Raw genomic sequence first — 72,089 nt, forward strand, 5'->3', positions numbered from 1 at the left:
ACCACTTAAAAGTTTTTATTTTAATCATCTATGAATGTTAATATCAATTCTGAATTTTACCTTTTAGACAAAAGCCACCCATAAATGATTTCCAAATTACCTATGTTCCCAAATTCTAATTATTTTCATCAATGGCATGTCCAAAAAATGATAGAAAAAGAAAAGTCAGAAATTTTTACCTGCCTTATAATTTTAATGACAATTGTGAACAGTAGACATAGTTTGTGTCAAATGAATAAACATGTTTAAATATCTATTTTGTGACAAGAATTATGACATGTAATGTGTAGTAAAAACAACAGCAATCTGCCCTTATAAAGCAGACTGTGTAGTAGGAAAAGAGCAAGATAAAAACCCAAACCTGTCAAATAAAGTGATGAGAAGATACAGACGACTGTGGGTATTTAGTTCCATGGCATCCAGATGAAGAAATCAGCGAAAGCTTTGGGAAAGAAAGGCATTTCAGATAGGTGTTCAAAACTGGATAGTATTTTTGTAGTAGTATTGAGAGCAAGGTTACATTTTCAGTGAAGAAAATGACAGGAATAAATTAAGGAAAGGTTGAAAATCAAGCAGTGAATATAAGAAACATTGTAAGTTTGGGGACCATAGTGGAACGTGGTGCAAAAGTTGGAGAATACAAATAAGAAGTTAGGATCAATGATTTACTTCTGTTCAACAAATATCTATTAAATACCTACTCATTGGTAAACATTGTACTAGGTGCTGCTTAAAATTGAGAGTCATTTTCTCTCTTCTCAGTATTCATATAACATATTTGTTGAGATGGAAACATAAATGGATATTTTAATAAAACGAAGTAAATAAAGTGTTAGAATCATGCCTCAAGTTCTACACGATCCTAGAGATGGAGCTCTTAGCTTGACAAGGGTAAGAAGTTAGAACTCTAAGAAAGGTTTTCTAGAGACTGTGGTCATGAGCTGAGTTTTAAAAGGTGAAGAGGAGGCTTATCCAGCTAAATATTGGAAGGATGACAGTCAGGGATAATGCCACACACAGGAAACTGTGGACAAGAGCAGGTGAATGTGAAGAAGGACCATATGATTAAGGAAACTGATGACAGGAAATAGGGGTAGATAAGACTACAAAGGAGACATGGAGTGATTGGTAGAGAACATTGTGTGCTATGTCAAGGAACAGACATTAACTTATAGATAATATCACTTTAAAGTATTTTAAGCAAGTGGAGTTTTAATTCCATCTGGAGGCTGCATGAAAGATGGGTTTGAGGAAGCTGCAAACTTGGAAGCCCATGTAGAGATAATGAACGCTTGAGCAAAGCCAATTGAGTACACAAGTGAGAATTAAAAACTTTCACAGCAGGTAAAAAATTAAAACAAAAACTACTGTTGAACCAAAGTATATATCATGTATCCCTAAATGGATAAAACAAAGTCCCTGAGTTCTAGAAATTTACAGCTTGGTGGCAATCATGATGTGGAAGGAAGGTAGAAAATTTACTGTGGAGTTTAAAGTTAGTGTGAGTAATTTAGAAAAACATGTGAAGGATCTAGGTTCTTAACAGGCCTTGAGACCTCACTGAGAATTTGTGAACAGAGAACCAACATTGGCATATCTGTTTTAGAAGGACAATCCTGGGACCCTTAAAGAAGGACTTTAGTAGAACAGAAGTGAAGGACCAGTTAAGGAGACATCAGTATAGGCAAGAGACAATCCTGTCTTGAATTATAATGGCAGAGTTTAAAAAAGGTAAATGGTAAGTACAGATATTTAAAAAGTAAAATAAGCTGAACTTGGTGAGTAATTGAATGTGGGATGTGAACAGGAAGGAATCAAGAATCTATGAGATTTTTATTTGTGAAGGGGGTGTATGGTGATACCTTTGGCTAAGAAAGAAAATATGGGAGAAGTGTCAGCTGTGAGGGGAAAGATTAAAAGTTGCTTTGGGCATTTGGAGCTTGAATCTTCTTTCAGAAATAGAAAGATGATTCACATCTCCAAGTTGAAATTCCTAATTTATAATTCCTTAATAAATAAATCATAAATCCTTTCTTTTACCTCTAGTTTCACAAAAAGTATTGTCATCATTACAATTTCTCCTATAGGCATTGTCATTACTGCTACATTTAATATGCTCTTGTAATGCTCTGTGGATATTCTACTTTAACCAATTTTTCTTTAAACAAAGGTGAATTGAAATAGGTGTGAAATTTAAGAATAGGGAAAAAAAAAGCAAGCTACCTTAATAGGTGCTTAACTTTTATATATAATATTGACTACTTTTCTATTTTGTTGTGCATTATTAAGAATATACAAAAATAGTAAGTACTATTGGAAGCATTCAGCTAGTAATAACTGCTACTTCTGATTAATCTCAGGGAGAGTGAGAAATTAGGTCGTTATGTAATGATAAAGTGTTCAATTTTGTAAGAGGATATAATGACTGTAAATACGTATGCACCTAATGTTAGAACAACTAAATATATAAAGCAAATATTAACAGATCCAAAGGGGAAAATAGATAGCAATACAGGAGTAGCAGGGGATTTCAATACCCCATTTTCAACAATGGATAGTTCATCTAGATAGAAAATCAATAAGTAGACATTTGATGTAAACTACATGTTAATCAGATGGACCTAACAGATGTATACAGAACAATCTATTCAACAACAGCAGAATATATATTCTCAAGTACACATGGAAAGTTGATTGTCCAGGATAGATCATGTTAGGCCACACAAAATTAGTCTTAATCAATTTAAGAACATTGAAAACATATCAAGTATCCTTTCTGACCACTCTGGTATGAAACCAGAAATCAATTACAACACTAAAACCAGAAGATTCATAAACATATGGAAATTAAACAACATGCTCCTAAACAACCAATGGGTCAAAGAAGAAATCAAAAGGGAAATCATAAAATTTCTTGAGACAAATAAAAATGGAAACACAGCATACTTAAACTTATGAGATGCAACAAAAGCAATTCTAAGAGGGAAGTTTGTAGTGATAACTGTCTACATTAGGAAAAAAGAAAGATCTCAAATAAATAACCTAACTTTAAACTTTAAGGAACTAGAAAAAGAAGAATAAGCTAAGGCCAAAGTTAACAAAGGAAGGGAAAAAAATATCAGCAGAAATCATTGAAATAGAGGCTAAAAAGAAAATAGAAGAGAGGAATGAAATTAGGAAATGTTTTTTGAAAGATAAACAAAATTGACAGACCATTAGCTAGACTCACCAGGAAAAAAAGTGAGAGCACACAAATAAATAAAATCAGAAACAAAAGAGGATGTGTTATAGCTGATACCACAGAAATACAAAAGATCATAAGAAACTACTGCGAAAATTATACACCAACAAATTTGACAACCTAGAAGAAATAGATAAATTCCTAGAAACACATAACCTACTAAGACTGAGTCATGACAAAAGAGAAAATCTAAAAAGATCAATTACTAGTAAGGAAATTGAATCAGCAATCAAAAACCTCCCAAAAAGAAAAATCCGGACTTAGATGGCTTTACTGGTAAATTCTACCAAAAATTCCAAGAAAAAAAACAATACCAGTTCTTTTCAAACTCTTCCAAGCAAAAGAATATTGAGGAACACTTCCAAACTCATTTTATAAGGCCAGTATTACCCTGATACCAAAACCAGAGAAGGACACTACAAGAAAAGAAAATTACAAGCCAATATCCCTGGTGAACATGGTTGCCAAAATCCTCAACAAAATATTAGCAAACCAAATTTATCAATACAGTAAATGCTCATACACCATGATCAAGTCAGATTTTATTCCAGCGATGCAAGGAATAGTTCAGCAACTTCAAATCAATAAATGTGATAGAGCACATTAATATAATGAAGGATATAAACTATATGATCATCTCAATAAATGCAGAGAAAGAAAATTCACTAACCTTTCATGACAAAAACTCCTAAAAATTTTTGTATACATGGTATGTATTTCAATATAATAAAAGCCATATATGACAATCCTATATAGCATGTAAATCTGAAACCTTTTCTTCTAAGATCAGGAACAAACACTCTCACTGCTTTAATCAACATACTATTGGAAGTTCAAGTAAGAGAAATTAGGTAAGAAAAAATATATAAGATATCCAATCAGAAATAAAGAAGTTAAATTGTCCTTGTTTGCAGCTGACATGATATTATACATATAAAATGCTAAGGACTCTACCAAAAATTATTAGAACTAATAAGTGAATTTGATAAACAATGCAAAAATCACTATAAAAAATCATTTGTGCTTTGATACACTAACAGTAAACTATTGGAAAGAGAAACTCAGAAAACAATTCCATTTACAATAGCACCAAAAGCAAAGAAATACCTAGGAATAAATTTAACCAAGGATATGAAAGACCCATGCACTGAAAACTATAAAACATTGAAAGAAATTGAAGGTACAAATAAATGGTAATATATTCCATGTTTATGGATTGGAAAAACTAATATTGTGAAATTGTTCATTCTACACAAAGTAATCAGAAATTTAAAGCAATTCATATAAATATTCCAATAGTATTTTTCACAGAAATAGAATAAATAATCTTAAAATTTGTGTGAAACCTCAAAAGACCCTGAAGACACAAAGCAATCCAAAGAAAGAACAAAGTTACTCTTCTCAATGTCAAGCTATTTTGCAAAGCTATGAGAATCAAAACAGTATGGTATTGACATAAAAGCAGACACATAGGGATCCCTGGATGGCGCAGCGGTTTGGCGCCTGCCTTTGGCCCAGGGCGCGATCCTGGAGACCCGGGATCGAATCCCACGTCCGGCTCCCGGTGCATGGAGCCTGCTTCTCCCTCTGCCTGTGTCTCTGCCTCTCTCTCTCTCTGTGACTATCACAAATAAATAAATAAATACCTTAAAAAAATTAAAAAAAAAAAGCAGACACATATTTCAATGGAACAGAGTAGAAAACCCAGAAATATACTCATGCATATATGGTCAAATAATTTTTGACAAAGGAACCCAGAAGATACAATGGAAAAAGGACAGTCTCCTCCATAAATGGTGTTGGGAATCTGGATAATCACATGCAAAAGAATGAAACTGGACCTCTATCTTATCTCATACACTAAAATCAACTCAAAGCGGATTAAACACTTGAATATAAGACCTGCAAACATAGTGCCTGGATGGTTCAGTCAGTTGAGCATCTGCCTTTGGCGTGAGTCATGATCCTGAGGTCTTGAGGTTAAGCACCACTTCTCCCTCTCTCTCTGCACCTCCCCCAACTCATGCTCTCTCTCACTTTCTCTCAAATAAATAAATAAAATCTCAAAAAAAAAGACCTGCAAACATAAAAGTTCTAGAAGACATGGAGGATAATTTTCTTGATATGGGTCTAGGCAATGATTTTTTGGATTTGACACCAAAAGCAAGAAAACTTTTAAATAAATGAGACTTCATCGAACTAAAAAACTTCTCTGCAGCATAGAAAGCATGAACAAAATGGAAAGGCAGCATATGGAATGAGAGAAAATATTTGCACACCACATATCCAATAAAGGGTAAGGTCTAAAATATATAAGGAGCTTATACAACTCAGTAGCAAAAGCCACATAATTCAATTGAAAAATGAGCAAAGGATCTGAATAGGCATTTTTTTGAGAGTACATAACAGTGGCTACATAACAGTGGCTAACTGATACATCAGAAGGTCCTCAACATCACTAATCATCAAGGAAATGCAAATCAATGTCACAATGAGATATCATCTCACACATGTTAGGATTTCTACTATCAAAATGGCAAGAAGTAACAAATGGTGGCAAAAATGTGGAGAAAAGGGACAACCTGTACTCTGTTGGTAAGAATGTAAACTGGTAAGAAAGTCACTATGGAAAGCAATATACAGATTTCCTAAGAAATTAATAATAGAAATAACACATGAAAAGAAAAAAAAAGAAATAATACATGATCCAGCAATTCCACTTCTACATATATATCCAAAAGAAATGAAATTATTTTTTCAAAGAGATACATATACTTCCATGTTCACTGGAACAGTATTCTCAATAGCCAAGATATGGAAACAACCTAAATATCCATTGATGGATGGATAGACAAAGAAATGTGATATATATAAGTATATATTTATATACTCTCTATATAAATACTCTCTTTATACATAATATATATATTTTTAAATTCTTTTTGCATTCTGTGCACTAGCACAGAGTAATAGAAACTCACTTAAATATGAAGGAACTCTTTACAATTAGATCCACAATTCTATACATTTATCTTACCTACATGTCAGTGAAACATCACCAACTATTATGAAATAGGACAAATTATATCAAAGGGCCAAAAATCTTTACAAAAATATATCTAGGTATGAAAACTATTCTACTTCTGGTGTCTTCACATCCTTTTCTTCTGTATACTTACGTATAATTTATTCTTCTGTTGTCTTTGCATATGTAATAGAATATTTAGCCTTAAAAAATGTGTTCCTGTCATTTGTGACACATGGATGAATCTGGAGAGCAATAAATCAGACAAATAATGTATGATCTCTGTTATATGCGAAATTAAAAAAAAAGATTGCACTTACAGAAACAGAAAGTAGAAAAGTGGTTGCCAGGGCCTAGGGGTTTGGAGAAATGGGGAGATCCTGGGTAAAGTGTACAAACTTTCAGTTATAATATGGGTACAAACTTTCGGTTAAAAAATGAGTAAGGTCTGAGGATCTGGTGTATAACATAATGACTACAGTTGATAATACCATATAATTATATAAAACTGTACAGCTGAAATTTGCTAAGAGATAGAACTTAAGAGCTTTCACCAAAAAAAAAAAAAGAAAAGAAAAGAAAAGGTAAATATGTAAAGTAATGGGTGTGTTAATTATGGGAATCTTTTAACAGTACATACCTTATGAAATTATCACACTGTATATACTTTAAATATATTACAATTTTGTCAATTATACCTCAATAAAGTTGAAAAATAATGACATTTTGGGGCATTAACAAAGGCATAAAATGCTACTTTGAGTGTAGCATCAGCTTTGGTAAGAAACGTAGTCCAATGCTAGGACAGCCATTTTGTATTGCGGTAAAGCTCTAATAGAGGTAGCCTACTACTCACTCAGCTTGGTATTTCTTCATTAGGGGAAAAAGATAAGGAGTTGCCATGTTATTCACTCAGCTTAACAATTCTTCACTAGGGAGACAATTGAAAGGTTTAAGTCACATTTACAAAAACTGTAGGGAAATTATATATTTTTTTTCTTTTTCTTCCTTATTTGGAAGAACAAAAGCTCAAGAAATGAGTCTGAGAGGGTGCCTGGGCGCGTCAGTGGTTGAGCATCTGCCTTTGGCTCAGGTCATAATCCTGGGGTCCTGGGATCGAGTCCCACATCAGGCTTCCGGCAAGAAGCCTGCTTCTCCCTCTGCCTATGTCTCTGGCTCTGTTTCTCTCTCTCTCTCTCTCTCTCTCTATCTGTGTGTGTCTCTCAGGAATAAATAAATAAAATCTTTTAAAAAATGAGTCTGATAAAGATACTTTAGGTAAGGTAATCCTTCCAGGACCTGTTAGGATAAGCAGCAGCATTTAGAGATAAGGTTGGATGCCAGTGATTTAAGGTTATAGCTGAATAAATGCCTGATGCTGACGCTGTTCAGGAGCTTTACAACAGACATGAAAAATTTCTCGAGGAAAATTACAACTATCTGGAAGACTTGGGCAGCAAAGTAAGACAAATATAAGATGTAAGGAATTTCACAATGAACAAAATTGTGAATATGAGAGGAAAAGAGAACCCACGTGCACTGTTAGTGGGATTGCAAATTGGCATAGCCACTATGGAAAACAATATGGAAGTTCCTCAAAAAATTAAAAATAGAACTAAACTACCATGTGTTCCATCAATCCCATTTCTTAAAATTTATCTGAAGGAAATGAAAACACTAATTCAAAAAGATATATGCACCCTCATGTTTATTGCAGCCTTATTTACAATAGCTGAGACATAGAAGCAACTTAAGTGTCATTGATGGATGAATGGATAAGGAAAATATAATTTAGCTGTAAAAAAGAAGGAAACTTGCCATTTGTGACAATACGACTGGACATAGAGGGTATTATGCTAAGTGAAATACGTCAGGCAGAGAAAGACAAATACCATATGATCTCACTTATATGTGGAATCTGAAAAACAAACAAACCAAACAAACTCACAGATAAAGACAAACAGATTGGTAGTTTCCAGAGGCAGGGAGTCTGGATAGGGGAGGTGAAGGCAAGTCACAGGGTGCAGACTTCCAGTTCTAAAATAAATACGGTGATAAAATGCATAACATGTTGACTATAATCAATGACACTGTGTTGCCTATATAAAAGCTGCTTAGAGAGTAGATCTTAAAAGTTCTCACAAGAAAATAAATTTGTTAACTATGTATGCTGACAGATGTTAACTAGACTTACTGTGGTGATTATTTTGCAGTATATACAAGTATCAACTCACTATGCTGGACACCTGAAACTAATACAATGTTATAGAACAATTATACTTAAATGAAAAATGGAAGAAATTTGATTTTTATCATATAAGACATACAAATATAAACTTATCATGAAGGTGAGGGGAGGTAGAGGATAAGGAGGGAGCAAGTAGATATCCTTCACTTTCATGAATAGATTCTTTCTTAGCATGTGGGTTTTAACCCCTTGACCTAAACTATTATAGTGAAAGTATATAGCCTCTTAGAAAGCAAACAAATGATTAAATAGACTGCTTTTGAGGAATAAAAGAGAAATATAATGCCAAAGTTATTGCATTTTCTATGTTCTTCTACTGACAACAGATTTTTCAGCCCTTCAAATGGCTTTGTGTAATTACAATTTTTTTTTTACAGAAAAAGTACCATCTGAGCTAGTGGAATATATACATGGATGTATGATATCACTCCAAATGGAGAATTCCTGATGTTCAAGATAACACAAATTTGTTTTTATATACTAGTTTTATATATACTAATACTTGTATATATAAATATATACTAATATAATATAAATATATAAGTATTATATATATTATATATAAATATAATATTATTAGTATATTTTGTTATATATACTAATTACAATAATGTGTTTATTAAAATGAGTATATGCCTTTTAAAAATGGTGACCACATGATTAGTGAAATTTATTCTTTATTTAATGACAAAAATTTAGTATTAAATATTAAGCTAGCAATGACACCAACCTTCAACTATTTTGTAATTGACCATTTCTTTGTGGAATTTATTGCATTGACTAATTTATAAAATAAACTTTTTAAACTTATTAAATAAAATGTATTTCTGTATCAGTTAAGAGTTTTGAGGTCAAGTGTTTAAAAGCTCCATTATGTTTGTTGCTTAAGCAAATCCAGAATCTTGTAGTCTCCCATTATCGAATTGTCCAAGCAGAGATAGCTTCAGCTCAGCTTTCTTGGTACCTACACTCTCTGACAGCCCAATTGCTCATGTATTTATCAATACATTAATAGATTAGCTAATAGTTATTGAGTACTTACTATATTCCTGACACTGTTGTAAGGTCTTTACGTATAATAACTAATGCTTACAACAGTTCTCTAAGGTAGGTTTCTTGTTAGTAAAATGAGCTAGCATTTCAAGTAATGCAGGCTGGTTCATGTTCATAATTGTATCACTGCTTTGGCTTACTAAAAATATAAACAAACAAAGAATCAATAAAAATTCTTGGAAAGTATTTTTACATATGTGAATCCCCTATAAAACACATAGCAAAGGAATAGAAATATGTATCTTCTTTTTTGCCTATAGATTATCTTATGCAAGGAAGTTACCATCTTTGCCCCTGCTGACAGAAAACTGAAAACTTGTCCAATCATCTAGATATGTATCTTCCTCCATGGGGCTATCATCCAGGTTTTTAGAGGTTGAATGAATATACCACATTTCCATAAATATTCATATTTAGCCTTTAGCTTAGGTAGGAGAGAAATGGAGGGAGTGTCTAGGATTCTCATGGCAGCAGCATCATTCACCCCATGTTAGACTATGTTCTGGGTAGTGTTGCTCAGTTAAATTTGAATTTCAAATAAGCAACAATTATTACTCTTTTTGTCTAAACATGTCCAACAGACTATTTAGAACATAATTATACAAAGAAATATTCAATGCTTATATGAGATTCAGTTTTAACTGAGCGTCCTGTATTTTAACTGCCATTGTCAGTACAAGCAACATCTTAATTACGCATCCTATTAAGGCTTGTTCACCAGTCTCTTAAAGAGAAAGCATAGGGGGATCCCTGGGTGGCGCAGCGGTTTGGCGCCTGCCTTTGGCCCAGGGCGTGATCCCGGAGATCCGGGATCGAATCCCACATCGGGCTCCCAGTGCATGGAGCCTGCTTCTCCCTCTGCCTGTGTGTCTGCCTCTCTCTCTCTCTCTGTGACTATCATAAATAAATAAAAATTAAAAAAAAAAGAGAAAGCGTAGGGATGGGTTGATGGTTAGCTCTTGATCTTTCATTATTATTCTCCAGCTAATGTGGTGACTAAATAATTATCCTAAAAAGACTCAGAGCACTATCAAATCATTTTTCAAGTTTCATGTATTAAGTTCTTTAGATACTTTTCAAGCATAAGCCCTACTTTGCGTAAATCATATAAAGACTACCCATTACCTAGAGAAATAACCTTTTTTTCAAGTATAATTAATATACAGTGTTATATTAGTTTCAGGTGTACAATGTAATTATTCAACAAATATATATATTTCTCAGTGCTCATCAAGACAAATATACTCTAATCTCCCTCACCTATTTCACTCACCTCCCCTCTGACAACCATCAGTTTGTTCTCTGTATTCAAGAGCCAGTTTTTTTTTTTTTTTGCTTGTCCTCTTCTCCCTTTTGTTCATTTGCTTTGCTTCTTAAATTCCACCTATGAGTGAACTCATATGGTATTCGTCTTTCTCTGACTGATTTATTTCACTTAGCATTATACCCTCAAAGTCTATCCATGTTGTACCAAATGGGGAGATCTCATTCTTCTTTATGGCTGAGTACTATTCCATTATATACGTATACCACTTCTTTATCTATTCATCTGTTCAGTGGGCACTTGGGTTGCTTCTATATCTTTTCTATTGTAAATAATGCTGCAATAAACACAGAGGTGCATATATCTCTGAATTATTATTTTTGTTTTCTTTGGGTAAATATTCAATAGTGTAATTACTGGATCATATGGTAATTCTATTTTTAATTTTTTTTGAGGAACATTTGTACTGTTTTCCATAGTGGCTTTACCAATTTACATTCCCACCAACAGTACAGGGGGGTTTCCCTTTCTCCACATCCATGTCAACACTTTTTTTTTCTTTTTTATTGTAGCCATTCTGACAGATTTAAGACACTGTGGTTTTGATTTGCATTTCCCTAATGACTAGTGATGTTGAACATCTTCTTATGTGTCTGTTGTCCATCTGAATATCATCTTTGGAATACTGTTTATTCACATCCTCTGCCCATTTCTTAATTGGATTGTTTGGGATTTTTTGGTTTTGAGTTGTATAAGTTCTTTATTTTGGTTATTAACCCCTTATTGGGTATATGATTTTCAAATGTTTTCTCCTAGTCAGTAGGTTGCCTTTTTGTTTTGTTGATGGTTTATTTCACTGTGCAAAAGAATGGTTCTTACTCTGGCACGTAAATGTCTTTACAATCTGTATCTTGCTTACATAGCTAACATTATTTCTGAGATTTCCTTTTCATGCCACACTAGTTCCAGCTCTGTGAATTTATTTTATACTTCCTAAACAAAAATTTGACTGATGTTTTGCCATGTTCTCTTTGCCTTAAATATCTGCCTCACCTTTATCAGAGTTCTCTGGTCTTCCATGAATTTTCATGTATGTGCAAACCTTGTAGTCTGCATTCATCTGTGTTGGATATTTTATTATACAACTTTTACATTACTGTTTCTACAACTAGATTGTGAATCCCTTGAGATCAGGTGCCATATCTTCATATTCTCTATATTCTGCAGAATGTAGACCATAAGTTACCAAATACTAGACATTCTGTGAACAAATAAATGGAAGAATAAAGAATAATTGAATTGTCTCTAATCCTGCCAAGAAACATTTGGCTACATCAGGAAATAGAACACATTTCTTCCCTCTGTTTCTTAAATTTTACTATTGTTTCCAGACCACATTTTATTCATCATTCAAAATGAAAGGAAAAGATATGATATATACAGCTGCTTAATTATCATATACATTCTTTCAATGATACAGTTGTCCTTTTTTGAGAAATGAGCAGATTAGAATATGTTTTCAGCATGACAGAAAGCAAATATGAGACACATCAATGTCATATCATCCCGACTGCCTGTTCTGTATTGTGCAAACAGGACTTTATCCTCTGAAAAGCTTTCTAGTTCTGCAGAGTATTTATCTTTAATGGATACTTTTTTTGAACATACTAAATAAAGACCTTAGCATATGGCATATAATTCAGAATGATTCATTCTTTCTAATTTGCAAGTATTTAAACAGATCCACCACCACTTCCCCCCTCCAAGTGATGAGGTTAGTAGACAGGATTTTAATGGACAACAGTTCTGCAGATTTTGTTTTAATCTTATTGAACTAGCAATAGCAATAATCTCATTAAATGGGTCAGGGAATGCGTTATAGCTACAATCTGCGGATTAAAATGTCGTGGGAGAATTGTACACCAGAAGATGGTAGAAGGAATTGACTTCTGGATGACTTTTGTAATGCTTTAAAAGAAAACAGAGAACCATTAGTTTAAAATATCAGGGGGAAAGGGGCATCTGGGTGGCTCAGCGGTTGAGCATCTGCCTTTAGCTCAGGTTGTGATCCCAGGGTCCTGGGATCAAGTGCCACATTGGGCTCCTTGCGCGAAGCCTGCTTCTCCCTCTGCCTATGTCTCTGCCTCTCTTTCTCTCTGTCTCTCATGAAAACATAATAAAGCCTTAAAAAAAATCAGGGGAGAAAAGAAGCTATATTGTGTATATTGTTTTAGTGATTTTAGTGTTAAGTTAAAATGAAAACTGTTAAAGTAAAGCTCTCATAACTCATTTTCCTGTTTAAGAAAAAGGTTAAAAGATAAAACAGCAGAAAGGGTAAAACTTTGTTTAAAACAGATTTTTTTTTCTAATTTGAAACGTCAAAGACTAATTGGCACTAAATATTACCAGAAACTCAATAATTAATTTGAGATAGAGTCTAAAGTTATTTTTGCAGCTTAGAGGTGAAGATAAGTGGAAATATGAATTTTAAAAGTGAAACAATGCATCATGTTATCCATGTTTTTATCATGTTTTAAAGAAAATAAACTAAGAATGCTATATCAAAATCATTATTTTATTTTCTTAAAGATAGCCTTCTTGTTAGAGCACTTCTAGGTTCACAGCAAAATTGAGTGGGAAGCATAGAGAACTCCCATATACTCCTTGCTCCAACATATGCACAGCCTCCCCTACCAACACCATCCTATATCAGAGTAGTACACTTATTACAATGGATGAAACTACATTGAATATCATTATCCCCCAAAGTCCATAGTTTATATTAGGGTTCAATCTTGGTGTTCTATGGATGGGTTTTAATAATTACATATGAGATAGCCACTGTTACTGTACCACACAGAATAATTGCAATGCTTTAAAAATCCTTTATGCTTCCTTTATTCATCCCTGTCTTCCCCTAATCCTTGGCAACCACTGATCTTTTAGTTGTTTCCATATTTTTGCTATTTACAGAATGTCATATAATTGGAATCATATAGTATGTTGTCTTTCATTTTGGCTTAGTAATTTCACTCATTAATATGCACTTAAGCTTCCTCCATGTCCTTTTATGTCTAGATAGCTCATTTCTTTTTTGTACTAATTAATATCCCAGTGTCTGGATGTACCACAGTTCATTTATCCTTTCATATACTGAATTACATCTCAGTTGCTTCCAAACTGAGAGAGGCAGAGACATAGGCAGAAGCAGGCTCCCTGCCAGGAGCCTGATGTGGGACTTGATCCCAATACCCAGGGATCATGACCTGAGCCAAAGGCAGACGCTTAACCACTGAGCCACCCAGGTGTTCGAAGAGTTCTTTGTATATTTTTTATAACAGTCATTTATCAAGTATATATTTTGTAAATCTTTTTCTCACTCTCTATTGGCTGTCTTCTCATTCTCTTGACAGTGCCCTTCATAGAGAAGAGGGTTTTAACTCTAATGAAGACCAATTTATCAAGTATTTCTTTCATGGACTTTGCCATTGGTTTTGTATATAAAATGTAATTATTACACCCAAAACCATCTAGAATTTTTCCTTATAATATTCTAGAAGTTTTATATCTTTTTCATTTTACATTTATTTATTTTTTTATGTTTTATTTTTTTTAAGATTTTATTTATTTATTTATTCATGAGAGACAGAGAGAGGAGAGAGAGAGAGGCAGAGACACAGGCAGAGGGAGAAGCAGACTCCATGCAGGGAGCCTGATGTGGGACTCGATTCCAGGTCTCCAGGATCACGCCCTGGGCTGAAGGCGGTGCTAAAGCACTGAGCCACCGGGGCTGCCCTCATTTTACATTTAAATGTCTGGTCTACTTTGATTAATTTTTGTGGGAGTGTAAAGTCTGTGTTTAGACTCAGTTTTTTGCATGTGGATGTCCAGCACCATTTGTTGAAAAGACTATCTTTGCTCCATCATATTGCCTTCGCTCCTTTGTCAAAGATTAGTTGACTATATTTATGTACATTTAACCCTCAGTTCTTTACTCTGTTCCATTGATCTGTTCGTCTGTTCTTTCATTAATTCTACATTGTCTTGTTTACTGCAACTTTACAGTAAGTTTTGAAGTCAGGCGATGTCAGTCTTTCAACTCTGTTCTTTTCTTTCAGTATTGTGCTGGATATTCTGGTTCTTTTGCCTCTCTATATAAATTTTAGTACTTAGTAAATATAGAATATATTTTATTCAATAATTGAATATATAATTTCATGAATTTCTTTTTCACTTTATAATTACTTCTCCTAATGATAAACTTCTTCATTAGAGCAAGTTTCACTGATGCATAAAAGGTATACCAGCAAAGTTTAACCTATGCTCATATTGTCAAAGACATTTCTTAGCTTTTTAGTATTTGAAATATCCCTGATATCAAAATTATGGTTCATAATCATTTTTCCTATTTTGTTAGTTTTTCAGATATTTCCCCAAGTATAATTATCATCAAAATACTTGAAGTAATTTTTAAAGTTCTTCACATGTCTTGTAAAACTGAACTCTAGATATAATTATAGCTCCCACTAACAGTGTGTGTGACAGATATAAGAGTGTCTATCTAATCGTTTTCTCATCAGCATTTTAGACTTTGCTGTATAAATCTTATGTATAGTAATAGAAGTTTCCTTTACTTATGAAGTTGGGGGTCTGGAAATGCTAATGAGGAAAATATTTTCTAAATTTTGAAAACAGAGAAAACACAAATAGGCCTATAATTCACATGTTTAACAAACATTTTATTCCATTTACCAATTTAGGCATTGTTGAAGTGTTTTATTTTAAAAAGAAAAGCAGAATAAAGGATATTATCATATACAAAACTCTATGACTAAAAAAAAAAAAAACTCTATGACTTAATACAAAATAAAATGCAACTTTATATTTATTGAAAATTTACTATGTTAAGCACTTTGTATTGATTTTCTAATTTAAAACTCCTCTCCTTGGGGCACCTGGATGGCTCAGTCAGTTAAGCGTCTAACTTTAGCTCAGGTCATGATATTAGGGTCTTGAGATCAAGCTGGCATCAGGCTCCCTGCTCCTTGGGAAGTCTGCTTCTCCCTCGGTCCCTCCCCTGCTTGTGCTCTCTCTCTCTCTCTCTCTCACAGAAAAGTAAATAAAATCTTTAAAAAATAAATAAAAATAAAACTACACTCCTTTAAAACGTGGCTGTAAGGGGCACTTGTTTCCCACCCCTAACATTCCTTTCTTTGCAGAGGGACATCTATTTCTGTGATTCTCTTGTTCTCTCTTGCTCTTTTACTGTCTCCTCACCAGGGAGGATGGAGTGACTTCTTTGGTAAAGTTGAGCATGCTTTGCAGGACAGTTCTTATTTCTCAGGAGTGAAGTCCAACGAGCATGCAGTATATGATCTACTGTGTTCATTGCTGTACAATTTATAGGTCAGGCATGTATGATAATTTGTAACCTTGTGGTTTCATCACCAGAGGTCCATTTACTTGCTCATAAGCATAAATCACAATCATGAAAATAAGTTTTATTGATAATAAGGGAGGTATTTTGATCTCCATATTCTAACTTCTTGAATTTCTCTATTGATTGAGAGTTCAGGTAGGAAAATGTGTTATTTATTGGGCCCTCTTCACTCTGGCAAGTTCTAACTTAGCCTTGTTTTATGGTTTTTAAAAATTAATTTATTATAGTTCAACACTTGAGAGACCAGTTCATTGATGAAACCAAAGTTCTGTAGCCATGTTCTTCCTAATTGGAAAGACTATGCTTGTAAGCAGTGCACTGTACTCTTATAAAAAAATAAAATTTAAAGATCAGTTAGACTCATGGACCAGACAAGTAAATGGAATGAACAATGACTGTCTTAGTGCCCTGGAGTCATGAATGTTTCCAGGATTTGGGGAATAAAAATCTATTCACCTTAGAACATTGGAATATATTTTAACAAATTACAAAATCTTTACATTCATTAAAGTCCCCATTGCATATTTAAAAAGAAATACAGATTTTTAATTATTGGTTTTGGAGTAGCTTCTATGACACAGGTCAGATAAGCTATATCTACAGCAGTGGGAAAGTACTCAGTAAATTCTTAGATGTTTACTTGATTTGTTTTGATCAGAGAGGCCGTTTTCTTCTAGAGTAGAAAGAAAGTTTGACTTGGGAATATTGAATTGTTCAGGGCATTGGGAAACGATTTCCTCTTAATGCTCAGAGTAAACGTGCTTAATTTTCATAGGAATATTTACTGCAATGTATTATGCCAAATAGATCTATCATACCTACTCATCTATTTAATTATGGAGATAAATATAGAAGAGAGGATCTCCCCATAATTTCAGCTTAAAAATTCTGTAAGGCCTTGATGATCCTGAGTTCAGGTTGAACATAATTTTATTTCCTCTCTTATTTCTTTATTTCTACTTTTTTTTTTTTACCTATGCACACTATCTAGCCACACTTACCTAGGCACACAGCAGATATGCTTTGGAAGATGTATTTCTATTGCATAAGGCCCAATATGTTTATTTCTTCTCCCTGTTCAATGAAACATTGATATTAGTACATATAATCTATTTCATCATTTCAGGTTTTCATTTTAATTACTACCTTAGTTACTTTTCTTCCTACTCTTAATTCCTTAATTCTCATAACTCCCAAATTACTGGGTTAGATAGTTTATGAGCAGCCCTGAGTTTCCAAACCAACGTTTTGTCTTATTTTAATTTTAATGTGAACATTACCTTTGACATGTTTCTGACAAGCTCTGTTATACAGATATGACATGTGGCTGGACAACCTATGTGTTATTAGATCCAATTTTATACCTTCTACTGAAGAATTTTCTTTAGAAAGCATTTATATCCCAAGGCCATCCCATAATGTGAAAAAAAAAAGTAAAATCATTTTCACAGCTTAGGACAACTTCATGAAGCAGCCTGGTGTTGTGAAAAACATGGATTTTATAGTCGGGGACATCTAGGTTCAAATTCCACACTTACTAGATGTGTGATCTTGGAAAAATTGCTTAACTTTGTTAATCTACAGTTTTACCACTCTTGGAGTAGAGATGATTATACCAACTTTGCAAAACTGTTGAAAGGGCTTTTCGACATTCTATGCCAAATGTTTGGCATTTGGTTATTGCTCAACAAGTTAAAACTACATATTCTCTAAAGGTCTTGAGATGTCTATACTCAGTACCTGTAGACAGGCATATGTCTGAGGTAAAATGAGGTAGCAGAGGAGATTCTTAACACCTCAGCCCTCTTTCTTCATTAATCTAAAGTCTTTTGCTGGTGTATGATTATACTTATCTCTGGGGTGCTGAAGTTTTTCTCCAAAAGGAATGGTGTTTTACATCAGTTAGGTAAATGCCTTGGGGTTCCTTAAGCTAATCCGTTCCTTCTATTTTGTGCTTTCTCTTTACTAACAACATTAGACAGTTTTCCACTTGACAATGATTTATGGATCACAGTTTTTCAGATTTCCTGCTGCTGGTGATGGTACCTCCCAAGGAACTTGTACATAATTTATGCCCTTTGTAGCGAATACATATGGACAAAGGGAATATTCTTGCCAATGGAGATAGGTTAAAGCCAAAGAAAGAAATATTTTTTTCTTCTTCTGGAAACACTGAAGTGCCACAATTGTATGTTCTCCACCAGAAAATTATGGAGAAAATAAGTGATCCTCCTATGAGGTATTTAAAATTTCCTTACTGGTGTAAGAAGTTTTACTTCATTTGCAATAACTTGGACACAGTGCTTTCTTCTGAATATTTTTAATATTTAGACTTGTTAGCATCAAAGATGTGATATGACATGTTTAGTTTAACACTTCCTTTTAATTTCTGCTTGGGTAAACAATTCACTTTAATGAAGCTTGTAAATAATGCAGTTGACATTCAATTATCCATCATTATTTCCATTTGTTTCTCTTATTTCTCACCTATTATTTAAATTGTCTGTCATCATTGACTTTCATTCTTCATTTCCACGTGCAATGTAGTCAAAATGTTATGATTTCCTTGATTCCTAAAGATATTTCATCACAAAATACAAAATATGAAGTATCTAATTTTATATGAATGCAAAAAGGACTTTATATGGTTATTTTTAATTCTATGGATGAATTTTCAATTTTAGTGAATTTGATTTATTATCACTTTCTTAGAATTGTTTTTATTAAATATTGTATTGATACATTTAAAAGCTTATGAAACATGTAGAAGGCATAGTGAAGAGATACAGAGTAAGAAATAGCAATAAGGGGCATCTGGGTGACTCAGTTAGTCAAGTGTCCAACTCTTGATTTTGGCCCAGGTCATGATCTCAGGACTGTGAGATTGAGTTCCACATCAGGATCTGTGCTGAGTGTGGAGCCTGTTTGAAATTCTCTCTCTCCCTCTTTCTCTCCCCCTACCACTGTCTCTCTAAAGAGAGAGAGAGAGAGAGAGAGCGAGAAAGACTATAACTGTTAGTCTTGTAGTCTCCTGCAAATACCATCCATTTTTCTTACTTCTCTTCAACAAACAAAACTATAGAGAACTTTGTATTTATTAACTTTCTCTACTTTGTAGTTTTACCATGAATCTTTAATTTCTCTAATATATTTATTTAGATTGATTTTTAAATTTACATTAAAGAAGCCATATTATATATATTCCTTTATAATTGTTTTTTCTTTCCTCAGTAATATTTTCCTAAGAGTTATCCATTTTGTGGCATGTAGTTCATTGCATTCCCCCACGCAGAGGCAACTTCTAGCAGAAAATAGCCACTGATTTTAATTATGACAGTAAGTTTCACTATATGAATATGTTACAACTTATTTATTCTGCTGTAATGGTCATTTAAATTGTTTTCCATTTTTGTTTTGATTTGGTTTTTATTTGCTGTTACAACCAATGCCGTCGTGAACATTCCTCTACATGATATGACTTATATAGGCTGTACCCTCCATCTCTCTTATTTACTATGCTAACCTCTTTATTCCTTATTTCTCCAACTGGATAGTCAGGGGAAGTATTTAATTCATAGAGTTGTTATGAGGAAAAAAATGAGATAATATGTAAAGTGTTTAATAGTTTATTAAATGCTGTGTAAGTGTTAATGATCATGATGTTTTCTGAATCAGATATACAAAAGGATATATATCGTGGAGTAGAATTTTTGAGTTATAATATATATAAAGCACCTTAAATTATACCATGGCCAACTGTGAGTAGTCTTATAATATTTATTCTCCCACCTTCCATAGTGATGTCATTTTAGCTGGGAACATGATTGTCTACCTAAAGGCTGAATTTCATAGACTCTTTGCAATTGTGATTAAGTTTTTGACTATGTCAAGAAGAATGTCACAAGAAATAATGGATACCCTCCTTCTTCTTGTCCTTAGAAAGATTCATAAATGCCCTTTTTGTACCTTCCCCTTTTTCATTTGTGAGAGAATATTAAAATTAGAGCAAATGCCTTGGAGCTGGAGATGAAAGCCACACGTTGACGGTGTCAGAACTACTTTACTAGCTCTGCTCTAATATCTGAGAGAAATACACTTTTATCACAGGCACTATTTGGGACATCATTTTTTTCAGCAGCTCTGCCTGTAGCCTAACAAATCAATATGAAATTGATGAAAGGAGAAAAAGATCATGCCTTGTTTCAGGTGTCTAGACAGGGTTTGTTGGCACAGTCAGAAGCAGCATTGCAGCCCCACTTAGAATGACTGAATGGGACAGTGGGGAAGGAAATCCTTCTATGTAAACTTTGCTTAGAAGGAGAGATAATCAGAGGTAAAACTCTGAACCAGTTAATGACCATTAGTCAACAACTTGGTCAGATTTTCTCAAATATAAAAGGAAAGTATTGGAGAATTGGAAGTGGTTTAAGGTAAAAAAAAAAAAAAAAAGTATATGCACGGAATTCTTGGAATGCTCTCAAATTGTGACAATAGTTATGGGCCACAAAATGCTCACCAAAGAGCTTTCCCTGGAGATGGTGTGAGTGATTAGGTGGACAAAGTCACTCACTATGCAATTATCAGGCAACTTGTGCCAGTCACCTTAGTGCTTGTTCAGTAATCTCTTAGGCAAGGTGACTATGACATCAGGATGTAGGTGATGCATGAATTCAGAAACCTGGGTTTTCCCTCTTTAATGCTGATCTGGCTACTGTTATTGCCAAGACTCCCAAATCAACAAACACAAGACAGCCCCCATTATAGCATCAAATCCAGAGAGGATCACCCAACTGCTAGGTGGTGAAAGATTACTTTCATTGTTCCCATTCTATAATGGAGGACACAGTGATTTAACCTCCTTGGTATAGACACTAACTGTGGTTAAGAACTTGTTTTCTCTGCCTGTCCTACTTCTGCCAGAATCAGTATGGTTCAACTTTTTGAATTTCATATTTACTGAAACAGATTCCCTCACAATGTTTGTCTCACCACAGAGAAAGCAGTAAAGCAATGGTATTCAGTGTTCTTACTATGTGCCCCGCCACCCACAACAGCTGACCTGATAAAAAAATTGGGAGTCCTTCTGAAACTTGTTATAGTGCCAGCTGGGAATGATCACATTTTCTTATATCATAAGCGCATGGTGAGTTTCATCAAATAATTTGAATTTTATCTAATTTTATCTAATTCTTTTTAAACATCTATTGAGAAATTCATATTAATTTTTTCTTTCATCTTTTAAAGAAGTGCATTACCACCATTGATTTTTCTAAAGTGAAACCAACTCTTTTCCTGTATGAACCCAACTTCATTACACATTACTCCATGATTTTATTTATTCATTATATTATCTTTATTATACATTACTAGTTTCAATTTGCTGGTTATTTCTTTTTGAATTAGGAGGATTTGAGGGGAATAGAATCAGAAGGTACATTCTCCAAATGCTTCAGGCAAAAAACATCAAAATGAAAGATGAACTATAGATACATAAAAGAGGTGGGAACTTAAATATTGGTGAGCATTTAGAGGTGGGAGATAAGCATAAGTGAAGACTTAGTGTGGGATGATTTAGGTAATTGGGTATGTTGTCAGCCACAATAAGCTCAAGAGAAATAAATTTTGGTGGAAACATAATGAATTCTATTATGTACATACTGATTTGGTGTACCTTTAGGATATCCAGACAGAAAATTCCAAAAATGGAATGGATAAACTGGTATGGTCAAGAAAGATGCTTTGGCTGATATGTAGATTTGGGAACCAATAGATTATAATTGGAAATAAAAACTCTGATAATGGATAAGGTAATAAGAAAGAATATAACATTGGGAAAACAAAATGATAAAACACAAGTTCAAGAAAAAAAGGAAATAAATACTTTGAGATAACCAGTGTTGGTTTTGTTTTGTTTTGTTTTGTTTTGTTTTTGCCACATAGTAAAAAGAGTGGGTGTATTCTTATTCGGGTTTTGTCTTGTTTTAAAGTGATAGAGAATTTACATCATTTGTATACTGAAGAAAAATACTTGGGAGAGAAAGAAGAAATGAAAGCATGAGAGCAAGGATATAGTTTCAAAAACAAGTTTGAGGAGAAGAGTGAAATGGATCTAGAGAAGTACTAAAGGAAACAGCCTTAAGCAAGAGAGAAAAACCTTTGTTTATATTGCTGAGAAGGAGGACATGATGCTATAAATATAAATAACTTGATTGAGAGAGAAGTGAGAATTTGATATTTTCAGTTTTTTCTCTGAGGTAAAATGTGAAGTGATTTAGTGAGATAAAACAAAATGTGATATGACAAGGATACCAGAAATCTTTGGATTTTAACATTCTGCTTAATTGTGTGAATATTTTTGAGCCAGTCATCAACTGAAGTGTAGAGGACTATCATATATCTTCTATTTTCTTAACATAATATGCTTTTTAGAGAAGTAGCATATGGAATAAACAATTTATCAACATGTTAAATTGGCCAGAGTTGCTGTGTGAGGGCAAGGGGAACAAATCTTACAAGTATCCAAGGAAAGCACAACTTATAATTTTGAATAAGCTCCTTTTATGATTTGAGTTCCTTCTAATTTGAAAACTACAGATATGAGAAATGAAAGGGTTTGAATAAACAAGATTTTCTGACATAAGCATTTGGTTTATTTTCAATTAGATTCTGAGGAGGAGTTAGGGCACCTGGGTGGATCAGTTGGTTAAGCATCTGGTTAAGTGTCTTGATTTCAGCTCAGGTCATGATCTCAGGGTCTTGGGATAAAGCCCCAAGTTAGGCTCCATACTCAGCATGGATCTGCTTGAGATTCTCTCTCCATCTCTCCCTGCCCTTACCATCCCCTCTAATAAATAAATAAACTTTTTTTTTTTTTTAAGAATCATGTGAAGGGTGGATTGGGATGGGAAAAGTTGTGTTGGGCAGCCTCTGCTACTCTTGGTCAGAGGACATCTGTATATAGGAAGTTCATTGCAGTTGTCAAATGATTGAATTAATTGGTGAATGCTAATACTCAGCCATTGCACCAAGTTCGTAATAGTTTTGAAGAATAGAAGCTTCCAAAGAATTTTCACCAGAGAAACTATTTCCTAATTGGAAGAAATTCAAAGAATTTTTTTTCAGACACAAATGATAGTATGATAATGGGGGCTAAAGAAGACTGAGCACCTTTAATTTTTAAAAGATATCTGCAAATTAAAAAAAAAACACACCTATGTATTTCAAAAGTGAATTGTGTTACACGATTAGAGCTCAAGAAATATAGAGATAAATCAAGACAATTGACCACAATTCATTTGTATAGGGCCAGTGATAATAATTTCAAATTCAAAAACTCTTGCCTGAAGGGATATTATGTAATATTATCCTACAATGCCTAAATAACTAAATTTCTGATTGGTCTAGAGGATAAGGTAAAATGTCAAAGATTCATTTTTGTAAAAGAGAGAAACAGCAAGAAAGAATTGGACATTAAAAGGAGTATTGGAACAACATGAAGGCATAGAAATGAAGGAGAGAGAAATGGAAAAAGGAATGAGAAAAACACTTTAGGTTACAAGTCATTCTGGCCTAAAGGAAGGAATATTTGACTTGGAATTTAAAAGGTTTAATTCACATCCTGTTTCTAACCAATGGTGACCTAAACATCTTGCCATTTTGGACTTGCATTTTTATCGTTTGTGTATTAGAGGAAATAATTTTTGTCTTGTTTCCTCAAAGGACAGGTGCTAGGATTATATGGATTAGTAATCCATGTTTGATAAACTTATCACTCTGTGTGGTCTCTAGGGCTTTCCAAGAATTTCTGGTCAAACCAAGCAACTTATTTTATCTGCACATCTTTAGAATCTAAAGGACCTTTGACCTGCCTGAGAATGGCAATCTAATCAATTTAAGTAAGCTTTCTTCAGATATTTCTGATTGATAGAAACAGTCTGAAATTCTCAATCAGAAAAAACAACTTATTCTATAGTTAGATGCTTCCTGAGGCTAAATTTTTATTTATAAGCTGAGTTTCAGTCACCGTAAATCAGTCCTTTAAGTACCTATCTCATGCTCTGGAAGTTCTCCCTTCTTTGAACACATGGCAACTGTTTGGGTTTTCATTTTCTCAACACGTTGAGTTGTGGACACTGCTTCATATTTGTTTGGCTTTGTTACATATGTTGTTAAGGCAACTGGGTTCAAGACCCTGCTATCCTAAAATCTATCTCTTGACCTTGTTGCCCTTTCAAGATGCTTTACCAATTTTTTTTTTAATTTCATAGAACATCCCGTAAATTCAAACCCTGATCTAGACATGTTTTCCTAAAAGAAAGATGACTCTAGTATCAAGAAGTCTAATAGAAATATCAATCCTTGCGTAAATAGCTCACTACGTATACACCTAACAGTGTACTATAAAATTTGGGGAAATAATTGAAGTCTCCTGACAATCTATTACTAAATCTTGTTATTTATTTCTAAGTCAAAGATCGGGGTGGGGGGAGTTCACAGGTTTTCACAGTTGACATTTTCATTTCAATCCTCTCTTCTCTCTCTCTCTATGTGTATATATATATATATATATATATATATATATATATATATATACACACACACACACATGCCTTTATGGGTATATTTTATATATGTGTGTGTATTTATATATGCGTGCATGTATATACTACATGTATGTGCTATTACTGACCATATTATTTCTTGAGTTTTTCTGAATAGTATACACAATGTTTGAGTGTTCTTTAAACTTATTGCTACAGTTGGTAATAATTTCAAGAATCAGCTCATGGAACATTTATAACTCAAAGAATACTTACCTGATTATACTTGAAGAATCTCTTTTCAGTGGACATTTATATTTTGCAATCAGCGTTCACCAGTATCAGTGGTCCTGTCAGCTTTTGTGCTTGTTCCGAGCTTCTCTGCATGGCCAAGCAGCTAGGTAGGTCATTTGTCACAGAACATAAAGGAAACAATTCACCACTTTTGAAGTGGGAAATCCAAATGTACCAGCCTGTCAGTAATTCTTGCGATAATCCCATCTTTGCATAATCAGGGAGATGAGATGCCAGCAGTCTGCTCATATGCAAAAGTACAGCAACACCTTGGAGCTAGTTTTCCATGTATGCCCATAATTTTTATGAGGGGTGCATGTTCTGATCAGCAAAACACATTTAAAGAAAAAACTAGGTATTCTTTTTAAAAAATGAACAAATTTGACTTTTTAATGAAAACAGTGATAGCAACAGATTATTTTGAAGGACATCTTTTTAGTGAAGGATTTTGTTCCAATTCGAGGCCATCTTCTGGATTTCAAGAGACCTGGCGCTGGCAGATCCAGCAGATGTATGACCAAGTCCATTTCACCTCCTAGTCAACCCAACTCAGAAAGTACATAAAAAATGGAGTTTACTGCCTTTAATACTTGGTGCTACAGTTGAATTTATTTGATATAAACAAGTTTCCCTTTCAGAATGATTTTAGTATGTGTAAAGTCAAATTAAACATGCCTAGGAATCTTTTTCTGTCATGCTTTTTAATTGGATGATATATAATAAAACTAAGGAAAGCCCCTGAAGAAATCTGAATTAAATAAGGGTATGATACCATCAATTTCTTAGAAATAATGTACAACCTGTGATTACTTTTTTAGTCTCAGTGCCAAATGCCATAAATACCCTCTTAGCCATGTGTGTAGTTCATAAAAATCAATCATATCAATCAAATGGGAAGTAGATTCAACACATAATACTGACTGGAATTGCCTAAAATAAAAGCATCAAGGTTTAAAAAATGCATTTTCAAATAATCCACAATCCTACTTTTACTGAAGCTACTTATAAGGATATGATTTTAACAAAGAAATTCTCCATGAACTCCAGTTCTCCCATTATATTTTTATTTATTTATTTTTAAAGATTTTATTCATTAATTTAGGAGAGAGAGAGAGACAGAGCACAAGCAGGGAGAGGGGTAAGAGGAAAGGGAGAAAGACAAGCAGACTCCCCACTGAGCGTGGAGCATGACTTAGGGCTTGACACCAAGGTTCAATTCCAGGACCCTGAGATCATGACCTGAGCCAAGGTCAGACTCTCAACCAACTGAGTCACCCAGGCGCCCCCCACCATATATTTTTAAATCAAAAATTAAAATGCTTCTGGAATACAGCAAAAGAAAAAATCATTTAAAAATAAATACGAAGAGAATTAAAATCCTCACTTATTTTTTTTTTCCTCCTCAAATAAACTTATCACTACTTTGAAAGGTTCTTTTTTGGTTTTGGTTTTGTTTATGATTCCTGGCCTTAAAGTCTTTGCAGATAGATAGTTGAAGTCAAATTTGTTTTTTTGTTGTTGTGGTGGGGTTTTTTTGAGTATTATTGGCACAAAATGTTACATTAGTTTCAGGTATATTGCATAGTGATTTAACATTTCCATAGGTTATGCTGTGCTCACCACAAGTGTAACTACCGCCATGCCATGCAGCACTATTACAATATTACTGTTACAATATCGACTATATTCTCTGTGTTGTACCTTTTATTCTCATGACTTACTCAGCTTTGCTTTTGTGTTTACATTTTAATGGCTCCATCTATAATCTGCTCATACAGATTATACATATAGGTGGGATCATTGCGAAACCCAGCAAAAAAAAAAAAAAAAAAAAAAAAAAAAAAAAAAAAACAGCATTTCAGAGACATTTCCAAGAGAACATTTGACAAGAACCTATAATAAAATGTCTGCCATTTGCTATACCTTTGTAGTAACCCAATTTCCCCCCACTTCTGCTCTGACCAACCTTGTCAATGTCCTATTCCTACAGACTAATTCCTGGAAGCTTGCCTTTGCCACTGTCAACAACGGTCTGCAACAAGAACAAGTCAATATTTTTGTCAAGGGTGTCATCTTCCACTGTTCCCAAAGCCACAGATCCTCCATAAGTCAGAGCTGTGCTGGATGCACAGCTGGAAGAATAGCCCTCATATGGGTCCCTGTTTGTCTCTAGAGTTTCACAGCCTTTTTACAAAAAAGAGTTCAATTAGCTTCTGAGTATATTCTGGAATCTGACAATGCCTTATGAAAAAGAAATATTGTCATAATTTGGTACCGACTCCCTAACCATATGACAATTAAATCCAGAAAAAGGAGCTCTAACCCAATTCCAGGACATGCTGAGTAGAATATAGATGTCCAGCCACCTCCTCTACCACTTTCTCATCTTCTTCAGAAGCCTGTATAAAAACAAGTGTTCATATATGTGGGTGACCAGCTGCAGAGCCTATCTGAGAACTGAATCTCAAAGTCCTCAGCACACTGGGGACATGAGAGGTCCTGAGTCGAAGTAAACATGTTTTTCTCTGTTTCCCAAAGTTAATCATTCTTATAGCTAATCTACTAGATCTCTTAATAAAACCTGGATGAGACAAAGCCTTGGAATCTGACTCTGAGTGTTCTTGGTCCCCTTTTCCCCCAGATTAGAATTCAGTGAGGCAGCCTTTCTTCATATCGTCACCTCTGACTATCTGGCTCCATGGCACATGAATAGTGACATGTGTAAATAGGTTATATGAAGGAGGGGCATCCTCATGTACAGTATATATCACCAACATAGCCAGAGAAAATAGCATATTCAGCACATGAAAAGAAACTTCTTTGTATATTTAACTGAAAAAATTAATAGCCTAAAAAATCAGGTGACTATTTTCCAGAAATAGTCCTTGATGATGCATGTGATCAGTATATATCATATAAAGAACTATATTACCATACTATAGTGCTACGTACTAATAAATAATTGCCTATAATAATTTCTCCTTACCTTGTTTATTAGACTGAAGAATCAAGGATTTCTCAAGACTATCTCGTTAGAATGATTTCTGTAGAAAACCCAGATAATTTTCTTATACCATTCTATCTTACCGTAGGTCTAGTTGCTACCCTTTATAATTGTAGATTTGTGAAGTTAATTAATCAGAGTTTATTATATCTGAAACTGCTTATTATGGCAGAGGGTTTCTCCTTAACTGAGTTGAAAAAAGAAGTCAGCTGAGAAAGCACACCAAAGCAAAACATAGCTGTGGGAAACCAGAGCGTGGAGCTCAGGATAAGAAGAAGAGAAAAGATAAGAGCTGGAAGCAGTGGAAAGCATCTATAGACCAAGACAGAAAATTAGGCTTGTTTCTATTGGCTGACTATATTTAAAGCACCAGATAAAGGCAGACTTCCTCATTTCATCCTCAGGGTGGAATCAGATTGCCCTTTCTTATCTCTACTGGTCAATAGTATTGATATATTATATCATTTTCCTGTGATCATTCTTTTATCTTGTACACTTAACTAAGTTATTGAAAAATGAATCTAGTATTTCCTCAAAGACCTTTTAAAGCTCCATACATTCAATTGAATTGATGTAGCAGGCCATTGGGATGTGGGGCAGAAGTTGTAAGTGTGTGCATACTAAAACAAATTTAAACTGTTGTGATATATTTGAAGTCCTGTGTGGGTATTAGAGAACCACAAGGCTGTTTATCCATTCAAAAATTATAATATGGCCTAGTAAATCCTAACCGTTTGTCTTTAAAACATACCCACAACTGCAGACATCATCTGATTATTAGCTCAGTTTGTTCCCTTTAGCTTTTACTTTTACCCTTTATCTTTGCTGCTTGCTATTAATCCTATGACTGTTTTTTCAATAAGACTATAAAGCCTAGACCCAAAGGTGTGTCACACTGAATGAAGTTTAAATTCTCTAATCTGGTTGGTATACTATACAAGGTGTCCACATTTTTAGGGGAGATTAGGATTGATATAGCAAATTTATCATGTAAAGCCTGGTCAGCCAATTCCAAACTCTATTCACAGGATGATGGGAAGGACACTCTTCTCACTAAAAGGAGAAATATGTTTGTGAGGAGAGTTCTAGCTTTTGTGAAGAGCTCTGGGATGGATATTTTTTGTAAGCCATCTGTGAAGATGGACTTGCTGCCATTGATTTAGGCTCCAAAATCATAATAAACTGTGGGATGTATCTGACTTACAAAAACGAAGACGCTCAATGCACAGCAGCATTCCATTAGAAAATGACCTGGTTTATAAAAGATCAGGCCCAACCATGTCCTGAAGGCATAAAAATGTTGCATGAATATTTGGCTTAGATGCCTATGTCTTCTGTTGCTGCCGCTTGACTTCCTCCCTCTCAATCTGCCTCTTTGTGCTCATGGGGAGTTCCCTATGAACATTTGACTAAGGAAAAAAAAAATGAATCTGGTTGGCAGGTAGTTCTATATGATAATGCTGAAAACACCTGAAAATAGATGTGTACAAAAATATCCCATCCCAGGGTGTCCTTGAAGGATGATGATGAAGGGAAATTCTTTAAGTGGCCAGAATATCAAGCATTGCATATGGCTGTTCATTTTATCTGGAATGAAAGATGATCAGAGTTATGGGTCTACACTGATTTATAGGCAGGGTGTAATGGTTTTTCTGAATGATCAGAGTCTTTCATATAACTGGACTGGAAAATTGGTGCACTGAGTTCTGGAGAGAGGCATGTGAGAAGATCTTTACAAAGGGGAGGAGAATATAAAGATACTGGTGACCCATAGAAATACTCACCAAAAGATAACCTTAGATTAAAGGGATATTTTCAGTTTTATGGATAATATAATCATTTTTTGTCAATATTAGTCAGATTGTACCCTTACAATGCAGGTGGCTGTGTTGGCAGGGGTATTATTCATGGGACCAGCAATATGATCTTACATTCCTGTCTGGCAACAGCCACCAATCAGTGACTACTCTTTGAGCATCAATCTACCACCTTGTGGCAGGTTGATTATATTGAAATATACCCTTCATGGAAGGGAGAGTGCATTATTATCACCGGATAAACACTCTAGATACAGATTTTTATTCTCTGTTCACAATGCTTTTGGCAGAACCACATTCATGTATTTATAGAATGGCTTAATTATCATGGTATCCACCCAGCACTGCTTTTGACCAAACAACTAATTTTATGGTAAGTGAAGTGTGACAATTGGATCATGCTCATAGACTTCACTGATGTTACCATGTTTCCTTTCATTCTGAAAGTTATTCTGAGAGAATGATGGAATGGCATTTTGAAGACTCAGGTATAACCACACTTGTTTGGAAATATCTTGAGGGGTTGGGTAATTTCCTTACGGCATAGTATCACTCAGTCAGTGATTAACATGTGGTGCTGTTTCTTCCTAGCCTGTATTCACAGATCTGGGAATCAGTGATCAAAATGGAAGTTATTTCTCTCCTTTATGCCTCAGTAATTTGCTAACAAAAATTTTATTTCCAATAATTGTGAATTTGGGCTTTTCTGATCTAGGCGTCTTAGTTCACAAGGGAAGAATGACTCTGCCAGGCAGGGGTCTCATCAAGGGTTCCATTAAATTTGAAGTTGAAGTTGCCATTTAGCCAATTTGGGTTCCTCGTGCTAGTGAATCAATGGAGAAAGAAGGGAGGCACTGTACCAGCTGTGGGGAATAATTCTAATATCCTAGAGAAATTGAGCTACTACCAAATAATGGGGCTAGAAGGAACATGTGTGCAACTGAGATGATTGCCTGGAGGGTTGCTCAGTACTTTTAGGACAGATGATAAAAGGCAGTGAAAAACCACAACTCTGGTCAGGCAGGACTGCTAATGGACCCAACCTCTCAGGATAGAAATTTTGTATCACTCTACCAGGCAAAAAATTAGGATTGACAAAGTGATTGCTGAGAGGAAAAGCCATGTGGAATGGGTGGGTAGTCAAGGAAGATAGTTACAAATAGCAATTAGGAACACAGGAGTAGTTGCAGAACTGAGGATTATAATAGTTTTAAATATTTCTTCCTATTCTGATATGAATCCATTTGTAAAACCATTAATTAATGAATTAATTTACCTTCTCCCATTCCCCTGTAATCTAACATAAGATGTGTCAACCTCATATCTTGGTATTTAACTTCTAAACTATCAAAGAGTCAATGTAATTCAGGTAGAAAAGAACATCACTCAAGGTAGATAAACTTTGTATCCTTTTTAAGAAAGAATTAGTATGGTTTGTAGTTGTATAATGGATATTTGTATGATTTTAAGCAGAAGCCTGGCTTTACTGTTATTTTTCCTGAGAGTTTAAGTATGGTTAAAAGAGGCATGTATGGATGCCAGCATGACAAGCGGTGGACTTTTGTGGTGTTTATTATGCCAACATAGCCACATTGGAACTTAGCTTCCCTTTGCAGTTTAGGTTAGAGGCAGCCATGATAGAAATTTGTGCAAGATTTGGAAAGAAGTGAATGAGAAGTCTTTTGTATGCACTGAGTTTGGTATAAGGTGCCCAACACTGGCAGATCACACGTGTAGTCTCTGTCCTGTTAACTCTGAAAATGGCATGACACAGTATGCAGGCCAGCAGTTCTTGGAGGTTCCAAAATATTCCCTCTTTCAACTTCTCTCTGCCATGGACCAGATGTGCATTTAGTTCTGTGGTGAATGATGAACAGTGCTAGCTTCTTCTGTAGGTCATTCACATTATCAAGTTTCTGACATAGGGGAACTGAAGGACTCCATCAAAATCTGCTTTTTGCTCCTTTTCCTGTTTCTATGCTTGCTAGGACACGTACCCCACTTTATATATGACTCATAGAACAAATAGTGTATGTTCTTCTTGTAAGAGACAGGAGTTAATGATACCTGTAAAGTGTTTCACCACAGTAGACAACATTCAAGGAAGGACTAGGTGAGACTGACAGGACAAAGCCATCACATGCACATTCCAGACTACTGGCATCTAGATACCAAGGCCCTCTGGCTCCAAGGAATAATGAAGGATACCTGGGCCCATGTTTTTCTTCTAACTGGTTTCTGGATGCCAGAGAAGATACATATACCAGACCACAATCCTCAGTAAAAAACCCCAGGCACTGAGCAAAGACAAGTTTCTCCTTTCCTTTCTGAGTCTCTCAGACACTCTGTACCTGCACTCTCTCTATATCTTCAATAAACTCTGCTCTCACTTCCTCCTAGCTTTCATTTAATTTCTATCCCATGTGTAGCCAAGGACCCTCTTGACTGGTCCTGTGGGACCTCTTCTGGGTCCTTGTATGTGGTCTGCCTGCATCATCTCAATGTGGTAAAACACAGAGGTAAGTTTTACTTTACCCTTGTACATTCCAGTTTCTCCTTATTCTCTGAATTATATGCAAGGCTGACCTATCATGACTTCAGGTTCAATGCTAGACAAAAGGCAGCATCCTTGTATAGACTCATTAGCTCTCTATTGTGTTAGGTCTAATCCCTATAATAATTCCCTTTTGCTATATCACCCATTTGGTTCTGCTTCTCTGATCAAACCCTGATTCAAATTAGGACCTTATAATTTTTATGTTTATGTACCTAATGCCTTACAGTATACTTAACATTAAAAAGTCTTTAATAAATCCTGGCTGACTGGTGATGATGATGGTCCTTGACTCTCACAACATTCACCTTTCTCAAGGACTTAATTTACATTTATTCTCTACTTTACTTACTCATTTTTAGTCTCTAGGACCCCAGAAATTGACCTTATCCCTAGGTGGTCATGTGATACTGACAACCACCTCCAAGGGGAGGATTCAGAAAAAATCTACAATACTAGGGGGATAGGTACACAACATATTTGTAGAGTAACCTGAAGTCCCTCTGGAATTTGAAGTATTATGTTTCTTCAAAATCAAAAGATGTGATAGAACTTAAGAGACAAAAACAACAGAATTAAATCACATTAAAAGCAAAATTGTGAAAAGCTACAAACACCATTAAAAGGAAAAGCCATTATAATATTTATTTTACAGATCTGATATTTGTTCACTCAGTTTCCAGTGTTCAGGATCTTTCCAGTTTTTTTTTTTAAACCCAGTAGAAGAATTTTAACCTGTCACTTCCTTTTCAGGAACCCTTGTTTTATAACTTGTCATACAATTATACCTGATGTACTTGTTTTAAGAGGTCTTATTATTTAGCTTTGGTGATGACAACAGATCAGAAGACAAAAATCACCGTGGCCAAGAAAAAAGTCCACATGGGGAAGCAGCAGAGTCAAGAGGGTTGTCAAGAGGGTTCTAAGGCTCAGGTGGCCCCAGAGTGGTAAGGGCAGGTGGAGAGTGGCCTGGAGGGTAAAAGCCTGTTAATGGAGGTTGTTGAGAGGATGAGGTCTGGATTGGTTGATTTGCATTTGAAAAGCATGCTTCAAGGCGAATTGTTTACTATCCAGAGGAACTGGCTAACTCTGGCAGGGCAATCCCTATAGGGTCAGCAAGCCCCCCCCCCCCCCAATGTCAAATCATCAGAATATAGAAGAAACAAACAAACAAAAAGACGTGATTAATACAGTACTGACAGTATCCTGGTTAATTAAACAGTTGTCCTTACCAAGGAGAGGAGAACAACTCTATTTTCAGCTCAGGAATATCACAGTTTAAGAATTAGGTTGTTCTCTTATCTGTGATAAAAAAAGTATTTTATATTGCCAACTAAATTCAAGTTGTGGAAAAACTGAGTACAGACTAGCATGTAAGTCTTTTCATTTTATTTAAAAAGAAGACCATCCTGAAGAGTCAATATTATTCTCATGTATTTAGGATTGGGTAATTGTAGATGTGAAATGGGTGTTAGAAAAGGCCTTGTGGTCTTTGTACTTCTAAATGCTTGTGGATACTGTAATTTAACATCAGGTAAACAGAGAAAAAACCTCACAGTTTTGAAATTGCCAAGCTATTCATCAAGGGAACATTGTTGGGACACAATTTTTCAGTTGGAATAGGAGGTGGGTAAGCCATTCAGAAGCTCTGCCCTCCAGAAGTCTGGGCTGCATTATCCCTCCCTCCCTAGTCACAGCTATCTAAAGATTTATTTTTTATCACTCAAAGACAGATCTCTAACTTAATTTATAAAATAGAAAATTAATAAAGTGTTAGGCTAAGGGAAAACTCTCATGAGAGAGTTTTAAGATTGGCTTGTTAAACCCGATTGACCACTAAAAAGGAATAGTACTTTCCTATTATTTGAATATAAGAGTATACTCCACTTATCAAGAGTACTCTGAAACAAAACTGAGACATCACTGGTGTTTTCAAAGTCATCCATTATTGAGTTATTCATTTATTTATTCACCATGTATTCATTGATGGCCTCATTGTGAGTCAGGCACTGTTCTATTTGTTGGAATAGAACACTGTTCTCACTATTTAATAGTGAGAATGACAAGCAGTTCCCTGTCATGGTGGATTTATAACATCCTGAGAGTAGGTGGAGATTAGCAAGTAAAGAAATGATTAAGCAAAAAAATAACTTTCAGGCTAGAGATAAAAGCTTCAAAGGAAGTAAATGAGTTAATAAGTAGTAATTGAAGGAAGAGATTGTTTTAGACAGATGGGAAGGTAAAGGCTCTTGGAGAAGGTACCATTTGCATTGAGGTCTGAAGTATGAGAGGGGTTCCTCATATGTGAGGCCAAATTAACTGAATGGTTAGGTAAGAACCTTGGTTAGAAAAGCATATTATATAAGGAAATGAAATTCCACTGAAGGCTTTTAACCAGGCCTAACAAAATCTGACCTTTTGGCAAATTAAGGGAAAAAAAGGTAATATTTTGCTGTTCTGTAACTAAAGGTATCATTATGCCTATTTTTCCAAATAATTTTAATTAATTACATTGTTGTGCCTACATTACACTGAATTAGGTTAGGGATGATAGATGTATTACAATTTTTATTTGAATTTCTTTTTCTTGAATGTCAACTAAAATGGTGCTAGAGAAAAAATTTTACCACATGATTTATGTTACACCCACATCTTAGAGAAATTATTCATCCTAAAATCCAGCTTTTATTTGATTAACCAAATATCACTTATATCACTTAGGAAGTTTCAAATACAAGTACTGGAAACTATGATTTAAGCCCACTCAAAGATTATACAACAAGAGTTAGAGTAGGCTTCGGTAAACAGGATAAGCAAGAATGTGGATTCTCTGGACTCTGGCCTCCCAATGTCAGCTTAGCCTTTAGGTTGACTACTATTATGGTCACACCTTGGCAGCCAGCAGTCATAGAGCAACAAGTTTATTCATCATGCCTAATAAGTGGACAAAGTCTATCCTCTAAATATGAAAGTCCTATCCTATTATCAGATTGTGTCACCCACCTATAGATGAATAACAGTCATTTTGTCATGGAATAATTCTCTAATGTTTGGACTGCTGAAATGCAGAAAAAAAGCACAGGGATTTTAATGATTGGTTTAATCTCACTTAAGAGAAATGCTTCCTGGAACTATGTCACACGTTTCCTTAGATGGGGAAGAGAAGGATTTCACCCACTTTTCGTCTCCTAAAAAATCAGTGTCTCAAAAGGAAGTAACCTTGTTAGAAAAATCACATCCTTTTAATTCTGCAGATATTATTTTTCTACAGGTATTAGGATGAATCTGGGACTTCACTTCTGTCTTCAATAGTGTCTATGAAATACTGCATTGAAAATATGGACTTTAAAGTCATATAGTACCAGTTCAAAAATTTGTTCTTCCTACCATTAAAAACTTTGCCACCTTGGTTGAGTAAATTATTAGCTTCTCAGCCTCCATTAAGATACAAGTTTTAAAATATCTGCTTATAATATAAACTTAACATGTTATTGTTGTATAGATTATCTTATATAATACTGAATTTCTTTTACAGCTTGACATATTGTAATAACATCCCTCACAGGGCCTGATTCTGAGACAGTTTGAGGATGATTTCTTCTTTCTTTTAAAAGGTACATCACTAATAAGTGATTTTGAAGACATAACTATGTCAAAATGTACTGTTCTATTTATATATTTTCTGGTTGCCCATAGATACATTAGATTGTGTACTTGATTCACTGATGATTCTGCAAAGGCCTGGAAGACCTTTGATAAGAACTGTTTCTGGAAACAGATGGTTCAATTTGCTTGCCACTGTTTTAAAGGGTTGTTGCCCCCACTTGTAAGTGTCTCTGGGTTTTCTGGTGTTAATACTATTTGTCCGTTACTGTCATTTTCAGACTTTTTCCGGTTCTCCCATTGCGCTTTTTTTTTTTTTTTTTTCTATGATGAGAGTTAATTCTCTTCTGTTAATTACACTTCAGGGCTTCAGGCTCTCATGACACACAAGGCTCTGGAGGTTAATAATAAATAGCTTTGTGTTTCTTAACCATTGAAAATTTTAAGACAACACAGTTAAGCAGAACTTTGTTTAAAAGCTTTTATTAATACTAAGCTCTTAACAATTTTTATAATATCTTCCTGAATCTTTCCAGGATTGGGATTCACTAAAAGCAACCCCACTGTGCCAACACAGCAGTACGCTCAGCTAATCATAAGCATCAAGAATTTTGAAATCCTCTCTTGCAGAATTTATTCTTGTTTTGTTTGTTTTAATGAATCATTCTCAATGTCCTTGCCAATGCTTATTTTTAGTGCTTCATGATCTGAGAACTGATATTATGAGTATTAAAGTTGTTTCCCCTTGCACATTGAGGTAGTTAAGACAACATATTCTAGAGATTTAAACTTTTTCATGTACTTAATCTGCTAGAAAGTCACTTAGAGCATGACTTCAAGTCTCTATCCATATAGACAATCTGGTATTTTCTGTATTGAGTGATATTTTCACATTAGAAATAGCAGAGACAGACTAAAGATGTAAGAGTGCTCTCTCTATAATTCCATAGTTATCTGTCATTGAGAATCATAATTTGGGGAAGGTGTATGAGCCCTCATCTATGAATAAAAGAGATGAACTAATGATCTGTGAGCAGTTCACTTAGCGAAGATTGTTATCTGTTTCTTGCCTTCAAAGTAATTTAACCAGTATTATGATGATTGTTACTAAAATTTGCCTTGATATCTCATTTACTTATTCATTCACTCAGCAAATATGTATTGAGTTTCTTTCCAAGGTATAGGCAATGTGCTAGGCACTACAGACAAAATGATAAACAACATACACATGGTCTTTATAGAGAACTTATGGACTAAAGAAGGGAGGCAGAATATAAAGGAACATGTTTCCGTGAGTTTGATAGTATAGAAATTGACTTGATTCACTTATTTAAAGAAGTGATGACTGAGCTAATGAAGGGCTAGGGATTAGCTTAAGAGGGAAGAAGAGAGCCTTCCAGGAAGGAGAAATTGTTTATATAAAGGATCTTAAATGCAAGAGGGCACGAGTTCTGAAGACAAGCTATAGAGAAGGACAGGGTACTTACCTGAGCAGCATGGTACAGATGAAGCTGAAGAGGTAGGTGGGAATCTGGCCATGCACAGCTTTGAGTTTCATGTTAAGATATTTTGTATCTTTTATAAGAAAAAATATAGGCCACTAAAGAGTTCCATCAGAGGAGGTGATATAACCAGATTCACATTTTGAAGGAGTCACACTGTGTTTCTCAACTGTAGATATTCATCTAAATCAAAATATTATTTTTTCATATACTTTTTACATTTCATTTTCTTCTCCATTATTTTACTTTTCCCCCAGACATATAAATGCATGCTTTCTTCCTTGATTTTTTTTAAAGAAGATTAGACTGATTCGCCATTTGGTCAATGTCTTTTCTTTCAAAATTAGAAGGTCATGTATTTCAGTCTTGAGATGATGAAACTTGACTCAGTCACAAGGAACCATATGTACTTTTCTAGGGACAAAACTGGCTCTACATGATGTTGCCTTGACATTTGATTAACTGCCATTTTTTTCCCTTTTGGCTGTTACTGATATTTGAAACATTTTACAGATTTGCTCTTTGTAATAACATCCTGTCCATCAGCTAGTTTCAATGCTGAGATTTGTGTGTGCAACTCCTACTGAAATCAATGGCAGCTCTGGGAACCAATCCAAGAGCAGACTTGGCTCAGAGTTCACAGAGGTCTGTAGAAGTGACTTCATTTATTCTTTCAGTTTGATACTTATAGACCATTCTTTGATTTATTTACTGAAAATATCAGTATGTCTAAAATCTAGTGAAAAGAATATTTTGTTATGCTTATATATCCACCATATACAAGAAGGTTAACTTCTTATCTTCTTTCCTTCCAATATAAATGTTTATCCATGTGACTTTATTCATTCAAATATATATCATGAGATATTTCAGAAAAGAGACCTGGAATGCCCTATTTGAGATTTCTTCCTTTTGCTGAGGTCCTATCACCTGTCAAAGCCTGTATGAACCATGCTTTCCCTCTTTGAAACTGGTTAAAGACTTCATCATTCTTTCCTTTTAATACCTGCTTTATAACTACTCAGAGTAGCACATATTTACTTGCAAGACTGTGTCCTCCATGACACTGTTTCCCCCTCTTGATTTATAAGAATTTTTTCCCTTCATATTTCTGTCTTGTCCTTCAATATACATTAAGCCTTCAGTGAATACTTTTTGAATGCATGGAGGGAGATTAGAATATCCTAAGGGAAAAGTGCATAAGAGGCCTAGTAAAAACTAGCGTGCCCATATTAAGAAAGAAAAATTTCGAACAGCCCGGGTAGCTCAGTGGTTTAGCACCATTTTTGGCCCAGGTTGTGAACCTGGAGACTCAGGATCAAGTCCCGCATTGGGCTTCCTGTGTGGAGCCTGCTTCTCCCTCTGCCTGTGTCTCTGCGTCTCTCTCTCTCTCTCTCTCTCTCGCTCTGTGTCTCTCGTGAATAAATAAATAAAATCTTAAAAAAAGAAATAAAGAAAAATTTCCGTGTAAATATTGTTCATCATTAACTAATGTATACAGTAAATATGCAAGTATATAGGTAGATGTACACAGATTCAGAGATGATAGATGATAAATTGATAGACAAAAGGAACACTTGGAAATTTTTCTATGTGTTGTAGTAGAAAAAAGAACACACAACTAAGAAATCCATGTTTTCCATCTTTCCACCTTAGAATACAAAAATAAGTTTTGAAAAATAATGATTCTTCAATAATGAACAGTTACGAGCATTAAAATATTATTCTTGGATTTGATTTTCTGAGATGTGTTAGAATGACCATACAAACATATTTTCACAGATAGCCAACTTAAAAACAACAGCAAATACTAACTGACCAACCGAAATCAAATCCCAAACTCAGACACTTTAAAATAAATAATTAGATTTGGAAATAGGAAGTCAAGTAAGAGTAAGTTTAAATCTCTCTGATCTTAAAATGACAAGTTTCCCTAAACTCTATGCCATTGATCTTATAGTCATTTTGCTGCTTCCTTTCCCAAACAAACATGGCACAAGAATTATGCTTATTTTATTTGTTCCCACTTCCTCCAATGCAAGTCCTTTTTCAAACCCAGGAGTAATACACAAAATGTCAGAGCACTGATCTTTCTTTTTTTGTCCACAGTATATTTGCATATTTTGTACATTTGATTTCAGAATTTGGATTCACTCATTGGTGGGGTCCAGGGGCTAGCCTGTTGGGGTAGGTATTGGTCTTGGACCCAAAGGTATCTCTTTAAATTAAACTTGAAATTTTTCCATGGTAAGCTGGCACCATAAAGGGCCACCCTCCCTTGGGTAAGAATTGACAAGAATTAACCACAACTACTATCTGCAGCACTAGAAAGGCCTGCTTTAGGACTGAGCAAAATAACTAAGGGAAAAAAGGAAAGGAAACATACTTAATTGTTGTAAACGTTGGGGCAGAGTTAGGCTTTCACATGAATTTATACCCTTGTATGAAAGGCCTACCTGGCCAAGGAACCGTCAAGCTACAAAATTGGTTTGAAGTGATCCCTGATAATGCTCTGAAGCATGATAAAGCCAGGGGGGAAAAGACAGTTAAAAAAATATGCATATACATATCTTCCTCAACTTACAATGGGGTTATGCCCTACCCCATAAACCCATCATAAGTTGAAAATATCACAAGTTGAAAATGTATTCAATACACCTAACCTACCAAACATCATTGCTTAGCTTAGCCTGCCTTGAATGTGCTCAAAACACTCACATTAGCCTACAGGTGGGCAAAATCATCTAATATAAAGCTTATTTTATAATAAAGTATTGAATATCTCATGTAGTTTGTTGAAAACCAGAATGGTTGTAAGTGTATCCGTCGTTGACCCTCATGATCACATGGTTGACTGTCAAACATTAGGAGAGAGTATCTTACCTCATACTGCTAGCCTGGGAAAAGATAAAAATTCAAACTGAAGTATGTTTTCTACTAAATGTGTATTGCTTTCATACCATCATAAAGTTGAAAATTGTAATTCAAACCGTTATAATTGGTACTTTTTGTATTTGGAAATTAAGAAATACAGTTCTAGGCATTTTTAGGGAGTTATTTCCTATCATTGTGCTGTGGGGTCTGGTTGGTCAGGGAAAAGGGCAGGAGAGAAACTCAACATGGGAAATGGAGCTGGAGAAGAATTCAGCACATGGCAGTAGTTGTGAGGGTGGCATGTTGGGAGTGGACCATCTTCATATGCAGGCCTTTCTGACTGGATTAACAGCAGAACTGCCAGCGGAAAGCCACCTGCATGGGACATCATGCATTGCCAAGGCAGAACCAAGTGGGCCACCAGCAGCAGGAGCTGAGCAGTGTAAGCCATGAGGTTCTGTAAAGTCCTGCTGTGGGACAGAAGGCTAAGGCTTTGAAGGCACAGCATATTTCAAACACCCAGATGCTTCTGATAGAGGTTTGATGATGCATTGTGGAAGGCTAAACCATTGTGATCCTGTTCTCTGATGTCCTGCCCACTCAAAGTTAATGGAGTCAGTTGTGGTTTATCCTGTGGATATTGGTTTGGTTGAGGGTATTTTGGTATTTAATAACCAAGACATCCAGCGCATGTTTCACTTGTGCCTCTTTGTTGACACTGACTCCTGTATTCAGTGTCTTTTTTTTTTTTAATTTTTATTTATTTATGATAGTCACACAGAGAGAGAGAGAGAGAGGCAGAGACACAGGCAGAGGGAGAAGCAGGCTCCATGCACTGGGAGCCAGATGTGGGATTCGATCCCGGGTCTTCAGGATCACGCCCTGGGCCAAAGGCAGGTGCCAAACCGCTGCGCCACCCAGGGATCCCCGTATTCAGTGTCTTGAAAGTTTTCCAGAATGTGCACCTTGGGAAGATTTGGGTTAGAATAGGATTTGGTTATAGTAGAGTACATCACTTTTATCAAACCATCTTTCAAGGGGTTCTATTTGTCCACAGGAGTTTGCTGTTGTGAGGATCCCTCTGGGGGTTGACTGTATGGTTGCTGTCACCTTGATTGTGCTACCCATCCAAGACCTTCTGAACAGCAACATCAGCAAATGGCATTGAACAAGGTCCCATTGACAGAGCAACAAAAGGATATTTTGTGAGTCAAGAGTCAATCTTGGATTGTCTTTTGGAAAATAATCCTTCTTAAACCCCAGCAGTGGACTGTATGAGGCAGGTCCTAATAATGATTATGAACACAGTGATAGGGTTTGGAGGTGCCTTTCCTGAGTCTAAGAGTACAACCACAGTATCTATTAAAAGGGGGCATTAGAATAAAGTTGTTACTCATATTTGAATGGAAACCAGTGTATTTTATTGAAATTCAAATTTAGAGGTTATTGAAATTGCATTTCTAATATTTTTACCTGATATTTCATGAGTTTTAAAAATGTCTCTACTGAGAAAAGCCATAAAAGATACGAAAAAGTTTTTTATGCTTGCTCCCAAAAGGAATACTAGTTACATATTTCTTTTGGAAAAATTCAGGAAACCATATTGGCTATGCTACTGTGACCAAGATGCTTTAAGCCAGTTTCTTAGACTTTTATAACCGTGAAGGCAAAGTAAGAAGTATATTTTGTACCATAATCTCATTCACATTCACATACAAAAACAAAAGTTTGAAGAGTATTTTCCCTTATTGCTTGTTATACTCTCTAATATTTTCTGATTCATTATATTTTATAGCAAAATACTAGCTGTGACCCATGAAGCTATGTCATTACCCAGTAGAGGATCATGTTGTCCAGTTATAAAACAGTGATCAAACAGGACCATTTGGAAATTACACTTGGTCTATATTGTCCTGGTTAGTTTTCCTCCCACATAATGGCCATTTCTAAAAAAGCAATCCCTTTGAATTACCTTAAGCAAAACTACAATAGTAACCTATGTTTTCCTTCTTTCTAATACAAATCACTGCAGTTATACAAGATACATTATTTGATCTCGTTTAGGTGATTTATAAAATATAACTGTGCACAAGTTTACTTACATTAGTAACATTTTCTCTGAAATAATCAATAATAACCACCTATTGCTTAGGGAGAAAGAAAAATTTAACACCAAATAAATATGGTGCATTATCTAAAGAAAGAAAAGTAGTAGAGGACAGCATTGGAATAAGTGGCAGATTTCAAATACTGAATGTGAATTACATAGCAATATTGAATCCAAATTAGAGTTCCTGATTATGATAATTGTACAATGATTATATAGACAATGTACACATTCTTGGAAAATACATATTGAAGTATTTCAGGAAAAAGGTGTGTCATGTCTGCAATTTCATCTTAAATGCCAAATGGTTCAGAGAAAAAAGAAAGATATGAGGATGTGTGCATGTAGAGAAAGAGAATAATATAATAACAAATAGGGAAAAAGTTAACACCTGTTGAATCTGGCTAACAGATACAAGATTTATACCATTCTTCATCCCCTTCACACAATTTTAAAATACTTTTGAAATTATATCAAAGTAAAAACCTAGAATAAGAAATATACTTCTAAATAACCTATGATGTATGAAAGAAATCATAATGAAAATCTAAAAATGTTTTGATCTCAATGATAAAAATGATACTTTAGAATGTACATGAAGAACATAGAGGAAGATCTTCAGCTTCAAATGCATAGCCTTTGACAGCTGTCTAAAGATGTTAGCAAAAGAACATTCACCCTCTCCCAGAAGACACACAATTGAAGAAATAAAATAATAAAGACTAGGGATTAATAAAATAGAACACAAAGAAACAACAGAGGGGATCAACAATGCCAAACGTTGTTTCTTTGAGAAGCCAAATAAAATCGGCGAATTTCTGGCAAGATTCATCTAGTGAAAAAGAGAAGGCAACGAGAAGCAAGTCAGAAACAAAGAGGGTTATAACTGGAGAGCTGCAGACTTAGATATATAGTAAGAGCAAATAATGGCTTTCATGAAGACTTCTACAAAGCATTAAAGTAAAAAAAAAGTATATCTAAGTGTAAGTGTATATCTTACTGGAAGGAGTTTGTAAAAAAATAATTCTGAATTTCTTTTATAAGGCTTGCAAAAATTGCATTTCAAAATCAAACAATAGTACTGTAAAAAATTACAGATCATTTATGAACATAGATACATATATCCTAAATAAAATACTAGAGGAATGAATGCAGCTATATATAAAAGTACTCCATATAATTAACAACTTGGGTTATCCAAGAAATCAAAGAAAACTTCCTCAATCTGATGAAGGGTATCTATGAATTACCTGCTTCACTGATAACTTGAAATCTTTCCTTTTGAGGTCAGGGACTAGATAAATTGTCTACTATCACTCCTTCTATTTAATGTTGTGGTGGAGGAGGCCTTAGTATGGACATGGAGGTAAGAAAAAAAAAGTTGGGAGAAAGAAACATACTGTCATCAGTATGACATGATTATATGACAAATGTTAGAAAATAATAGAGCTAATATGAAGGCTTAAGCAAGGTTTCTGGAAAGAAAATACATATCAAATAATTAATTGTACTCCTCAATGTAAAGAGATGGATTCAGGGAGAGCACGTTCTGCAGACCCTGGCTGATGGTACCCTTCCATAGGAGTGGTTTTATTTTGCATCTCCTTCCTTCTAGCCTGCAGAGATATTAGCAGAAACTGGAGCCTCCTTAGCCCACAAGATGGAAACTGTGTTGAGAATGACAGAGCACCTACCTGGGAGGGATATGGTCTCCTGACACCATGAAGCCACTGTTTATCCTCAGTCTGTTATGGGAAAGAATTCTCCATTTGTATCTTTTTTAAGCCAGAACTATTTTGTACTTTGCTACAGGAGCAAAACTAGTATTCTAATTAATATATCTAGGAAAAGTTAAGAGAAATTTAAAAGATACATTATTGGAGAACTTGGAAGATATCCGTGACAATCTGGGCTGAGGGAATGGTCTCTGGCAACTCTGTGAGGGATTTCAGACTAAAGTCTCTTTAAGTATAAATATCCTTTAATTAGGGAAAAATGTGAACTTTGAAACTAAAAATGTATTCTATTACGGGTTACTCTATCTCTGTATATAACAAGACCATGCAAACTGAAATATACTGCAGAATTCTAAATAGCTAAATCCTTAGATACTGTAATTGATATCTATCTTCAGGGAAATGGAAAGATAAGATTTAACCTCACAGCTAAAGAAGAAGGCTGTTCTTTAGTCCTCAAGGGAGGCAGGGACATAGGTGATAGCTGGGGAGACTCATCAGGACTTCTGAAGCATTTGCTCTCAGCCTATAACAAGTTAGTGTGGAGTGTGTGTTATGTGTAGGAATGCAGGCACATGTGTGTGTGTATGGAGGGGGGGTGTTCAGTTCATTTCCAATTTATGTGTTTAATTTGTATGAATAAATAAAATGGAAAATGCTGTTCATCAAAGCAGAAGAGGGAATGAATTATTAATGTTTTGTTTTCTTTCTGCTTTTCCAGTCTTTCTTCCTCTTGTTCTCTAATCTGCTCATGGTGTGTAGGCAGCTGGCTGCATCACACGGCCATGGACTGTATGTCTGTCATTGTTCTGGTGAGCCAATAGGGTACAGTGGAAAACCCTTGCATTAAACTTGATTTCAAGTTTTCAAATAGCTACATTCTATTTTTGATTTGGGGCAAAGATTTAATTTGCTTAGACCTCAACTCCTCATCAATAAAATGAAGATGGTATCAATATGCCATGCCTGTTTCAAGCCAGAATACATTCTGAAGTTAAAAAACATTGGTTTGAATCTTGATTTTACCACTATCTAGTCATATATTCTTTTTTTTTTTTTTTTTAGTCATATATTCTTAAGGATATAAGCAAAATTTCTGGGCCTTGTCATTCCCATCTGGCAAAATGATACTAAATGCACATACATGACAGAATATTTATTAATATTAAATGAATTAATGGAGGTGAAAATGTATAGAATAAGCCCTCACATTAGTGAACCCTTAAAAAAAGTTGATTTAATTAATTTATCATCACTAAGACTGTATAGAATATCAAATAATAATGAGAAGGCATTTTATAATTTAAAAGCAATATACAACTATTATAGGGATGGTATATTCCTAAATAGCTACCTTTCTTTGAAAGATTACCTCTCCATTTATCATTTAGAGGATGCATCTTCTTAATGCACAGTTGTTATTAGTATCAAGAATGGGTTATGCCTTGGACAAGTAGTATCATGTAAATTATGCCTTTTTAAAAGTATGATTGGCTATTTTAATATAACAAAGGTCAAAATGAGTTTAACCTGAATTTTTTATTCCAGTGCAAAATTCACAAAATTCATATTTTATGAAAAAATTCATGTGATCACATAAAGCTTATTTGTGCTCAAACATGAATTAGAGAGATATTGAATGAATTTTAATATTCATGATCAAAGATTCTCAGATAGCTTAAAAACCTATTCATGCAAAATGAGAAAATAAGGATAGTTATGGAATCATTTCTGACATTCTCTTAGTGAGTTTATGCTATACACCTACAGTAAAATATGCAATGTCATGATTTCTCAGAGAGAGATTTAACAAAACTATGAATCTCATGGAAGGCTCGTTCTTTTTTAAGTTATTTAAAAGTTTAATTATTTTAAATAAAATATATTAAAACATTAATTATATAAAACATTTCTATAGTGATTGCTCTAAAAATGAAAAAAGTCTTATAATTAATTTATGAATTTCCTAATTTCTAGTAAACCATTTCAATATTAGATTTTCTTAAATAAAAGCATTCCCTTATTTCTGAATTACATAAGATGGTAATAGTCTAAGAATACATTTTTTTAATGTTCACTGTGTATAGTTCTTCCTTGGTGTCCTTTCAACAATCAGGTAAAATTAATTTTTAAGAATTAAATACCATAGTATCATTTATCTGTGAGAATATTTAAAATATAAACATTCTTTCTGAACACTTAAAATCTGATATAGTTATGTCAGAAAGAATGAAGAAGCTAATTACATTTTGTGATACAGGAACAAAAGGAGTTCAGAGAAAAAGATCTATATTTTGTGGTGGAAGCTAATTTAATCTGGGCCTTGAAAAATGGATCAAATTTGGATGTTTTATGAGAAAAAACAATCATTTCCCTTGGGAAAATAGTATGAAAACATGGCCATAATATGTATAGTTGGTGAAAAATAAACACATTAATTTGATATAACTAAAGAATTCATACTAAGAAATAATGAGAGACAATGCTAATAGAAAAAATATATATGATCAGGTAATTCCCTGGTCTTAAAAAATAAGCAAGGGTAAAGTAGAAACTAATCTGATAGAATAGCAATATATTATCACTGAAACATCAAAATAGTATTAGAATAAGGTTGCTCTACCAACTAAATGGATGTTAATTATAATATGTAGAATATGTAGATATGTATTCAAAAATTTTGAAAATCTGTTGCCTTAAAGTCATGGTACAAAATATATTACATCAAACAATTAAAGTAATGATGACAAAATAATAATAGTCATCACTTATTAAGTGCTTGTAGAATTGTATTAACTTGTTTATTCCTAACAAAAATCCTTTTGACAGATGAGAAAATGGCTCTATACCCCCTACTTTTTTATTTTTACACTCCAGATGTAAGAGATTTACAAGCAATCATCATACTTGCTAAGCTAGAAAAGAAATTCGAATATCTATTTTTAATATCTGTTATTTGAGATTATTTGAAAATAATTATTTTCTTACTCATTACTAGAAGTTCATCTTTATCATAAAGAGACTTTTCAACTGTGTTTATTCACTCAAAAATACCTATTAGATATGATAAGACATAGAACCAACCAGCTGTCATCAATTAAAAATGTCAATAATTGGGATACCTGATTGAGCATCTGCCTTTGGCTCAGGTTGTGATCACAGGTCTGCATCAGACTCCCTGCAGGGACCCTGCTTCTGCCTATGTCTCTGCCTCTTTCTCTGTATTTCTCATGAATAAATAAATAAAGTCTTTTTTAAAAAGTCAATAATTTTGAATAATGGCTTTATTTACTTTTTCTCTTTTTTTCTTTGGTAAAAGAAAAATGTATAACTCATCTTAAAATTAAATAAAGCCTTTAATTTTTTTGCTATGGATAATCATGCAAACTGTGTGGTTCAAAAGATGTCACATATTACAACATATTTTAAGATTTTAATACATTTCAAGGTCGGTTATTTGTTTGTTTATTGATTGTTTAAATTGATTGATTTATGAGAGACACAGAGAGAGGGGCAGAGACATAGGCAGAGGGAGAAGCAGGCTCCATGCAGGGAGCCTGATGTGGAACTCCATCTCGGGACTCCTGGATCACACCCTGAGCCAAAGGCAGACGCTCAACCACTGAGCCACTCAGGCATCCCTCAAGGTCTTCTTCATGTAGGTTTAGCTACATCAGAAATAACCTGTAACAACATGTGCTTCAACTGGCTTTAAGTTTTTGCTACAAGAACTTGCCTATGAATGATGTGTTAAATGAATAGATCTGATATCTTACCCCTGAATCCATAAAAATATCCTAATCCAAGCAGCAACTACACTAGTGGTTAACTTTGGATGGTTACCTGAGAAAATATATTCTATGGTATATCCATATTCCCTTCCATAATTCACAAAGATTAATGGTTAATTATGTTTCATCATTGAAATGTTTATACTTTTCAACTACATATTTTGTTTGTATAAATATTTCTTTAAATATTCAGCATTTTGTTTTCCACAGATATTTATTGAGCAATGGATGTGGTTCAATGGTAATCATATTTTCCAATGTAAATTTCCAAAGGAAAAAAAACTTTTTGACCACTAAAGGAAAACCAAGTATTTCTTCAATACTTTCAGTTTTCCATTAAGAAAACTGAAAAGATGTCTCTAAATATTTAACATTAAATATAGTGAAAGTTATTAAAGTTTTATTAAGTTTATTGCGTGAATTTTAATACTGTTAGAAAAAATTTATAAATGTCCTTAAATTTTGGATGTTACTGTTCAAATGTCTTGCTTTTGATTATAGCATTATGCTTTTATTATCTAGTAGCTCAGCTTATTCTATACCTTACAATCAAGCTTATGGTTACCATATTTCTATATCCATAATTCAGAGAGATTTCTTGAAAATTTTGAAGTATTATGACTGAATATTTAACTTTTTAAAATTTTTCAACATTTTTATTATAATAAACTATGTGTAACATACAAATTACCATTTTAATTATTTTTAAACATATCGCTCAGTGACATTAAGTACATTCATATTGCTGTGCAACATAACCACTAATCATCTCCAGAATGTTTTAATTTGCCTTTTTCTTTTTTTTTTTTAATTGGGGTTAATTGACATATAACACTATAGTGGTTTCAGGTGTATGACATAATGGTTTGAAATTTGTATACACTGCAAAATGATCACCATAATAAGTCTATAATCCATGACCATACATACTTTTAACATTTTTTCTTGTGATGAGAACTTTTAAGATTTACTCTCTTAGCAACTTTCAAGTTTGCACCATAGTGTTATTAACTAAGTCACCATGCTGTATATTACATACCCATGATTTATTTATAACTGGAAGTCTGTACATTTTAACTTTCTTCATTAATTTTGTCCACCTCCCACCTTGCTTTTCCTTTGGCAACCACTGATTTGTTCTCTGTAGCTATGAACTTGGCTTTTTGTTTTATTTATTTTTAAATTTTGCTTTGTTTTTTAGATTCCACATGTAAGTGAAATCATGGTATTTGTCTTTCTCTGACTTATTTCAGTTAGAATAGTGCCTTCAGGTGCCATTCATGTTGCAAATGGCAAGACTCCATTCTTTTTATGGCATATATATATATATATGCACCACATTTTTTAACCACTCATCTATCAGTGGACATGTAGGTGGTTTCCATATCTTGGTTATTATAAATAAAATGCTACAGTGGACATAAAGGTGTATAAATCTTTTCCAATTAGTGTTTTCATTTTCTTTGAATAAAGACCCAGATGTGGAATTGCTGATTCATATGGTACTTCAATTTTTAATTTAAAAAATACAAATGCCATACTGTTTTCTTATGCTGGGTCTACCAACTTACATTCCCACAGGCAATACACAGGGGTTCCTTTTTCTCCACATTTTCACCTACACTGGATATTTCTTCTCATTTTGGTAGTTGCTATTGTAACAAGTATGATGTGATACCTCATTGTGGTTTTGATGTGCATCTCCCTGGTGATCAGTAATGTGGAGAACCTTTTCATGCGGCATGGTGGCCATTTGTATGTCTTCTTTGGAAAACTGTCTTTTCAGGTCCTCTGCCCATTTTGGATCATTGGTTAACATCATGGAAATTTTCTTAATGCAAAGCCACATACATTTTCATTTTCACACTATTGTTAAAATGATTTTCCAAAATCTCTCTGAATAGACTGAGAAGTTATAAGGCCTAAGTGAAGATCATGTAATCGATGTATGTATAGTGAAAGAGTATCAATCAGGCCTTAAATGTAATTGTTAAAAGTTCCTTAAAACTTTTAAATTCTAGCAATATACTTAATTTTATTTATTTATTTTTAAAAATATACTTAATTTTAAAAAGCATGTAATAAAGGGAAACTATGAGCTTAACCAAAGAGAAAATTATTATGAAAATGCTGTACTCTTCAGAATGCCTCAAAAATGACATTACCAGTTATAAAATTGGTAAAGAAGTCAAAATGACTAATAATGGTTGTGAATAGCAATGCATCCCTGAGATGATGTGCATTATTGCCAATGGCAACACTGTTCAGGAGAATTGATCCTGAGTGTGAAGAAGCTTTGACTCAGACTTGAATACTGAATGTAAAAGAAAAAGTGACCTGTAATTTTGTGTATAAAGCTGTGCTTTTGAAATGGTAAAGAGCATTTTCTGTGAGTATGCTTGTATAGTGTAGTGTTTGGGAAGTTGTAATTTCTCAAAAACCTATCATACCTTTAATGGATCATAAAATTAAGTTAATACAGTATTTATATAGTATGTCTACTTTAGTTCTCCTCTATTCAAGATTGAGAAAATGGAAATACTGGAGTAGAGATTTTTTGTTGCATTTCATATCCCTGTAATTTCATGCAGTTAATAAAAATTAAGTAGTCAAGTGCTTTTCAAGTGCCACTCATTCCTTAGGAGCTATTTAAAACTCTGGCCATATCCACTTTCTGTTTTGTGAGCCTTGTGCATAATGAAGGCAGTCTGTAAATAATAAATGAGAAATAATTGCAGAATCATAAATTTAGCAGTGAGTGACTGAGTTTTACTGGATCATACTGAAATAGTAGTGTTTTTACGCAAAGAGGGGGAAAAGAAGGGAAAGAGAATTCTAGAAAATGCATCAGAGGGGAAATCTTTTCTTGTTCTAGCTTTTTAAATTTTTTTTTTTTTTTTTCTTAAGAAAAATCCTTGGAGCACCTGGCTGGCTTAGTCAGTGGAGCCTGATACTCTTGATCTCAGGGTTGTAGGTTTGAACCCTACACCCTGTGTGGGGTGTAGTAATTACTTAAAAATAAAATTTTTAAAAAAGAAAGAGAGTTGGGATGCCTGTGTGGGTCAGTGGTTGAGCGTCTGCCTTCGGCTCGGGGTGTGATCCCAGAGTCCCAGGATCGAGTCCGACATCGGGCTCTTTGTATAGAGCCTGCTTCTCTCTCTCTGTCTCTGCCTCTCTCTCTCTCTCTCTGTGTCTCTCATGTATAAATAAATAAAACCTTAAAAACAAAGAGAGAGAAATTCTTTACTAGGATATTTTAAATCCTCCTTCAGTTTAAAATAAATGGAAAATTCAGTATTGTTGAGTGAGCAGAGCATCTGCTCCTTATTAAGTGATACTTAGTATCCACTGAAATGGTGCAAAATGAGAGAGGAAAGCCACTGGGTGAGAACTTAGATGGAAAATGAGACTTATAGATACATTTTATCTAATCATTTGCAAAAAACAGCTTACTAGCAAAAAAGGGGGAAGATTTTTCCACTTTTCTTATATTTTGATAGGAGTAATTGAGATTCTAGAGTACATAAAGAGAACAGTGGTGTGAAAGCACAATCCATATATTTGTAACTGTTTTTGTGTGGAGCACCAGGCTTTACCTCCGGAAAGGGTCCATGATTTATATTGTATATGTATATATATAACATGAGATATCTAAAGTAGTCAAATTCGTAGAGCCAGCAAGTAGACAGTGGTTGCCAGAAGAGGAGGAGCCAGGGGAATGGAGAGTTTTTGTTAAATAGATACAGAGTTTTAGTTTGGGGGAATGAAAAAAGTTCTGAACATGTATTGTGATGGTTGCACAACAGTGTGAATGTTAAAATGGTAACTTTTATTATATATGCTTTACTACAATAAAAAAAGTTTTTAAGATGGCATATGTGTGCTCCTGGGGGCATACAAAATCTTTCTAAAGAATACCTTGTACCAAAGGTATTGAAGGGAATACTACTTTCAGTGTTCAACCTCTATATATTCCCTCTCTTTAAGATTTTATTCATTTATTCATGAGACACACACACGCAGAGGCAGGGACATAGGCAGAGGGAGAAGCAGGCTCCCTACGGGGAGACCCATGTGGGCCTCCATCCTAGGATGCCAGGATCACGTCCTGAGCCAAAGGCAGACGCTCAACCACTGAGCCACCCAGGGCCCCCTATATGTTCTCTTTTCTAAAAGTGATCTGCCTTGGAGCATTCTTGGGAATAAACTAATCTACTTGCTACCTCCACCACCACAATCACCTACTTTGAATATTGTCATGGTACAAAACCCAAAAGGAACCAAACCAAAGTAAAATGGAAAATATTGGTGTGATAAAAGCTCCTTTAATCAAGGTACAGTAAACTTTTAGTTGGTAGTATTGTCTTTTTCTTCTTATTTATTTAAAAAATGTCTACAAAGTTTCAGTTATACCAGATTAAGTAGTCCTAGAGATGCACCATGTAATATAGTACCTACAGTTAAAAACCTGTATGCATATTTAAAAATTTGCTAGGGCCTCCACCTTGCATCATTTTCTATCCTATCTCATTTTACCTTTGTATGAGTTATAAATGACAAAAGTAATTTTTTACTCCTTCCAGTATAATATAAGCTGTTACCTCATTGCTTTATTTCTGGCACCTGTTATATAGTAGCTGCACAAGATATCTGTGTTTAATGAATAAATAAGGGGAAAAGAGAAAAAAAAAGTAAAAAAGAGAAAAATTTAAAGAGAGAAAGAGGAAGAAAATTGATTGACTTTTGCTTTAAATATAAACACTAAAAGATATGAAAACAGAGCTTCAATTCGGTGTTGTGTACTTTCTAGAAGTTCTGAGGTTCACTTTTACTTTGATTCACCTATACAGTGAATGTTGTTGGACAGTCATGTTGCAGAATTCAGAATCACATTGTGCTATTTCATATCTGAAATCTCCAACTTGCTTTTCCCTACCTCATCCTTTTTCTTTTTCACTAGAAGGTCTGATCCCTGCTCCCAGTGAAACCTTAAATCATGAAGGCCTGTGTGCATTGTTCCTCCTGGAACTCTTCAAAACCTCCAAGAATCCTCCTGATGACTCCCTTTCTCCATGATCACACCCTCCTTGCTCCCTTGCAGCACATACACTCTGTAGCTTTTCAACTGTTACTGTATTACATGCTGTTCTTAATGATTTCTTTGCTGTTTCATGTAAATTGTTCTTAATTCCAGAAATATATTTTGAGAAGGCTGGGCAGAGACCTAGCTTCCCATTTCTCACATGCGGGGCACGTAATGGAATAATCTAAAGATATGACAGGTTTTCTTCCTGCATTCAAGGGAAATTACTACGGTATTTCCACCCTAACGTACAATGTTTTCAGTTTCACCCTCTCCACCAAATATTATCTTTGGTCCTCAATCCCATATTACACAACACAGTTCATCAATCTCTCCCTGTATCTCTCTCAGTTGGTTTTCCTATGATTGCAGCAATATGATTTATGTTTGATTTTATCCAGGATCTGTATCCAGTGCCTGCAGTGTTTCTTCTTTCTTCTACTCACTAATGCACCTTGTGTATGTGATGAAACAATGAATCCCTCAGTTCAACAACTTTATTTATGATTATTATGTTTATGTCTCCTCTTATTTTTCAATACATACTGATTACTCACTGTGCAAGACACCATGCTCAGCATCTCATTCACTGGTGCGCCTGCCATTTGAGGATAATGGGGTTAAATAATATGGAATAGCTGTCTCTCTGTAAATACCATCACATGGAAGATAGTCGAGGCCTCAGAACTGGTCACTAAAATGAAAGAAGCTGATACCTGAAAACCTCTCTAATAGAGAGGTGCCTTCTCCAAGACTCTAAATAAAGTGGCCATGATAGTCCTGCTACCTCCTAACTCAGTCCCAGTCCTTACTCTCTTTCAGTCTGTACAAGCATAGTTACATAAAACCAGAGGAAGTGCTGAAGGCAGATGTCATAGAGAGGACGGGTTTATGGTAACAGGTGAATCTCTCACTTCTAGGTATCTAGCAGACATACTCTCTGGGGTGCAGACACAAAGGGGAAAATCCATTCCTCATTTGGATGTCCTCTGCCATCTTATGCAGTAGCTTACCTGCTCCTAATTGGTTGTCTTCCTAGTTCGTAGACAAGCAAGGGGGAAAAAGTCAGTGACTACATGTAATTAAAGATCTTTGTTGGGCTAGATTGATTTGGTTAAGTACCTGAAAATGACCTGAAACTAGTGAGATTTTCTCGTTATAGTATTACAAGAAAAAAAAAAAAAAAGATTAGACATAACATAGCTGAAGATATTGGAAGAAAGATATTTTAAAAATAAATTTTCATTTTTGCATACTACAGAGTTGGAAATGTAGTAAATCAGCTTATTTGAATAAATGAAGGAGTATGGGAATAAAATTCAAGATAAAATACATTCCATTCAACATGAAGTAGTAGAAAGTTCATGGACTTCACAATTAGGGACATTAAAGTTTGAAAATTTTAATCATGACTGTCACCTAGTTGTGTGAACTGGAGAGGGCTGGTCATCATTTCAGTTGTTTTTAATCCATAAAATATGCTCAAATTTATATCAGATGAGGATTTGATGGAGAATAGACAGGTTCGGATCTCTATGCATAATAACCTCTCAAACCTTGGTAACTCCTTTCCTTATTCTTTTTCCTCATTCCCCAAGAATTGGCACCTGACATAAGAGATTTTATCTATAATACAGGATAAGAAATCATATGACAATCACATTTGATTACAAAGACAAGTAGTGTAAGAACTCACAACATAAGAAGCACCTGGGCTCAGTCGGTTAAGCATCAGACTCTAAATTTTGGCTCCCATCATGATCTCTGGGTCCTGAGATCTAGCCCCCACATGGGACTCCCTGATGTGTGTGAAGTCTGCTTAAGATTCTCTCTCTGGGACGCCTGGGTGGCTCAGCTGTTGAGCGTCTACTTTCAGCTCAGGGCATGCCCCTGGGGTCTGGGATCAAGTCCCTCATTGGGCTCCTTTCAGGGAGCCTGCTTCTCCCTCTGCCTGTGTCTCTGCCTCTCTCTCTCTCTCTCTCTCTCTGTCTCTCTGTGTGTGTGTCTCATGAATAAATTAAAAAAAAATCTTTAAAAAAAGAATCTCTCTCTGCCCCTCCCTGCAAAAAAAAAATAAATAAATAAACAAAAAACCCCTCAAAATATCAGTATAGGACTTCTAGTGATGACTTCCGGTGTTCCTCTGGAATTTGCAGAACAGGTGGAATTTTGACAGACTCAGATTTTGAAGGGGGAGGAATTTAGATAGCAGTATGATTGGAGAGGAAAACAGCTTTTATCTGAGCAAATCAGTCACTGGTCAGCAATGGACAATAACAGGTGAGCTGTGACATGGGCGGGGCCTCGTGGAACTCTCCTAGATGTTGCCAATGAATGGTTTTGATACTACAGATGTCAGTGATCACAAATCATTAGCTTCAAACTTCACTTATAACAAACTATAACTATAGAAGCTATGTTACATCTTTTAAATTAATTGTATTAACTGAATTTTAGGAAATGTTGATAGTTTGTTCCAGAAGTTTTAAACTAAATCCTGGATAAACACATAAGAATGGTACTTAACTCTTGACATTTGAAAAATCTGTTTCCTAAATCTTTTATTCTTTTTTATTTACTAAGTCAATCACCTTAATTTTTAATTCTATTTTTTTAACGCTAAAAATGGTAAGTAGTGTTTTCTGTGGCTGACAAGCCTACTCCTAAGTAATTGTTCAATTCAAGAAGTGTGAAAAGTCTGCTTCTTCTCAAATTAACTAATCAGGAATTAGTAAAATAACATGAAGAACTTGGAAGGGGAAAACTAACAAAACATTCTCATTTACCAGTAGGTATTGACATTTTCTTAAATACATAGATTTGCTCCTCATCCTTCATTTTAAGTTTATTTGCCATTTCCTTTAAAATAGAGATTGTTTTTTTTTAATATTCTATTTATTTATTCATGAGACACACACACACACACACACACACACGAGAGAGAGAGAGAGAGAGAGAGAGAGGCAGAGATAAAGGCAGAGGAAGAAGCAGGCTCCATGCAGGGAGACCAACATGGTCTCCAGAATCAGGTCCTGGGCTGAAGGCGGCGCTAAACCACTGAGGGCTACCAGGGCTGCCCTAAAACAGTGATTTTTAACACTAGATGTGTGTTATAATAACCTGGACAGATTTTTAAATTTATCAATGCTGAGGACCCACCCACAGAGATTCTGCTTTAATTGGCCTGAACTGGGACCCTGAGTGGCTCAGCGGTTTAGCACCTGCCTTTGGCCCAGGGTACGATCCTGGAGTCCCAGGATCGATTCCCATGTCAGGCTTCTTGCATGAAGCTTGCTTCTCCCTCTACCTGTGTCTCTGCCTCTCTCTCTGTCTTTCATGAATAAATAAATAAAATCTTAAATGACGTTTAATTGGCCTGGACTGGAGCGTGCTTACCATTTGTTTCCAGAGCTTCCCAGGTGATATCAATGTGGATTTACGCTTGAGAGCAATTTCTCTAAGGCTTCCTTCTGCTCTTTCAGAAATGGTGAATTACTCTGTTTTTTGGGGGGTCTCTTGGATCTATTCATAATTCTGGTAGCATTTGTCATGCAGTACTGTAATACATCCATTTATCAGTCCTCTGGGATCTGGATCTGAGAATGTCTAAAAGTAGAAGTTCCTTGTTGAGCATCCAGCATCTATTATAGTGTCTGAGATGATTGGGACAGAGGTCACTAACTTTTCATGGGTGGTCCAACTCTATGCAGGTATTTTAAGCCACATCCCAGGAAAAGCAAAGAGGCAGCCTGTAGCAGGGATCCTGAGCTAGGGTCCATTTCCAAAAGCCTGGACTCCAGCTGTGAGCAGGGTTGTCAAACTGTAGAATTCTTAGGCAGCAACTCAAAATAGATGATTTCTCATCACGTTCATCAATGAATGAACAAAAGATGTGCTATGTAGTGCTCATGTGAGGTAATCTATTAAGATTGATGCAAATGTTAAGGGAATAACAGTATAGACAATAGTTCTGGGAGAAGACAATTTTAGGTAGAAAAATCCTTCATTATGACTCCCTCAATGCTTTTGCTTTTTAACTTTTCCAATTTGCCACACGGATTTAAGAACACCAGCCTTACAGTTTATTTTCTTTATAAAAGTAAGGAGATTATGTGGTGCCTGGGTGGCTCATTCAGTCGAGCATCTACCTCTTGATTTAGGCTCAGGCCATGATCTCAGGGTCATGGGATCAAGCCCCTCATCAGGCTCCATCCTCAGAGGGATTCTGCTGGAGACTCTCTCCTTCTGCCCCCCTCACCCCCCACCCTGTCAAACACGTGCATGCTCTCTCTCCCTCTCTTTCTCTCTTTCATAAATAAATAAATCTTAAAAAAAAAAAGGTAAGGAGATATATCACCCAATTAAATAGCATTCTACTTCAAAGAAGTACTAACATGCATTCAGACACCTGGTTAGCCACCCAGGTGCCCCAGATTAACAGCATTTTAAGACAAATATAGAAGTAGTAAGTAGTTTGTGCATATTTTAGAAAATACATGTACTCATCACTCTAAATGAGAAGCTTCTCCTTGCCTGTCATGGAAGAGTGACCAAAACTCAGTGGATTCAGTCCATGTGGAAGAGAGTTATTGGTTGGAACAAACTAGAAATGAGGGTGAGTTCTTCCAGTGAGACTGAAGAAGAGGCACATTGGTACGCAAACTCCGCCATTTTCTCATCTGAAAAATGTTTTGCCATGCCTCTGGTACTTGCTTGGCAGTCTGTTTCTTACTGTTTAATCAGACCTGCTTAAATCTCAAGACATTAGGCCTTGCTGTGTCTAAACACACTATGAGCTAGAAAAGGACTATCAAAAGAAATCAATATTGCTATAAATATTTCTCTCACATAATTTCATATTTTGCAAAAATGGACGAATGAACGTGTAATCAATCCAATATACTACACTTTCCTTATAGGTCCTCAGAACTAATATCATTCAGGAAATCTCAGAACAAGGGGATGATCTGCAGGATTCAACAGAAAACTCCAAATTAACTAAAAAAAAATATAAGTTTTAGAAAAGCAAAGACACCTGGATGGACTCTAAAGTATACATCTTTGGTTCAATGGCACACATTTGTTGAGCCCTGCAAATTGTGGGATGGTAGGACAGGAGCTGAGTGACACGGATGCTTTGCTTCTCTCTGTCCTTGATATCAGTGGGCAGGACACCCTCCAAAACAGAACTGTGCTTTGAAATTTTGGGACAGAACAATTTGCATTTCAATCACCTGAGGTGCTTGTTAACACGAAGATTCATGGACCTTGCACATTGAATTAATTTCTAGCAGCAGAGCTCTGGAATCTGCATTTTAACAGCTCTCTGGGAAATTCTTCTGTATGTTAAAATTGGGAACTTTCCTCCTACTGTGGAACAGTGGATAAGACTTTGGAACAGAAAGTAGGTGATTTGGACTGTAATATCAGTTCATCTAGTAATTAGATATCCCACAAGGCCAGTTCTGTTGTATTTGCTTTTGTATTCCTGATACTGCTTACAAAAAAGGCATACAGTAATGTGTGTTGAGCTTAAGTTAATCAAACGTAAGTTAAATCATTAAACGTTTAGATTTCAGTTTCTTCATTTATAATTTGACTATTCTGGACTAGATGATTTTAACACATCCTCTAGTTCTAACAGTCCATGATCCTAGGTCTTTCTGTAGAGAAGGGAATTAGATTCAGCTTCAAATAAAACAGCTACCTTTTGTTTGTAACACTGTGTCTTATCTGTTTGATCTGCTGTAATAAGATATCAGAGAGCAAGTGGATTATAAACAATAGACATTTCTTTCTAGAGACTGAAAGTCCAAGATCAGGGTGCTCTCTTGGCCAAGTTCTGGTAGGAAGGCCTCTTCCAGATTTCAGACTGCTCACTTCTTGCTGTGTCTTCACATGGTGGATGGGGCAAAGGAATTCTCTAGTGTCTCTTTTATAAGGGCACTAATCCCGTTCATGAGGGCTCTCATTTATCTAGTCCTATGACCTAATTGCCTCCTAAAGGCTCTACTTCCTAATACAATCACTTTAGGGGTTAGGTTTCAACATATGAATTTGGAAGGACACAAACATCCAGACCATAGCATGCAACTTTGAACCCTGAACTTCCTTTCCCTGATAGATGTTCTTTGGAGTATGGGGACCTCAGGGGATTTGTATTGGACTCACAGCTGAGAAATCAAAAATAAGAGAACATGACCAGTTGGCTGGTGTAAAGAACAGCACATAGACATTCGTTGCATTGGGGCTTACTATGCATACAGCTTATAGAGAGGGAAGCAATGCCTGAAGGCTTCCACAGGGAATGGGTCAGCTCCTACCTGAGCAGTTTACCTAATGATGTAGGTAGTCATTAGCGCCGGGGGGGGGGGGGGGGGGGGGGGGGGGGGGGGGGGGGTGGAATTTGGAAATGGATCAGGGACTCCCTACAAGGGAAATAAGTCAGCTTTAAACCCCTGCCAAGCAAGCCAAGAGTCACACAGTTAAGTCACCATGACAGTACACAGCAAGTAAAACTTACCTGCCCTTTCCACCATTTCCAATTAGGGAGGCCCCAGTGGTAGGCTAGTGATGGGAGACAGAACACCCACACCTCCCTTCACAGTGCAGGCACCTGCTTAAAGCAGTCCCCATCCAGAGAAAAGGAGCAGATTTACATGGAGCTGGAAATTTTAACTATTATATCAAAATAGATGTTTTAGTTACTAAAGCTAGATTGTTTTAGGGATTAAAGAAACTAGAAGATTTACCCTGGATTTCAAATCAGTTTAAAGGAGAAAAAAAGCAGCCTTACAGAGAGGGTTTGAATAAGTAATGAAAGAAAACAGTAAGTTTGGGTTTTTTTTTTTTAACATTATATTACAATTCCAGATTCTTGTGTTTTGTTCTAACAGTGAACTTACCAAGATATGTTGAATATTAGTATATGAAGAAAATTATTCCTAGTCTTTGGGTGGTAAAAGGTGTGTATGATATTGCTCCCCTTCTTAGTGAGATTCTATTTTATATCTGGAGGGTAATATGTCAGTAATTCTATTTCAAGATAAAATAACATAAATATAAGTCATATAAAGCTAAATCATGAATCTTAACTGGAAAGATTTGGCAAGTTTCCATATAGCAAGGGTATTATCAAAGTTTCTCGGAGAATGGTAATTTTTTTCTTTAAACGGAGGCAAAGAATAACAGCTCAATGAAAATGGCAGACTAATAAAAAAAAGGGTATTTTGAAAGAGCATGGAGTTAGAGTGTGGTAGATAGAAGAATGTCAAAAACAGTACCTTGGGAAGGTATTTGTGAGTAAGAACAGAAAGTTTTTTTTTTAACAGAAAGGTTTTTAAATCAAAAAGGCTTGCACTGAACCTATTGAAAGTAAAATGTCATTTTTGAGGTCCAAATGAGAGAAGATATGATTTTATGAGGTTGTAGATATTTGAGTCTCACAAAAAAGCAGAGTATGCATTTCATAAGCAAAATATGTATTTATAGAGTCTAAACTATTAGCCGAATTCTAGAAAATATTACAATATAAGTGTCCCTATGTTTACATTAAACAAATGCCAATGAAATGCTGGTCCCTTTTGGAAAGAGTATTATAAATGAAAGGGAAATATTAATTATCTTTGGAACCAAATTATTGGCCATCTGCATAAGGAAAATTGTGAGTCTAAGAGCTCTATTTCAATAAAAACTTTATGAAACTGGAGATTTAAAGAGTGAAAAGAAAAAGCATATTTGGGGTGATGGTAGTGTATTGTATCAGGAGAAACTAATGTTGACCTTAAAAAACAAAAGAGCCAGCAAACTTAGTTCATTCAGGCAGAGCAGAGGAATTGCAATCTGAGGCAAGCAAACTGTGATGAACCATAGGGAAGTCTGGAGATCAGAGGAGAGGCCTGCTTTTATAAGGGAAAGGAGGAAGCTGGGAGAAGCTTTTTCACTGATTCTCATTGGCTGGGCTGTTGCTGGGCAAGAAGAAATTCTTTCTTCTTCCTGCTGGAGTATTGAAGTAACTGTTGGGGAACGTGAGGTATACTTCTTACCTTGAGCAATACCTGTACTAGTGCTCCCCTTCAGAACTTCCCAGCTCTTTTAAACAAGGATTCCTCGATTTATTTTAACACTAAATAGGTTAGACATTTTTAGTCTGGAAATTTAAAAAGAAAAAAAAAAGTAAATGATGGCAAAACCCATTATGCATATCACCCTGTGTAGCACTTCTCAGTTATATAGGAATGAACACTAGTTAAAAGGAACACTGAAATGGACAAAGAAGAATTTTGCAAAATGTTGTCATGCAAATGGTTAAGGACTCCTATGTTTAGTACCATATGATGTAGGTGTAAAATAGAGTTTATTGGGAAGTAATTTACTAGCAGAGAAGTTGCAAAGCACATCCAATTCCCTGAGCTTTTCAAATGACATCACTGTACAGGGCAGAGGTAGGCTGCATGCATGGTGACTACAGTCCCAGTAGAGGGCACCCTGGCCCATAAGAATCTACACATTTATAGGTACAGCAGACAGTAGTGGGGGAAGTGGTCTTTTTGAAAGGGAGAGCTCCAAAGATTCTTAACCATAGGAAATGAACTGAGGGTCGCTTGAGGGGAGGGAAGTGAGGGGATGAGGGTAACTAGGTGACAGACATTAAGGAGGGCACGTGATGTAGTAAGCACTGGGTGTTATATAGGACTGATGAATCACTGACCTCTACCTCTGAAACCAATAATACATTCTATGTTAATTGAATTTAAGTAAAATTTAAAAAATAACACAAGAAATGGAGAGCTCTAGAGTTCACAGTGAATGTAGAATCAAACAAAGTAGAATATTCTTTGGAACTCGACAGCTTTGGATTTTATCTTCGTTTTGCTATATAGACAAATTGCTTCACCTTTCTCAAGCTCATTTTTCTCATCTGTACAGTAGGTTTGTATACCATCTGACGTATCTGCTGTTAAAGAAGAAAGTAGAATACAATGTATATAAAATGCATGGCACTGGTGAACACTCCCTGCATGAAAGATTTTATTAATATGACATGTCCTTGAAATATATTTTCCTAGTTTATCAAAACTGGGGGATACTTTATAAAGCTTGAAATATATAAAATGAAAAACAAATATGAGACAACGATATGACACATACTAGGAGGAATGAGCTAAAAATGTAGTTTCTCAAAATTGAATAGGTTTATAGAGAAGAGGTTCATAGCAGACTCTTAACAAAACACACACACAAAATTTCATGTTGCCATGTTTAAATATTGTTAAAAATATTTTGGTCCTCTGGAGAACATCCTTTTTATAGCATCATGTAACAGAGAAAATACCAAACTGGTCATCCTTTGTATTTTTATAAAAATAATAAAATATAAGATTATCCAACAATTAATACCATGTCAATGAAAAAGTGAAAATCACTGCTCCTCCGGCCCCTCTCCCCACCTCCATTCTCAATAATCACTCTGGATAGATTTTGATAAACATTTATCTTAATTGAAATTTTAATGTAGCTTTAAAGACCCTACAGTGAATTATTATTTGAATATAAAAGCTTTCCTCTCCTGAGGCAGATGCTAAAATCTGTAGTGTTGAGGTTTCAGGTATTGAAATTTGTTTAGATTTAAATAAATGTTTTCATTTCTGTAACACTAATGGCTTCCCATTGAAGGTATGAATGCACTCGGGGATTCCTGCCGCAGTTCATAAACTACTCAAGTGCTGTGGCCATCTTCTGAATTATGGTATTACAGTCATTTGATGATCATCTATTATCCTATATATCATAATCTTCCATTTCTAGGCTTTGAGTGCATAATTGAAATAATATGTTGGTGTTATATTATTAGAAATACGAATCTATAAGTTATCTTCTCTTGCCGAGTTTAGAGAAAATTTATTAGTATATGTCTCACTAAACTGATGGAGTTCATAAATACAGGTTACATAAATATCAGTTTTAAAGCTATGAATTTTTTTAGTACAGCTTCTCCAACTCATTTTTATCATTCGATTTTGAGGAAATGTCTTTTTTTCAAGGATTAAATAACTGAGCTGTGAAATTAGTTGTTGTTGACTATATATATCAGATGAAAGTAGAATGGGAGGGGGGCAAGTGAAAGTAACTCTTCCTTGAGACTTCAGTGAGCCAAGTTCCTGGGAAATGCTTAGTGAGAAACAATAAATTAAAAAGAGTTGAAGGAAGTGCCTTTTATGCAACTCATAATTAACCCTTGGAACCCTGCCATAATATATTATGAAGGCAAATAACTTAGCAAGATTCAACAAGAAATTAGATACTATATCTGAATCAGAATGTCACTTGCAGTTAATCTGCCTCTAGTAAAAATTATAGAGGTTATCAATTGTTAACTTTAAACAGAGCAAAGAGCAATTTTATTTAAGTAAAAAAAAAAAGTTCATTCTGGAATAGCAGAGGAATTACAATTCTGGACAAGCAGGCTATGTTGAACCATAGGCAAATTTGAAGAGACAAAGGGAAGGTCAACTTTAATTAGGTTTCAGGAGGAAATTGGGAGAGGATTGTTTTGAACAAAAGTTTATTGGAAAAGAACAAGAGTATTGGGTCGTGGCTAATACCCATTGGTGGTTAGTGTGCTCTTCCTGGGGCAGGGAGGGATCTTCTTTTCTTCAAAGCAGGAGATAAAATTCCTATGTGCACTATGTCCTCCCTTGTCAGAGTACTCCTCTTCCTTCTTCCTGCTGATTATGCAATCTTTTGAGAGAGGGACCTGAGTGAGAGCGCTCCCTTCAGGATGTTCTGACTTTGTTTTAAATGAAGCTCCCTCTACTTTCACACAATGCTCATTATGCTTACATTTTAAATGATCACAAACTAGGACAAAAGAATAACATTATTTATGAATTAGCACCAGAAGCTGAGCTACATGTTTTGGAGTTTGGTTAGATCGTGCTACCATGGAGTTTTTAGCTCTTACAAATTTTATTCTTCTGACGTCTATGGTAGTGTTGCAAAAAAACAAAAACAAAAACAAAAACAACAAACAAAAAACAAACAAAACAAAACAAAAACAAACAAACAAACAAAAAAAACCCCAGAAGTATTCTGTCTTTTTCTTTCTGGATCAAAACATCAGATTATTCTTTTTTTCCTCACCTTACTCCCACCCTCATTCATATTTTTAATTACAATGGCAGCTTTCATCATGCCCCTCGACACTGGATAGTGAAAACAGTGAATAGCAGGAACTAAAAGATGCTCTGAATTGTTGTTCGTATTGAATTGGATGTTCATCCGGTTATCATCTCACATGTTGAATTAGGCAGTGGACAGGAGTCTTTTTTAACTTAGCCAAGTAGGTCTATGAGGGTAGACATGCATGTGCTTTCTCGCCTCAGAGGAATAAACTGCCCTGGGAAAATAAGCTATGCAGAACCTCCACAAAATAAAGTGGATCCTGATTTGTTAAGGGTTCAACCCAATTGGAATTTACAAAAATTTAAAATTAGATAATTCCTTTGAGATGTAGGCTAAAGAAAATCTGAGCATTTTCTATTACCCAAAGTCAAAAAGGAGAGTTTGGACTCATTGCTGTCTCTAGTCTGTCCTAGTGATACTGGCTCTTATTTTCAGTATTTTTATATTCATTTCAGTATGTGACTTGCCATGTGATTTTACTTATGACAAGAAAGAGAAGGCAACGGAGTAGGAAAAATCAAAACACAGCAGAAAAGTGCCAAAGTGAGAAACTGTCAGTTTGTGTCATTTGAATACCGTGTCTCCGGTTTGGAATCAGTTCCAGCTCTATCAGTTTGGCCATTTTGTTCCTATTAGTCAGAATATCATACTTCGAGTTATTATTAGGTTCATCCTTATTTATCCTCCTTAAAGGAATGAACTATGAAGAAGCAAAGATTTTTTTTTATCAGAATAAATTAGATATCAAGATATGAACAAATATCCAACAGCATTTTTTAAAAATTAGTATTTGGAAGAGCACTTTTTGTTGAAGCTAAACTACATGTTTCTGTTCTGTGTGTCTGAAGACTTCTCATAGAATTTAATGTGAAAGACTGATGTGGGTTTTCTAAGACAAAGTGAAAGCTTCCTTTCATCAAGTCATAAGTTAGATAATTATAGTAATAATTTTGAATATTTTGCAGTATAATCTTCCAAGCATTTTTACTTTGCCGGAATAACACAAGCCATCTCAACTGTTAATCTTCTGAAAGACAGTACGGTTGCAGGTCTTTTGTTTTATAATGTCCTGTATATGAGCAGATCTGTCTGGTCCCATATTCAGTTTGCAGTTATTAATATAAATACTTTGCGTATATAACTTATTTAAAAGTTTAATTTCTCATCTGTTCCAGTGATCACAGTTGTAAAATCTACTTTCTGGCTACATAGCTCGTTATTAAACTGTAATATTAGTTACCTTATTTTCATGAAAAACTGCGCTGGTTATACTGTGAATATATTAATGCCTATATAAAGTAAAAGTATTGATGCAGAAACTATCGACAGCCACATTTTTCTTCATTATAAATTTTCAATTTAGAAACAACCTGCCATTTTTTCCCTAGGTAGGAGAGCAATTTTTGGCCATTTGAGGGCATGCAAATGTTTCAGTTTAGTATTATAGAAAAGCAATGCTTACTGAATCTGTGGTGGTCTCAGAATTTTCATGTATACCTAGCAAGTTTACTATTAACTACATCTTATTTCTTTATCCCTATTTGGAAATTGTGATGGTAAGCATGTTTGTTTGTTTTTATTAGAGAAGAAAAGGACACAACAGCTGTAATATAAGTGCCTGACAGTTTTGGCATATATATTTTTTTATTGTAATGCAAGTGCCTGACTTAAGTTTTTGATTGCAGAGGCAGACATTTCAAAGACTGGCATCTTGAATAAACACATTGCAAGCCCCATAGTGAAGAGTTAGGCTGGTCCACCCCCCCCCCCCCCCCCGCCCCGTCGTTTCCTTTGTTTTAGAGATACCTGATTGACTTAATAACAGATTTTTTTGACCTCTGATTTTCTTTTCCTTGCTTTAATGCCCACTCTGATGTTTTATATTCACCAAAGTGAACCTGAGAAACTCTACCCCCTACCCTCACCCCAATCAAAGCAGAACCCCAGGCCAGCACTCTCTCTACCAGCGACCTCACTGTATGGCCCTAGGCATGCTGTGTTCCCTCCAGGACTTATGAGTAATAAACCTTGTCTTTCAAAGTTTCCTGATGCAAGGAACGTTATTGCTTAGGGCATCTTGCAATCATAATAAGAGCCATAAAGGCTGGCCCAGCCACAACATTGGTTTTGAAAGGGGAGAAGTCTGCAAGGAGCTTGCCTGGCTCAGGTGAGTGCCCTCAAGCATTTTTAGCTGGTAACATCTCTACTGATAGGCTGGATCCAGCACACATAGCAACACACCTCTTTAAATCAGTTGGGTTCAAATTTATGAGTCTTGCTTATAGGGTAGAGTGAAAGAAAGCCTATTATGGGTGAAAAATGTTGCCAGATATTTTATATTCACATGTCTTGGTCACATGTCACATTTAAGGTTCACTCAGACTCTACTGAAAGTATGCCTCATTTACATTATCTGGAAAATTGAGGTATTGAAATAAATGCATCTTCAGTAATAGGGCAGGGTTTTGAGATACACACAGAGACTTTCTCTTCTTACTCTGAGTTGCTCAGAGGTTCACCTCGTGATTCAGAGCGCAGCCTGTGGTTCACATTCACTGGGTTTACTGAACCCTAGTTTCGCCCTTCACTACCTTCTACGATCTTAGGCAAAATGGTTAACTCTCTTAGGATATTTTCTGATTTTCCAGTTATAAAGAAGAGAGTAATAATAGAGCCTGCCTCATTCCACATGATGGTTGTTACAGGGATAAATGAAGCAATCCATGTAAAGTGCCGAGCATGGTTCCTGGCATACCAAGCCTAGATACTTATCAAAATTAGTTACTATCATTTACATTTATAAGTGCTCACATATATCCTTGCACAATCTAAAAGATTTCAAAACGGAGCAAGCAAGTAAGCCTCCTTAAGACAGTCTCTTTTTAAAAAAGGGTTTCGTTATTTTTTTTTTTTTTTAAGATTTTATTTACTTATTCATGAGAAAGGCAGAGACACAGGCAGAGGGAGAAACAGACTCCTCACAGGGAGCCCAATGTGGGACTCGATCCTGGATACCAGCATCATGCCCTGAGCCAAAGACAGACGCTCAACTGCTCCCTAAAGTAGGGTTTTTGAGACTATAAGATAAGAGGAATTTATGCATATTCTCACAGGAGGAATCTTGAACTTTTTAAAAAACCTTTCAGCCAGCCATGAGCCTAATCATTCCCATTCTTGGGAGCCAGTGTGATTTCACAAGTTTCAATACCTCATTTACATATCAACTCAACCAATCCCAGTTAATCTAGTTTTGATCCCTGTTTTGAATAGAGGACCGAATGAGAACTACACTCATAGCCTTTTGCCTATATAACTCTACCTTCCTCTTTGTCTTTCTGGGAGCACAGTTCAGGTTTCTGTTTGAATCTGTGTCCCCCAAATTGCAATTCTAATTGCCTGATTAAATTCCTGTTTTCTTAAATTTTTACTTAAGTCTTGGTCTACATCAAATATATCCTTTCTCTACTCCCATACCTAACATCATAGCAATTATCAGAGCTAGACTTCAATTCAGAGCTTCCACTTTTTATTTTTCTCTTTTTTTCTCTTTATTTTGAAATATCTATACCATGAAACATAGAGTCTGAAATAAAAAAAAATTAAATATATAACAACTGAAATTTAAAAAAATATGAAACCTGGTACAATTTACTGTATGTCATTAAAAAACAAAATTCAACCCAGTAAATTTGAAGATCTAATTGTCTTTAGACAATGATTTATGAATTGGGCAACATCCCAACTAGCAAGTAGAGGGGAGCTCCAAGGCGCTGTATAATATGGAACGTTTTTAAAGGCAGAGATGAGGTGGGGAAAAAAAGGAATTTAATAGCAAGGAATATGTTGCTTTCAGCAAGGCCCTAACCTTCTGGAAGGGAACTGAAGGAGCAATTAGGGATCATCTCCTGGTGTTAACCAGGAATTTCCAGCTTGGCTGGAAATTAACGTTTATATTCCTAGGGAGGTTGAAACTGTAGTTAGGTTAGCTATTAAATCTTGATTTACTACCATGGGGCCTTAACATAAGTGACTCCATTTGGGGCCTGTGATTTTCTTTTTAACAATGTTCACATGTTGTTTCATTTGCTTTGAATATTTTATCAGAATTTTATAATTCTTTGGGTGCAATTGCTTAAGCCTCCTTTATACTTTATCTCTCCGTAGACACTCCATTCCAATCCCTCTTTTGCTTCTTAGAATAAATCACCACTCTGCAGCTTGTGAGTATCTCTCCCAGTCAAGTTTTTAAAAATTCACCGCATGTGTATGTGTTCAAAAATAATGTAATGATATTGTTTTGTAAGTTTTAAAGTTTTATGTAAATGGCATTATGCCATGTGTATCTTTCTGCAAATTGCTTTTGCCTTCAATATTGTAGTTCTGCAATTTATTTATGGTGAATATAAAGATACAGTTGGTTTATTTGAACAGTTCTAGAATATAACCTGTGTGACTATATCCATTCTCCTATTGATAACACGTAGATTGTTTCCAATTTTCTCTATTACAAAAAGTACAGCAATGAACAACTGTATTCATATCAGATTGTGCAAAAGTGCAAGAATTTCTCAAGAGCTTATATTTAGAATAGAATTGCTGACTAATAGGGCATGTACCTCTCCTGCTCTATTAGTTTTTTATGGATACTGTAATGAATTATCACAGACTGTCTTAAAACAACACTTATTTATTATCTTATTTTTCAGTAGACTCTCAGTATGCCACAGTCTCACTGAGCTTAAATCAGTGTTTCAGCAGGGCTGCATTTCTTACTGGAGCTGTACAGAGAATCTGTTTCCTTGCCTTTTCTTGGTTTTAGAGGCTGTCTGCATTCTTTGGCTCGTGATACCCTTCTTCCATATTCAAAGCCAGCGATGAAGAGTTGAGTCCTCACATTTCATTCCCTGGACATCTTCCATAGTCAGATCTCCCTCTGACTAGAGCTGAGAAAGATCCATATTTAAGAACTCAGGTTATTACATTGGGTCCAGTTAGATAATCCAGAATAATCACCCTATTTTAAGGTCAAGTGATCACACTTGATCTTAGCCAAAAGGCTGAGAAGCCATTAAGGGTCAAATGATCAGTATCCTGAATTCCATCTGCCACTGTAATCCTCTTTTGCTTGTAACCTAACATATTCATAGGTTCCTAGGTTTAGGACACTGACATTTTTGAGGTCGTTATTCTGTCTACCACATCAGCATTTTGTAATATTGTCTAATAGCTCTCTAAGATGTTTGTCCCTGCTATGTTCCCACAAGGAGTGGCCGAGTGTTCCCTTTTCTTTATCTCTGGTCAATGTTGAATGTTGTTGGGTATTTGCATTTTTGCCAGTCTGAAGTCTCTCATTGTTGGTTTAATTTTTATTTTCTTAATTAATAGTGAAATTAAACTTTTTATGATATATTCATTAATTATTTTGACCTCCCCTTTTGAGAATTGTTCTGTTATCTATTGTTCCTTTTGCTAGCTGCATTGCTTTTGTTTTCATATTAATTTCAGGAGTTACTTATGTTATCTGTTAATTCTTGGTAGGTTGGGTGGCTTCTCTCAGACTGTCACCTTATTAAAAACTGCTTTTTTTAAAAAAAAATAAATAATGCTTTTACCTGATTTTTATTTAAGAGTTAAAATTTCAATGCAACAAAATTTATCAATCTTTTTTAGTTTGTATATTTTATTTTTTATTTAAGAAGCCACTCTTAATCACAGGTTAGATATTGCCTTATATTTCTTTAATATTTAAAAAAGGTTTTTCCTTAACACATTTAAGTCCTTAATCCACCTGGAATTTTCTGGGCTGTAAGGCAAAGACTCAATTTTATTTTATTTTCCATATGGATTGCAATTGTTTCAATCCCATATTGAAACATATACTGAATTTTCAATCCTTTCCCCATGCCTTTCCTCCTTCTGGAAGCCTGCCATTACAGATTTCTATTTAAGATTTAATCCTTTGTCTTTAACTACTTACCTGCTTCTACTACAACCCTACTCTCACCAACATTTAATGAATGCTTATCTGCTCTACCTTAACCTGGGTTTTGAGGACATTCATGTATTAGTTTTGCTGCAATAATAAATGGCTTCTAATTTCTTTTAGTTTTCAACACAAAAGTTTATCTGCCATTTAGGTTACATGTTGACTGTGTGTCAGTTGCTCCCCTGCTTCTGCCCCATATGTCTTTTCATTTTTGAATCCAGGCTGAAGTTGGAGATGTTCCCTCTCTGGAAAGTACAGGAAAAAGAGAAAGAGAGCTGTTGGAATCATGTAGTGACTCTCAAAGTCTCTGCTTGAATGTGGACTGCATCATATCCATGCATTTCCATTTGTCAGAGTCATGTGATTAAGCCATATCTTAATGGGGCCAGACAGTACCCCCCTTCAGCAGAAGACATTGCAACTCACAACATACAGAGCAAAGGATGTAGAATTCTTTTTATTTATTTATTTATTTATTTATTTATTTTTTAGAATTCTCTTTCAGAATGGGAGAGTGAATAATTGTAAAAATTAATAAGTTTGCCAGAATGAGTATGATTGTATCACTTATATTTGTTAATTGTATATGTTTTAGGCACTTGCATATTTGATATATTTTACATTAAAAATAGTAAATTAATAATCTGTACATCCCAACTGAAAGACTTACTGGATGCAATAGCAGAAAGTATGAAACAAAAAATGAAGAAACTCATGTAGTTTACACTCAGAATATCCCGGTAGAGATAATGATGACATGGTAATATAAAGTTTGAAGAAAAATAAAGAATATTTTCTAGAAATAATGTTTCACATATAGATGAGAAAGGAGCTCACACAGTTCCAACCAAGATGGATAAATGACAAAGTAAAGGAGGAAATTCATAAAAAGGAAGAATTGGTTGAACCTGTTACTAATGCCATGTCAATGAAGCTTAGAGTTTTAAGCTGAAGATGTAGCATGTTAGATTCATCCATATATGATTCATCCTGAATTCATTTTCATAGATCATACCAGTTTCCTCTCCATTCTTCTTAAGATCTTTACTTGCCATTTCAGGCATATTGATTTTTTATTTTCTTAAACAGTCATGCTCTTTCATTCCTGCCCAGGCAGTTCTTACTGCCTGGACTTTCCTTCATCTTTTCTATGCTAATAATCACCCCATCCTCTGTGCTTCATTGACCTTTATACATACTTTTGTTATAGTCCTTATCACTCAATGTATACTATGCTTCTCTCTATTTCTACTTACCGACTAATATCTAGGGGAGCAACTTACAGAGTATTTGATTAGTGGGGGAATTGTGCCCCTTACTTTTTTCAGTACTTTTTTCCAACTTTTCTGCTGAGATTTAACCCATCATTCAATACAGTAATTTTTAATGGTAGTCACACCATTCAAGTAGTGCCTCCTGAGAGGAGTAGAAATAATTTTGGGAAAGTGCCACTTCAAGGAAACTTTGGCCTGAAGTCACAGATTCTGTCTTAAGTGTTGAGTGGTCTAAGTGGTTATTTTAGTCTAAGTCTTCTTTATCAAGAAAAAACAAGCCTTAATTAACTTAAAGGTGTTAGAAGGAAAAGTAAGAGATGCCCATTCATTTTTATCATTGTTGTGAAAATAACTTATTATTATAATTACTTTGAGCATAAACAGCACAACTGATCACTTGATTAATGATAAAGACTTTATAAATTGTGGAGAAACCTATATTTTTAAATTATAAGATAAAAATTTAAAT

General features: G+C 35.0%; 1 long non-coding RNA gene across 2 annotated transcripts; it reads left to right on the top strand.

The window, feature by feature from the left end:
- The first annotated feature begins 19,613 nt into the window (after positions 1-19,613).
- On the top strand, positions 19,614-44,175 carry LOC111091634. 2 transcript variants are annotated; one of them, XR_005376332.1, is made up of 3 exons: positions 19,614-21,414; positions 36,016-36,094; positions 41,517-44,175. It is a non-coding gene; the product is annotated as an uncharacterized LOC111091634 (long non-coding RNA). The 2 variants fall into 2 exon arrangements; XR_005376333.1 differs by lacking the exons at positions 36,016-36,094; positions 41,517-44,175 and adding an exon at positions 27,096-27,700.
- Positions 44,176-72,089: the final 27,914 nt, after the last annotated feature.

Source organism: Canis lupus, chromosome 22 (assembly GCF_011100685.1).
Source record: "Canis lupus familiaris isolate Mischka breed German Shepherd chromosome 22, alternate assembly UU_Cfam_GSD_1.0, whole genome shotgun sequence".
In the NCBI taxonomy this organism is placed as follows: Eukaryota; Metazoa; Chordata; class Mammalia; order Carnivora; family Canidae; genus Canis; species Canis lupus.